The sequence below is a fragment of the Spea bombifrons genome, chromosome 3, assembly GCF_027358695.1.
Source record: "Spea bombifrons isolate aSpeBom1 chromosome 3, aSpeBom1.2.pri, whole genome shotgun sequence".
Classification (NCBI taxonomy): Eukaryota; Metazoa; Chordata; class Amphibia; order Anura; family Pelobatidae; genus Spea; species Spea bombifrons.
This window is the reverse complement of record NC_071089.1, coordinates 24,938,486-25,001,340: the sequence shown is the minus strand read 5'-3', so window position 1 is coordinate 25,001,340 and position 62,855 is coordinate 24,938,486. Positions and strand designations below refer to the sequence as shown.

The window sequence follows — 62,855 nt, the reverse complement described above, 5'->3', positions numbered from 1 at the left end:
TATAAATCGTAAAAGAGTTGCAGATTGCCAGCTACAGGGAAACCACTCGTTTGGTCCGTTTGAACTATATATATTATCTCTATTTTGCCATTGTTCATTTAGCACTGTGTAAGTTGTGTACTGTAACCATTGTATTGTGTTCATTTTATTATTCTAGTTCCTTTTTCTATGTTTCCCCTTACACCTTGCTGGTGTGGTACTCTCATCTACATGTTTATATATATATATATATATATATATATATATATATATAATTAATATTTATAAAATACTCTTAGGTATACACTATTCTAATTGGATCATTGGTAAGCCATGGGATTCCACTTCACGCCTTGTGTTTATCAGCGAAACTGTAAAGATAAAGAGGGAGGGGAACACCCAGTAACGGTAGACAAAGGTGAGTAGAATGATAAAATCAGTCCTTACTGAAATACTAATATATATATATATATCCACCTGTATTGTCAACCAGAATGCCTGCTGTTGGTGGCACTGTTGAACTGAGAGGGTTTTTTTTGTAGACCCCAATTAGCCAAAATTGCTAGACAGAACCCCCCCCCTCCAGTACTTCCCACTATACAAAACCACTGCTTTTGCGTTATGGACATGGAGTACTTGCTCATCTGGGTGTAACCGGGGTGCGGCAATACTTAATAATTGTTAAATAAGCACTACTAGTAGTACAATATCCATGTCAGTTCATTTTACATAAAAATAACATGCAGTAATACTGGGTGTATATAGTGGAATCAAGGAGAAATCTTTAGGCCACCTTACTGATTAAGCTAAGCATTATGCAGGGCTAGCTGGGCCAGTCTTGCAAGGGAAATTTTTAATTGCGTAAAGAATCATGTGAACTGAAATCACAATTCTCTTACAAATTCTCTCACCAAGTCTTTATAAGCTAAACTGTGTAAATATAGTGTAACACTGTAAGGTCTAACGAACAAGGCCCTACACGGCCCTACAAAGCTGATTTAATATATCGTAAATATGTGGAACATTGAACAGAACTTTAGAATCATCCTAGGTTAACAAGATAAAAAATAAATGGTGATACCTAAACGGATATCAATACGGGGTGCCCTAGATAAGCCAAAAGGTAGTTAAGTTATTACAAGTTAAAGTAAACTCATAGTTCAGGTCATTGTCCTGTAACTGATATGACTGCTTGTGTGACAGACGAAAGGGGAACTCCTGCCATACTGTTATGGTGGTAATATCTGGTGCAGAAAGTCACATAAACGGTAACTTTAGAATCTAGTTTTCACGCGGCTATTCACACAGCCGCGATCCTCTGCTTTCTGAGAAGCTGGTTTTTGCAACCTGGAAGTCACTTTGGAGATTGGAACATGACATCTGACTGTCCTACGTGCGACACGGTGTGTAAATATTGACACGCAGCATATAAATCTGTAGAAGGAACTAACCGCGAAAGGCATCAAACATCCTTACGCAAGTCGTATTGTTGCAAAAATAATAAAATGCGCGTGGATTTGCGACAATACTCTCGCTTGGTGTGCAGCGCTTCTGACGTCAACTTAGGCTAGTACTTGTGGCTCGCAACGGCGATATACAACTGTAGCAATTACTGGCTATACTGCCTGTAAATCACACCGCATAAAATAAGTTACATCCGTGCAAAACCTGAATGTAAGCGTTCCTGCTCTTCTGCTTCAACTTCCCGCTTAGCAACCAAATTGCTTTTTAATTGCCATCTAGCACCTGTGAGAGAAAGAAACACTTGATCCTCTAGCCTTTAGCCCCCTACAAAAGGACAAGTCTGAGCATATTGGTGAGGGGTACATTGTACACTTTTTGTTGTCTGCACTGGTAGAAGTACTGGAAGAACTATTTGGTGGGGGGGAAGCGGGTTGGTATTTTGGCTTTTGAAGATTGCAGTGGTTCTCTGGGGCCGAGCGGTCCATGACATCCAGCCCTCCTGCGGGTTTTTCTGGCAGGGAAGCAAAAAGAAGGGGTTGCAGATCCATTCGAGGAGTGCGACAACAGAAGAAGAAGACTGGGGTCCCGGTAGTACTCTGCGACCTTGCAAAGACCCTTGGACAACCATATTTTTCACATTTTCATAACAAAGCACTGTACCTTGGGCTTTAACACAAAATAGCAAAAGAGATAGATTAGAAATACTCTAAAGTATTTATTTAAAAACAAACAGTAATTCATAGTACTTGTGAGGACATCTGCTATATCTTTCTAACAAGAACAATCTGACAATTGAAAGAGAAAACAGATAACTGAATTCTTCCCAGCTAATGTTAACTTTAGTAGGCACTGCTTGCCTACTTTCCTGGCAGCTACTTGCTTACATAGTCGGGTAGCGCTGCCGGGGCTCATGTGTGATACCACTGTGTGTAAGTACAAGTATTAGGAGTGGATGCTCATAGACTCCCAATGCACTGAACCCAGCTGTGACCTATTTTTTTAAGACAAGCTAACATGTCAGCGCATGGAAAGGGATAGGGTGGGGTTAAGGGAGTTCTGCAAAGAATAGGATGACTCTCCATTACATGGAGAGAGTAGAAGGTTATTTATATGAATACAAACAGGGATGGAGACAAATGGAATGACTGTTCTTTTAACCTCACATAGTATAGAGACTATTTGCAAGCTAAACCAAAATGTTTCCAGCAGAGTTAAAGGATAGATGGTATAGCAACATAGGAAGGAAGGAAAGAGGATATTTAAGTTAGAGAAAGAAATAGGGTGGGGGATGGAAAATCAATAGGAAGACAAAGGGGCCACTAGGTGTTCTCTGATAGTATGGAGGGTTTGAGTGGGATGTCACTTTCTTTTTGATATCATGTGACCTGTTTTCCCTTGTTTTCTTAAGTCCAGATTGTTATGTGCTGAGCTAACTGTCCTGCTTTCCCATTTTACGGCGCTGTGGAATATGATGTGATCATATAATTTTATTAAATAATAATCTTAATGCCATATAGTACCCGGAAGAGGACAAACATTCCTCTGGGGTGCTCTGCATATCTAGGAACTCTCCGGGTTTGACCCAGAGTCTCTTCTCTTTGCTGGGCAGGGAAGCAGTGCTTGGTCATGACTACTCTCCCCATATTCTGCCTATTCCATGCCCACTTTGACCTGCTCTTGCCCACTTTCCTCCCACAAAGCCAATCCCCAGAAGAGGTAGAACTCCTGGTAGCCCACCTTGGGAAATTCCCGGGTACGGTGCTTTGATTTGGGATTTAGGCCATTGTCTAAAACAGTCTAAACAAAATCAAGCAATGTGTAGTGATGAGCTGAACTGTCTATCCTTCCCATGCAAGTCTGTGCTACTGAATGACAGGCTATGTGTTTGAGGACAGCAGTGTCTGTGACATGGCTTCTGGGAGGTTTTTTTTCCTCCGCTATGCAGCTCATACCCTCTTCCACTGTGTATTTAGTGTGTCGGTTTATTACCAGTATCCTATTGTTTAGTAAGTGAAATGTCAGCCTAGACTGAGACTACCTGAAGATTTACAGCCACTGCTACCTGTTAGCTGACCGTTTACTTTGCTGTGTGCCAGATGTAATGAATTCCAAGAATATAACATTGAACTTTTTGTTTTGTTGCATGATTCAGGGTTAGGCAACGCATTGCTCCCCACCTTTTGTCCGCTATATCTTATCTAGGAGGTCTGCCATGTATGTATAGCATATGGTATATGTGAAGAATCTATGTACCCTGTGTTTGTCAGACCTGTAATTTAATCAGACAATGTATGCTCGCAGGTTGTATTGTTGCAAGTCTTTTCTAGGAGCTCTGCTTATCACTGATGACGAGGGCAACTCTTGTATTGAAGTTTTGGAGATATCCACCATGGTGAGAGGATATAATAGGTCGTATTTGTCACCTTCATTCTGCTTCTCCAAGGCTTTTTTCCTTTGGGTTTGAAGGTGACGCCATTTTGGTTACTGAACCATAGAGCAGAAAACACTTGGCTCCAGTAATTCCTTGAAAATCAATAGCATGCTTTTGGGTTTGGGGTTCTTACTACGTATTTAACTCCTACATATATTTCACACTGATAATAAGCAAAACTTCTTTTTGGGCTGCCTTTATATCTTGAAAAGACAAGTAATAAGTGCATTTTAATAATTATGACCCTAAAGTGCATATTTGAGGCCATCATGTTACAAACGTGTGGTGTTATAGCATCCAATAGGAAGTGCTGCCACCAAATAGCTACATTCAGTATTTCTGAGCACTCTTCATAAAAATGGTAGTTATAAATATCTCTTAAACCTTGGCCTATGAATGTCTTAATCATTTCCCTATTATTTAATGTATATAATAACCACCACTTCAGAAATCAAGGCGTCTACGCCAACAGTCCTCTCAGGGTTCACGTAATACCAGGATTCCACTTCGTCCTAATATAGTATTAGCCATTGATTGATAAAGGTCCGCGTGGACTGAAACATCGCCTGTTTTATGTTGGAATAAATTACCGTATCCATTGAAGAAGTGTGCTGTGTCCTTTTTCTGTTGGATACAAAACAGATACGATGATCAGACGATTAACCCCTTAAGGACAATGGGCGGTCCCTAAACCCATTGAAAACAATGCATTTTGAGCCCGTACATGTACAGGCTTTGTCATTAAGGGGTTAAAACTCCCCTTTGTATACAGATTAGAGATACCACCAGGTCACCCTTACTTACCTATACTTTATCGTACACAGTGCTTTTTGAACCATTTTCTAGAAGCCCTATTAACCAACAGCTTAACCCCTTCAGAACAAAGCCCATACATGTACAGGCTTACAATGCATCGTCATTAAAGGGTTTAAGGACAACCCGTCGTCATTATGGGGTGAAGCTAAACTCTAAAACCCTCCCCCATCTTGTGCTGGGAATGCAACATGTTGTGTTAACGTTACTAAACACACAGCTGCTTTACTAGGCTCACCAACACAATGCTATCTTCCCATGGGTTAACTGTTATGACCTGAGATAAGAGGTGACGCACCCGCTAACTACACTCAGCTGCTTGCACTCTGTACAGTTACAGGAAAGATTTTCTACTAGATTGTAAGCTCACAAGAGCAGGAAGCTTTCCTCCGTATGTATAAGTCTGTCTTAATGTGTATTATTATTAGTTTTTTATAATGTCCATTTTAATGTTTAGTTATAGTACTGGCACCAGTGGCACCGTCCTTACTTCTGGGTGTTGGGATATGACATCATTTACTTTTAAAGGAAGTGCATTTTCGAGGAAACTATGGAGGATTGTGCTGACTCGACACAGCCCTCCATAGTGTTAATGGGGAGGATGGAGAGATCAGCCATCTCCCTTTTAACCAGCCCATTGACTAGTGACCATACCTGGGAGCTCACCGGGTGTGCTGCTTCTCCGGTTCTCCAGTTCATGACCCGAATCCTCAGGGTCGCGAGAGCGGGGTCTTGACACTGAAGTCAGAGGGAACTCTCACTGACGTCAGGGGGAACTCCCACCGATGTCACAGGGCCTCGTCCCACAAGGGAAGGCTCCGGGTAGCCAGAGCTCAGAAGTTCCCAGGTATGCTAGTGACATTACGGTAAGCCTTTTCGACCTGTCATGTGGGGGGGTGCCACCCTTCTGGACCAGGAGCCCTAGGCCACAACATGCCTTTGACCGGCACTCGTAATAAATATAATGTAATAAGGGTAAATGTCTACTAATAACTTTTGTTTGTTTTTCTGCTGATTTAAAGGAACATAAAAAAATATTATAGGTTTAGCCTTGTTTCACCATCTAATGAATAACAAACATACCTGGGAACCTTTTTAAAGAGCTGACCCTCGGACTCTTACAATATTATTAATCCTTTAATAGCTCATTGTGAATATTCTATGTAGTTACTTGTCAAATGTGTCAAAAGTGCTCCTCCAAGAAACCTTGACTTGCCGTTATCTAAAGATTTACTTGAGTCGCCTGCATTCAAGCAGGGATATCAACCATAACATACCAGTAGCAAATCCACCTATTGAGACTCTTATACATGATCCCAGTAGTGTAGAATAGGAAGAAGTCAGCCCCAGACTATGTGACCGTAAGAGTATGCCCCTTCACCCATAGACTCGGGGTAAACCCTAAAAGTTCCCGATTATGACCACAAGCATGCAGATCACTTCTCAGCTGGATGTGCAAAACCATCAGATTGTAATTATGTTTATGTAGTTTTTAATAACCCTTGACTATCATTATGTTTGTAAGTATTTTTTGTTTGTAAGTTTAAAATTACAAAATTTGGATGAGTTTGTCTCGTCCAGAAGCTGTTGTTGTTATGATAAAATAATCCCAATAAAAATGTTTTGTTCAACCGGTTGTAGTCAATTCTCTCTTTGTGTTTAAAGTTGGGGCTATGAATGAATGTCATGGTGTGAATTGAGCTATAACTTGACCTCAGATTGGCAGTAAGCAGTGAATTTGCTGGCCTAAATGATGCTCCACTAAGGGTGTACTAAGTGACTTTATTAAGGGACTCTACTTACCCCAGAGCTCTCCCACTTTGTATTCATATGGCAGCTGAAAGGGGTCCCTATGGGTAAGGCACCCCCAGGCTTTATGGGGACTAAATGCTTTATCCATACCAATGACTTCCACAAGCCTTGGCATGTACATGCTTGTCTGATGTTGGTGGACAGGCTCTTATATAATGGTGGACAAAGAAAGAGTCATGAAGCAAGCATGGGGCAAATATAGCTTAAAGTGCATACAACTCATGTGTCATTTGCCCTAGAAAAGTGATGGTGAGCTGCTGTACCTGGGGACATCTACCGTTGTACCTTTACATATTGTTTATAAATAACGAAGGAGGGCATGGGGCAGTGACTTTGAGTGACCCAGGGACATGTTTGGTAAAAAAAAAAGTATGATGGATGACCACTGGGGAAAGGTGGGCTGAGTTCAGCTATACCAACAGGGACGCCAACATGCCTAATAATATTAAATAATAATAAGAGTCTTTTAATATAGACATATGTCATATATGCCTGGTTTTCCATAAATCAATCTAGGCCCTTACCTGGATCATAACTTGTATTAGCCACGTACATTGTATCCTTGTTACACGTGTCCAAATTGGCATCAATTTATTTTTATTTAACTTTTTTTGGTGATGACAAAGGAATTAGCATGAATGTGGCTTAATTGCAGATATGGTTATTCTCTCCCACACTCCACTCTTTTCCATGCTCCCTTCATATACTAGCCAAGCCATGGCTAGTATATACAATATTATATATATTTACAATTACAGCATGGAGTTAAGGTGAGCGAGGATATCTCCAACACTTAATAACAACTAAACAGTAACCATTTTCTGTAAATGTAGATTCAAATGACGTACATTATGTTTTCACTGCATTCTGAAACTACTATAAAATACCCGAGTTTCAGTGCCAGAGGGCGTTGGGTAGGGTGTGATGTAACAGACTCGCTAGAATTACTGACAATGATGAATAAAATGCGTGGTGAGATAATAGCTCCAAAAGGTCCAAATGGAAGCTGTCCTAAAATCTATATTGTATAAACACACTATTGATGGTGGCTCATATTTAACAAGTAATGGGATTGTAAACTCTGTATAGGTTTGTGAATGAGCTGTGAATTCATTCTTCCTAAGCAATTATTACAATGATTGAGTGAAGGGGTGTGCCCGAAATTTTCCTTTGAAGGATATGTTGTAAAAACACTTTCAGCAGATCACTGGATGACAATATTGTGTTGACACACTCATCTTGTTATACGTTTGCTTCTGGAATAGTAAAAAAGAGTAATAATTTTCTAATTGGTCTTCACACCTTTTTAAGCTTTTACTTGATAAAGAAGCCTTTAAGGTATGAAATATTATGAGGGCAATCAATGAAGGACATCCTACTATTTGTACCCTGAAGCAACTGAGTATTTCAGTGAGACTTCAAAAGGAATATTTCATTATAAAATTATACAAATCAAGATGGCAAAAAAGCTGCGTCCTAATGAGCACATATGATCCTGATGATCACTTTTCCATTGTATTGAGATATGTAAATCAGACTGCATATTTGCAATATTTAGGATAGCCAAAATTACAATAATAAAATGTAGAACTTTGACACATAGGTATGTGGCTGCTTACAAACATATAACTATGCTATGTATCAGGCCTCATAAACTTATGTAGCATTGTGTTAACATTACATAGCTGATGCATTGGCAAGCAGGATAAAAATTGGGCCTGGCACTTTAAGGCCAGCTGCTGGTAACACGCAGCTGAACACTACATTCTTACACTTTTGCACCCTGCGATTACATGAATGCAGTCTCCTATTAAAAGACTCAGTCCAATGTAGGTTTAAATTATCTCACTGTATTAGCCTCCACCACTTCTACTGGGAGACTGTTCCATTTATCTACCACTCTGTCAGTAAAGAAAAACTTTATTACATTACACCTGAAACAGAGCAGCGATGGGATCACAAGAGAAACCAGTGGAACATATTATTGATCTACCCAGATTTGCACCAGTTTAGCATTAATAAGTATAGCTCTTTGTGTCAAAATTACCATAACTGCCATGAAATTCCATCAAAAAAATGAATCTAAACTTAAATAAATTGATATTTGCAAACCTCTCAATACTTAAAGGGGAAGACCAGATATTGTTTCCAGGTAACCAGTAAATCGAACTATGTTGGCTTCACTGGATTTGTTGTTTGGCTGAATTTGGGGTTGATTAGGTAAATTAACAAATGCCAATTGCACTTCACCCAGTGCCACCTGGGGAGGTTAAAGTTAAGTTAATAGAAAAGTTAATAAAAAAAGGAAAAAAAAGGAAAATGTAGTACTGTCTCTTTAAAATATGTTTGCAAGAGAAATGGCTTGTTTTGTTGACTTTCAGGTTGTTTAAAATAAATATTTGATTTTAATTTCGATAAAAGAAACATGATCTCTATTGATTTGGTACAGTGCCTAGAAAGAGGACATATTAGTGAAAGAAAGAAGGCATTTAGTCAAAAAGTGAGACTGTTCTTTTACACAGCATTGTTCACTACAATATTATATCTATCTATCTATCTATCTATCTATGTTCACCACAATACTATATATATATATATATATATATAAATATATAAATATATATATTTATATATATATATATATATTTATATATATATATAGTATAAATAGTATATAGTAATACTATATATATATATATAAATAAGTGTGTGTGTGTGTGTGTGTGTACTTAAATCTGTTGTAGAGCAGAGCCCCAAAGCATGCCTGTCTGGCTCCTGCTTTGTGATTGGCAGTTCTGCATTCCTTCCCTTTACTCCTTGGAGGTAAGAAGCCATGCTTTAATCCTGAGAGCTACTTAAACCAGCCAAGGAAATCCCTCATGTCTCTGTATCCCAAAACCCTCTCACTCCTCTTCCCAGTCTTCCAGAACTGGAGTCATTTACAGCCATTCTTGTGCCATTGGTGGTTGTGATGTGGCTCTCGTTGTTCTTACTTTGCTTCTTTAAACCTGCTGTGCATTCACTGACCTAATGGTTGCATTTGATTAGTTTCCTGACCCAGATCCAAGGCAGCCTCATTGTTTCATTTAAATGATTGCTATTTTTCCTTTCTTTGGTAACTGCTGTATTTGCCCATAAATGTAGGGTTTGGGGACTATTACCTGTCATAAGGATGCAAATCTGTGACCTCTAGGACCATTCCCCACCCCCCAGTATATCAGTACCCTGTATATACCAGGACGATTTTGTTGGGGCAAACATAACAGCTATCAAGAGGGGCATATATTAACCCCATCCATGCAAGTACTAGACCCCAAGGGCTTATGGATGACCACATTAGTTTGCATAGAACATCAAACACTCTTGGGTCCTCTATATACTCACCAAGGCAGGATCGATCAAGTCCTGCAGCTCTAGGTCTAGGATCTAGGTGAACTACAACACTCATTATTATTGCCTCCCCCTGGCTGTGGATGTTGGGAGTTACTGATAAGTTAGTTTTAATTAAGGACATTTCTGTCTCATTGCGGTTTCCGCCACATCAGTTTGCCCCCCCCCTCTCTCTAGTTCACTCGCCCCAAGCGGTAGGAGGAAAGTCCTCACTAACCTGACACCTCACCCGCAATGTGCCTGAAATGTGAGCAGCTCCCAGGCATCAGAGGCCCTGAAAACATGCAAAGTGATAGCGATCCACCTTCACGGTGACCTTTGGAACACAAACGCTTAACGGATCCTTCCCTCTCCGCTTAGTCCTGGCACAATGCGGACATTCTTCCACCGGGACCGATCACCAACGATATACAATGGAGACACGTTATTTCATTACATACCAGGGGTACCGATTAACCCTTCAAGCAAACATAACAGCTCACAATTCTACTGGATTTATTTGCTGCCCAATGTCAAAGTGCACAAGGTTACCACCATAATATATGTATAATATTTAAGGAGTCGGTGACAACGATCTGATCTTTGCCCTCGCAGCTGATAAAAGCCACCCTATTGCTCTTTAAATAAACAATAAGAAGGTCAGTTTAACACTTACAGTACTGAACACTTTTATTTACAAATGTTAACATTCTGCAACTGGGGTTAACCCATGATGCCTTTAAAACATACATGTATATATATATATATATATATATATATATATATATATATATATATGCATATACTTAACGCCAGGCTGAGAATACCTTTCTAACTGTCTTTTTTGTTCCCTGGTGTTGGGGATGGGCGAAGTATTATTCCTCTCCCTGGGGTGGTGTTTGATGTAACCGACTCAAAACAATAGCCCTGGCACCCGAAGAAGCCACCCTCAGACCTGCTTATCAGGGGTGAGATTGGGCCAGTCTAAAACAATAAGGCAACATCAAAGATGACACTACAGAAGGATGGGGATTGTTTAGTAGATGTGTTGGATTATTTGTTGGTGAAACTTCATATACTGATTTAGTTATCTAATGTGTAAACAATATTACATATACAATATACACTTTTATTATTATTTCCACTATACTGTTACACAGTATGGACTCATGTTGCCCCTACAAAGGTGAGCTCAAGATTCTTTAGGGGCCCTTCCATTGAAGCTTAGGGGGGGATTGTTTCCCTCAAGGATTTCAGCATTACCAAAGTTAATAATTTGAATTATGGTTTCAGCTTTCTTTTTGGCAGTTAGTGGCAGAGCCAGCATTATCTCATATATTTCCTATCCCAATGTTCTCTCCCTTCTCCTCACCAACCGTTACAAAGGCTGTTTGTACCAATCAACATCAATCAGCAATATAGTGTGTGGGGGGGAGATACCTTATAGGGGAGGGAGATGAGATAACTGTCCTCATGGTATTTACACATGGTAGTTTTTTTTATTATATGCATAACGTTTAGTTTAATCTGTAAAAGCAGTAAAATTGGTTTATTTATTGTGTAGAACCTGTGAAGAACTTTAAGAGGATTAAGTGTCTGGAAGAAACACTGTATTTACTGGGAGTGGTCTACAGAAAAGGTTCTCATTTAGACTTTATTAAACAATTAATTTTACAGATAACACCATTTTCCCATATTATCAATCCTTAAACTATTTTTGGATTGGTATGTCAATGACCCAGCCTTCTTGCTAATACCTCTTGTATAAGACAGACCAAATGAATACATTGTTGCAATACATAAATAATAAGTGAAACTGGATAACAAACTGGGGGAAAAAATGGGGAAAAATGCGGAAAAAAAATTGTAATAAGTTCCAAAAATGAAATAATAATAATAGATATTAACAATATAATTATTTTCATAATACAATTAAATAATAATGATAAAATATAATATAATGACAATACATATTAACAATACAGTAATATGTAAAATAACAGTTATTTTAATAATAAAATTAAATAACAAAATAATAATAATACTAATAAATATTAACAATCCAATAATTTGATAAAAATAAATTATGTAAAATAACAGCCATTTAATAAAAATAATAATAATAATAAATAATAATAATAACGTGTCCGTTTGCATTTCCTTGCGTTATTTTGTTAATGAGTTATAAGCACGAAACTTAAACCGCTGGATTTATTTGAAAGGGCGGGTGGGTTTATCTCCACCGGGCAATGAATGGACTATTGGTGGCTGCGCTTTGTCTTCTCCCAGACGTTGCATTCTTCTGCAAACACTCAGCCTGAGGAAGGGCCGGGACTGATCAGAGCCGCTCTAACCGGTCGGACAGGTAAAGAGGGCTTGTTGACACCGTTATATTTGCACTACGCATGCTCACTGCTGCAGTTCCTGGTGCATTTTTTTCTATTCCACCTTCTTCTTGCGAGTTTTGGGTAAGGTTACTCTGTAGTAATAGCCTAGCGGATGGCACACCGGGCACCTTAACGCCGTGACTTTGGCTGCAGCGGAGTTTGGGCGGACCCGCCGTGTGAAAATCGATCTGAGAGTGAGGGAGCGGGTCAAAGAGTGGAGGAAAAAAGAAAGAAAGAAAAAAGTTTCGAGGGAAACCGCAAGGTGAGAGGAGAGCGGATCCCGACTGCACCCCTGCCCTTCCTAGAAGCGATCAGCATGCCCAGGGCTTTCCTGGTGAAGAGAAGGACCCCGCCGCCCTCCGTGCGCAGCTGGGATGAGCTTCCAGACGAAGAGAGAGCGGATACCTACATCCCAGGTGAGCGGAGACCCCCGGCATGTGGGCAGCCAGCGACCCGATCCTCTCTCCGAGCAGGATCTACATATATCCATACATACATTATATCCATATATACATTATATCCATATATACATTATATCTATATGTACACTATATCCATATATACAGATACATTATATATATATATATATAATGTGTGCGCGCACGTGTCTTCATTTAATGGGGTCGCACCGCGCGAGAGGCTGTATAAGATCACGTTATATGATGATAATTTTAACGATTTTTTATTATAAATATAATATATGATAATATAAATCACTTGTGTTTAGAACGCTCTCTCGTGTGGCACGGTTGGGTTCCGATCGGATCTCTGTAAATAGTTTTGTAACTAGGGGGGTTTGGTTCTGGGGTGGCGGTCACCGGGTCCCCGCGCTTCTGCCGGGGGGGCATTGCTTGGGCAGCATGACTTTATACGGGTGCCACGCTTAGAGCGCGGAGGGGGCATTACATTATGTCATCATATCTTGAGCTTTGTCTCCTAATCTAACGGAAAACTCCACGCCATCACTGCAACTTCTAACCACGTCCTATTTGTTTGCTCTCTCCCATTGACTTGTTAATGAGAGGCTTGCATTGTGACTACACCCTCAGTTCAAACAGTAGGAGAAAAAAAAAACCCTCACCTGCCTCCTCCTCCTCCTCCCTCCCCACCTCCACCTTCCATCTCTAGTGATTGTTGCTTCTGGGGGAAAAAAGCTCAATTCCACATATTTGCCTTTCTTTACTTGGCCTGGCTGATCGCTGCAGGTGATGCTCACCCCCTCCCCTGTGTTTGTGTGCAGACAGCATAGACTGCATCTTGAAGTATGTCACGGAAGACAGCTGGAGTAACAGCAGTGACCCTGCAGGAGACAGTCCCGAGAGGAGCAGCAGTAATGGGGGCGCCACAACCCCAAAAAGCAGTGACCACCTTGGGGAAGTTTTATTCCCCACAGCAGAGGGCAGCAGGCAAGAAGATGCAGAAGAGCAGCCCCTGGATCTTAAAGGGAAGCGATCACCTGTCAGATCCAAAATAAAGGTAATCACTATATATATATATAATTTTAATTACGAGTTTGATTTGATGGCACAAATAACTCCTTTTATTACACTGCATTTCAAGGATATTCAATATAATTATAGGAGATGCTTGGCTGAGCATGATGGGATTTGTAGTATAGGGGGCTTTACTAAAATGTGCAAATAGAATCATCGCTTGACTTATCTTTTCCATTTGCCCCCCCCCGTATCGATTAATATGTTAGCCAAGTACTACGCGTATCTATTTTCAAGCACAACTCTCATGACCCTGTGTCATGGGAGCTAAAGAAGAAAAACTATATGTTTGTTAAATTAGACACGTGTTTTGTATATTTACCAATGTTTTATGCATGGATGTAAAACATGCCTTAAGATGATACCACATTAAGAACTCTGATATGAACATTTTTTATTAGATACCAGAATGTGTAAATCTTCCACCAACCCTATTTTATGGATATATATTATATATTATAATTATATATATATATATATATATAAATATATATATATATATATATATATATATATATAGGAACATTGATATATTCTTATTGAATGGAGTGTTTAATAGAAGTTGATACATTTTACTGATCCACATAGAAGAAGAGTTCATTTCAGACCTCAGCTGTCTCTTACGTAAACTACGTATGCATAAGGCACAGATACCGGTTGTCTTCAATGTATCATGTACCTGGTTATAAATACCGGTATATATTATTTTTCTGCGGAAATTCACAACCTCTTTTTTTTTTTTTTTTAATTTTTTTTTTTTACAAATTTGTCGAAAACAATATAATATTTGCAGCCTTGGTCAATCTGAAGATTCTATTACATATTCTTCTCCTTTAACAAAAGTACGGTAGTTAAAAATAAGACCCACAGACCTGTATCTAACAGCTTGAAGATAGTTTAAATGCTTTTGACAAAGAAATAACCATTATTAACCCTTTTTTGTTTTTCACCTGTTTGGAAATTTCAAAATTATTTTAAAGAAAAAAGGGATATATTAAGATAGTATTTTAAGGGTATCTAGTAAATTGGGTCTTCCCACCTCCTATCAGTACAGGGATCTAGTCACTCATGACTGTCTCCTTTTTTCTCAATAGCTTTAATCACAGCTCCTTTGATCACTTTAAAGTTTTTTTCCTCCCCTTGTCTTTTAATTACAAATGAGATCCGGCTAAATGAAGCAGAATGGAAAGTAACTAGTCAACTAGTCAGTGACTGTTGGTCCCAAAGGATCAATAATCAGGATGCTGACTACAAAGAGGTCCATTTAAACCTGTGGAAAGGTACTAACTAGTAAGCATCAATGCCACTCAAAGGCTTACACACTCCAAAGCCATGTATGTATAGGTACATGCATGTGTACAATATATGTGCTTGTGACATGATCTTGGGTATTTGTCCTCCCCTCCTAAGAAACCAATTGTATATTCCCAGCATTTAGGGGAAGAAGGATACATTAAGAAGCTGTAGATTAAAATACTGGGGTACTATACTAAAGATATTTTGGGGGGAAGAGAAGTAAAAAGACAAACCTACCAAACAATTCAGTTGATTTGAATGACATCACTTTGGACAGAGTTGTGTAGAGCACACATTATTGTGACTCCTGTGCTTGTTTGTTTAACCATTTACCAAATTAGTCATGGAAGATAAGTCTACTTAAAGATTCTTCAGAGTTCTGTTATCTTGGTCCTCAGAGCTTGACTCACTAGCTGGTACTGGTTGTTGCCCTGTGTTTGCACAGTGTCACGTGATTAACCCTTATGCTTGATTGGAAGTGAAATCATTTTAGATTTTTATTAGGTTTTTGCCTTTTTAAAAGTAAAGTTTGCTGTAAATCACACAATGAAATAAATGAAAAAAAAGCTATATGACGTCACTCGATAATTAAATAATTTACAACCTGTAATATAATCTATATAGTTTATTATTATTTATTATTAATAATATGTCAGCAATATCTGGGGAGAAGAGAGAGAACAAAGAGAGGATACAATGCATAATAATAATAATAATAATTAATAATAATAATAATTAATACATTAAAATCATAAAATATATTTCAAACAGTGGCTAATAAGAACAGTAATGTGTGAATAAAATATACTTGATACTTTGTATAGTTAATATAAAAGGGGTGCATTTAAAGTACTGAGCAGTAACAACTGCTACCTAGAAAAATCCATTGGCTGTGGATTACGACTCTCATCACTCTACATGCTTGCTGAGCGTGATGGTAATGGGAGTCCTGTCCAAGTAGGCCGATGATTTGTATCCTTGCTCCGTATCGTGGTTAGTATTGTGATAAGAAACGCCTTTGTATTTATTGTTATATCTCGTTTAGGTTACAACTGGAACCTACAGTGAGGAGATTTACAGCTGCGATATATGTGGCAAAGGCTTCCGCTTACAGCGCATGCTCAATCGCCACATGAAATGCCACAACCAGGAGAAGCGGCACCTGTGCACCTTCTGCGGCAAGGGCTTCAACGACACTTTCGATCTGAAGAGACACGTGAGGACTCATACAGGTGAGACTGACTCTCTGGCGCCCTCTGCAGGCCGCGCGTAATTATTGCGATTGTGTTAACAGTTTGCTAAACTAACTTTTCTGTACATGTTCTATATATTTCTATATATTATCTGTTTCAATAGCAACATCTCTAGTAGGTAGATATAAAAAAAATATAATGACTCGAATTTTAGGGCCACTGTGGTGTTGATTAGAACACATTTAATAGAATGCAGGTTTATTTTTAAAATAGATCTCTATAGCAAGGAAATACATAAAGGGTTAAACTTTTACATCACATTATTCAACAAAATACAACCATTGTCTTTCATTCTTTTTGAGTGTAAACTAGATATAAACAGTTGAAGGGCCATATATGCCCCAGTTACACTTACAGGTCTGAGCAGTGTTATGAAACAAACCACTCATTTACTCCTTGATGTTATAGATTACACACGTTTCCACTTTCCTCCCCTCCAAGGCTAGATTAAGGACCAAACACAGTATTATCATGTCCATGCTTGGGCCTTGAACCCTTTCAGATAGAGGCCAGGTTTCTTATGCCTATGCAGATGCATTCATAGTAATGGCTTTCTACTTGACTCTTGAAACATATGGAAAGCTTGAGTTAAAATAACAGCATAGCATAATAATTAAACATAGAGCCAGCAAAACCCTGTTCGGCCAAATGGTTAATATGATCAAGCAAGCCCATATTGGCCAATAAAACATACAGTGACTCTGGAAAATACCAGGAAGTCCAAGCACTCAAGGAGTGTTTTACAGGCTCAAAGTTTGCCGATTCTGTGGCTGTGCCTTGGCTTGTGATCCTCGTAGGATTGCATCTATCCAAATGGAGCTCGGCATAGCTTACACCTGATTGCGTTTTCTATCTGCTAACCTGTCGGTGACTATAAATCTGTGACCGCCTTTAAACTAAAAGTATTCTAGATTCTACTTTTATTGAATAGCATAACCGCTCAAATGGTCACGTTGTGTTTACCAAAACTGTTTTTGGTAAAAATCCAAAGCATGGCAGCTCGTGCATCCCTATTATTTATAATGGAAATAAGTTACAAGAATGATTATATGTTCTAGAGCAGTGCGAGCAACAGTTGAGGATGCTGGGTGACTCTCTGCTTGTAAGGAAATAGCAAGGGTCAGAGTTAATGTGCCACGATCCCCCAACCATCAACCTGCAGGAAAAGAGATACTCTGCAGATAGGAGCTGGGATCTGTGTTTATGGTAGTCCAGTGTGTGTGTGTGTGTGTGTCTATGTTTTTACATGGGGATATTTGTATATGAATGCATGTGGTTATGCTTATTAAGTGTATATGTGCAGTTTTGTGGGAACAAAAAGTTGTTCTGCATGATGCCTCCCTCAAATATGATTCCTGTGCATGATACTGTCTGGAGCCTTTGACTTGTGCTCTGACTATCTAAGGGTTAAGGCAGTTAGTGGTGCCAGGCTATAGCACCAGCCACCATATTTAATTTTATTGGGTCACATAGGTGGTCCGTGCCCCTCCCTAGCGATGTCACTGCATTAAACAGACCCAGCCTTACTTTTCTTATAGGAGAAACTCATCTTCCTAATGCATAATGGAATTAGGAGGTCACGATTCCTCCTGTAATCTCATACTTTAGTGAATAAAGCCCAGTAGCCGGGGCGTAAATCATGCTGATGTTTGCATAGTTTTGCTCTAGCGCATCGTGACCCAAACTTGTGAGAGTATTGCGTGCTGACTGCTTCCTTCTGTTTTGTTGCAGGAATCCGTCCGTACAAATGCGAAATCTGTAATAAGGCATTTACTCAGCGCTGCTCTTTGGAATCTCATCTGAAAAAAATTCACGGGGTGCAGCAGGGCTACGCTTACAAACAGAGGAGAGATAAGCTCTTTGTCTGCGAAGACTGCGGCTACACTGGACCCTCCCAAGAGGATTTATACTTGCACGTTTTTGGCACCCACCCCAAAAGTGGATTTCTGAACAAAACCACCAAGAAGATGGCAGCCATTTTGCAAAACAAAATCACATCTGCTTTACAGGGAAGCCCTGAGGAAAACGAGGAGATGGAGTGAGATTTTATTGGACATTTTTTTACAGATGTTTACATGGTGTATAAAACATTCCTTTTATTGAAAAATTCACACTTAAAGAAAGAAAGACTGAATGCCTTTTACATTAATTGATGTAATGTAGTAGGACATGTGGTACGCCCAGTGACGTATTCTGGCCTAGGCCTAATGTGGGAGATCCGGGGGAGCGGCAGCCCCTATCCCGCCGCATAACAGGGACCCTCAGGCTGCAACACCATTACGAAATGGACTGGTTTCCCCATGGATCTCCCCAACTAGCCCATTAACGCTATTGAGTCAGCACAGTCCTTCATTGTTTCCTGACGCACTTCCCTTAAAAGAGGAGCGTCGAGATATGACATCATACCACAAAACCTAGTAGTAAGAACAGCGACCCAAAAGGAGTTAGGCCAAGGGCAGCACCAAAGGTTAATACATCACTGGATATACCTAAAACTACTGATTTTTTTGCCAAAAGACTGACAACTAACTTTTAGAATAAACTCGCTAATATATATATATCAATATAGCCTATTTCTAAGAATTCAACGTAAAGAATGTAAATATGATATACTATATAGTTGTAGAGCAAATATACAAATGCTTGTAGTAATTATTGTAAAAAGAGAAAATAATTTACTGTGGTATTCTTTTTAAGCATTTTTACATTTTTTTTATATTTATGAAATGGGTGCTGGTGCCTTTTAATAAATTAATGTTTACATATTCCACGTCTTTTCTCACTGTATAGAGTAATGAATGAAAACAGTCGTTTCTGGTGTTTGCAATTTTGTTTAGCCAGATGTTTTCTTTTTTTTGTATGAAAATCATATACTATATTTTTTTAAAGGACAGATTGGGCTTTCTGTTGATGCATTTTCTATTAATATAATAATTGTGTATGAATAATATAATTTAAAAAAGAGAACAGTGGGGAAAAAAAATCCCCTGCATACAGTAAAATCCCCCCCAAAGGGCTCCCTTACATACAATTTTCCTCTATTTTTATTGGAGGGTGACAGCAAATAATTATTTTCATTTTATATTTCTAGTTTAAGGGTCACAGAATATCTAGGGTATTTTTGTCTTTGTAGACCTCAGGGCTGTGTCTCCTCTAACAAGACTGTACCCTAGAAGATTTTTATACTAAAACTCCGTATCTCCCTCTTGTCTTTGTGATTCTTTCCTATGGCTGTAACGATACTGATATTAAGCTGGTTAGGAGTCCAGCAGCTGGGTCAGCAGGGTCTCCTGACGGAAGTAGCCCCTAGATGCCAAGGTGGTTGAGTTCCTGAGCTTATAGAAGGGTAATAAGCGTAGCCAGCCAGGTCAGCTGTAGGAGAAAGCAACAAAGTGAGATGGTCCAGAATTGGCAACGGGTAAAGTATAAGCAGCAGTAGGCTTGATTAAAGGGCAAATAGGAACCACAATAATAAGACACACACAGTAAGTGGCTTTTTTAGGTAGAGAACAGACACTTGATCAGCCACAACTGAGGAGAATAGGCAATCATATCCAGGCTTGTGGAGTCATAGTTACTATGGAAAACAGGCTGGCCAACTGATAAGGATGAGGGCCATCAACATGGAAATCAGGGTTTGAGTCCTGGTGAAGTCTGGGACTAGGACCTACTAGGTTTAAGCTGCTCTCCAGGACATGAGGTACCAGCCCTCCTGTACTTCAAGGTAGATGTGTGTGTGTAAGTTCTTGAACGATGGAGTGCAAAACTTTCATTATCCATAAATTAATCATCAGAAGTGCTATTAACATTACAAGTGCACAGTATTTCCAACTACAATCCTGCTTGGAAAAATATATGGAGATTTTTTCAATTCGTTGGGCACATCCCTCAAGAATAAATTGAAGAAATATTTTCTGTAAAAGCCTAATATAACACATTCCTTCAAGTTTAATAATATCAGTAAAGTACTTGTCTGTTTTTAAGAAATCCCCTTCCATACATTGACATTTTACTGAATGATGACCTCATTGACATATCATCAGAGCGGTGTTTATCAGTCTGGTTCTCTCTTTTTTGAAATGATACTTTGTGAAATTGGAACTTTTATAGAAAGAGCTTGTGGAAACTTCTGTTAGTTAAATATAAAAGTGCTTATGGTATATAGTCTAAAAGTATGCATTTTAAAAAATTGCACCCACTGTAAAAATGTGTATTCTTTATTTTGCATTAACCATAACGCATATCAAAATATATATATATTTTCAAGCTTTCAATGAATCACACCAGTAACTCAACCAGATATTGTTTGCTATTCCAAATCAATGACTATATTTAATATCTTTAAAAATGCTTTTACAAACAGGTATGTACAAAGGAAGGTAGGATTGCGAGACACCACATTTCCTAGTAAATTCCCCTGATGCTCATACCAATTTTAGAATGTTCTTTTATAATGCCTATAGACTGACGATTATTTAAAGAGTGCTGATTAAAACTAATCTTGATGGGCATCAATAAATAAACTCCTGAATGCAGACCTGTCATGTACACAGGTTAAATGTGAGGAACTACTTAGTAACCTTTGCATATTACACAATAGATCTATATTCTGCAGAACCTAGTCATTTTTGGTGTTTTTTCCGCTCAAGTGAACTAAACAGGGCACTGTACCAGCAATAATCATACACGAGAACATGTCTAGCTATGTACATGGGCTAGGTTAGTGGTCAATACGGGTGGACTAGCCCCAGATATTAAATGATAATTTTGTTTATTGAAGGAGCCCTTTAAATGGCAATTGCCATGGAAATCGTATCCTTTAGTTCCAAAAAAAATGTCATCTATATATCCGTGTCTCTAGTTTCTCTATTCAAACACCTCACAGAGGCTTTACGGCAATGCTTTTATTAGTAACACCGCTCAACTGGATGATTAAGACCAAGTCCTTCTGTTGCTTACCACAAGGCACAATCTAGTAGATCAGGCTAAGATGACACAGCCCAAACACATACACCTGGCTAATTTGTAGCTACCTGAAAACATTATGGAAAACCCATGTTTTTAAAAAGAAGATGCAGTATTTTTTAAATTTTTTTTTAAATCTGATAGTCTGATAAATTGGCCAGATCGTCACTCAAATTTAAAGTGGTTGTATGTAACTATCATAACTGACTCTTGTCAAAAAGTGAGCTAAACTGTGGTTTACTCTACAGTGTTCCAATGAGAATCACATTACGGGACAGTATCTGGCCTCACTACTGACATTCAGGGTTGCCACCCTTCCCCCCCCCCCAAAAAAAAAAACTGGCCATAGTTGTGGGTCGTGAGGGTGGAGCTACAAAGGGCAGGGCCACGAAGGGTAGAGCCATAATGCAATGTGTTACAAGCTGTGAAGGTTTACCTGGAAGACTGGAGCACTGCCTGACGGCCTGTGACACTGACACTTCAAAACCATGAGCCAGAGCCCACACTTCCCTCTCACATCGCACCATCCAAAAATGCATTTGCATATTCTGCCAGCATGCTGCTCCCCATGGCCACCATCAGTAGTTTTGGGCCTCCTTACATTTCAGACCAATTTTTTGTTCATTTTTGGCTTATTTGTTTTCTGATGAATTCCATTTGCTGTCCTTTCGGAACACAGGGCCTTTTTTATTTGGCAATGAAAGTTGTTGCCCAAAAAATGTCTCTCTCTGGCCCCCGCACCTGCTCACTTACCTTTTCCAGTCATTTTCTGTCTCCCCTGATTTCTCTCTGCAGAACAGAGATCATGCTGACAGGAGATGTGGGAGAAGGGAGTAAGGAAAGATGAGGAGGGGGGTCAGTATGTGAGACAGTGTCCTGTTGCAGAGAAAAAAACAACAGGAGAAATGGGAGGGGGTGTAGTGTACTCAGTCCCTGCAATAGAAGCTGCCCTAAATTATAATATAACCGTTGCATGCCTGTAGAGGTAAACTAATGCACAACTTTTCTTACATGCACTGGAATAGTCATTTGCATATTAATTATGCTCCCCTGAGATTTTTTTTAACTTTTATTTCATGTAATAAAGTTCTACTTAATTTAAGGCTTACTTACTTTATGGAGGGGGTGGTGGATATGTGGAACAGCCAGATAGCTTGAGGTCCACCAAACGACTGAGATTTTAATTTTCCTCATCATTGCACCTCTCTATTATAAGTAGGTTGTTGGTGTTTTGGTTGATATTTTGAAAGATATTATTTTTAGAGTGATCTGAGGTGAGAATTTTCAGTATATAAATCTCTGCACCCTGTCTTTTTCTGTTTTGGGGGGGGGGCTGTATTTGCTAATACTTAATAATCAGCACCTGCTACATTTATTGGACTCCTGGGTGTACCCACTTTGAACCTTGATCACATGTTCTGGAAATACTGCCAAAAATGCTAATCACAGATTCATAAACCTGTCTGGCCCATCTTGTAATTAATGACAACCTCACAGAAAACGTGTAAGTGGCAGACTAGATCTGCCATCAAATTCTATGTTTTTTTTTGCGGTCAAGGCACAGGATCCTAGTTTGGAGGAAATTCAGCTTTGCAAGGATAGAATTTAGAATGCTTTACCTTTATCAGCATATGAAATTCAGTACTTGATTCCCCTATGCTAGTACACTTCTCTCATGTTTTCAAGACACCTAAATCATAAAGGAAACTTAAAGCAAAAAGTTTCACTACATTATTTGTGAGAATCTACTTTTGAAGAAGGAAAGTTCAGTCTGGTTTTTTATATTCCAAATACCCATACGGGGTACAATACCGGGCAAATTATTTTGTTTTTTTTAATGAAATACACATTAATATAATCCCCTCGGTCATTTATATTAAACTATAGCGTGGTCTCATACTGTAGGTGGCAGCAGGCCCAGACTGGTTATCTGGCACACGGGCCAAATACCCACACATACGTACCTGCTGAGTGGCAGATTGGGCAATGCAGGAAGCAAAGGCCCGTCTGCTACATGACCATAAAAATGTAACGTGCAGCCTGTCATACCCAGCTGTTGGCTGTACCATTAGGCGGCCACCAGCCTTAAAGTGCAAGGGTCACCACATTATCCCCAGTCCAGCCCTGGATGGCAGTCACATCACTTGTAACCTAAAAGTGTTGCTGTTGATACTTAGCTGTCAAAAAATTATTTTGTCAACGGAACAGGACGCTCAAAGTGCAACAAGGCAAAATAAGTCCATATACATGGGACTGTCAATAAAACACTTCGGAAGCATTAAAAGCCAAAGTAAGAATGATTTACTGTGCTGTGAACCATACATTTAAAAGCATAACATATCCTCATAATATATATTCTTTGTCCAAAATAGATTTTATTTGGGTAATTATTGATCTATCCAGTATTTACTGAAATTGTGATTTAATAAATTGGTATTCCACCACTTACATATATATAAGAAATACACTTATCAGTTAGACATCACTGACCAGTATCTCCAGAACAACTACAATGGTTGGAAAACGGTAAGCCCAACATGTAGTCCAGTTTGATAAATTAAAATTGATGATACCAGAGGCATTGTACGTGCCAGGCCCATGTGTGTAGGTTTCCCTTTTAACCGTGGCTTCAACAGTATGTGTATGTGGTTATATAGTTATAATAATTCTGTGCACTACACATTGATAGGAGTCATCTACCAGAAACAAAACAATTCTAGTTAGGGTTCCAAGTACAACCTTATGATGTATGACAATAATTTGTTGTGTTTTAAGTGTATTATTTACAAGTCCAAACAGTCCCTTTTTACCAGTTATATTATTTTTAAGACAACACTTATAATTACTGTGTTTGGCATTGTCCTTTAACACATAGGGAGGCATGATTATACACAACAGTATGAACGACGAATGTCAAACTCTCGCCAGGGAAAAGACACTACGGTCAGTTACTGACTATTGTTTCTCCTCCCTTTTCTGTATATACTCCTCTAAACGCAGCAGCCACTTGTCCCAGTAATGCAAGCAAGCATCACGGTCCATGAAGTGTGGGTGGGCTGGAGAGCCATCTTTGTATGCTACCACTATCAAGCCACAATCAACCTAGAAGAGAAATAATGTTCAATGTAGGTATATGAAGTGCTATCGGTATAAGCAGATTAATCAAAGGGGAAGTGGCAATTTACATGGTTCACAGTACAATATTATATCTCTAGACTGTACCCGCACTAATTAGACGAGACGAGAATGGCTTTTTCAAGATACCATTAATTTGTTCGTATCATCTAATTCACTATTAACAATGGAAGCTAACAGACAACATTTGGGAGGTGCACATAATTTTTTTGGAATTTTTACATCTGGTCAGTCTGCACCCATGTCCTGTTTGTGTCAGGGTCTGCGGAACAGACCCCGCCGCAGCAACTCACCTGAATACCCCTTTCTCGAGAGTACCGTATCGAGGATAGCGTCCAGTCTTCTCCTCTTCTGTGCCTGCAGCTAAAGGGTGCGCGCGCCTTTCACGCAACTTTATTGTTCCCGAACAGAACCAGCGGGAACACACTTCAGTGCCGTCATGGGCGGCAAATTTAAAACCAAGCACTGAGCTTTACTCAGTGCTCAGTTATTGTGCTTCCTATTCGCTTCGTTCATTTGTTTCTCCCGTTGATTTCCTGTGTACCAGACCTGGCTTACCCTGACTACCTCCTCTCGTGTACCAGACCTCGGCTAGCTTTTGGATTTTTTCTCCCCTCCCTCCTGTGTACCAGACCTGGCTTATCCTGACTACCTCCTCTCATGTACCAGACCTGGCTTATCCTGACTACCTCCTCTCATGTACCAGACCTTGGCTTCCTCTACGACACCGATATTTTGGGCCATTATCTACTAAACGCTGCGCTCCGGTTCCTGTTCCTGCATTCTGGGCTCCGCCATTATCCTATCCTCCTCAATAACCTGACAGTTTGGGACATCTTTGCACCTGACCCTATCAAACCATACATACCATTTAAAATGCTAGTATTTTAACTCTTTCCGTGCCAGAGTTATATTTTTTAACTTTTTCTTTTACATTTTATAGGAACTGGATGGCTACCTCGATGGTGACATCACTACAGAATACTTTATACAGACTACTAAGTTTTTATTTATTTTGTATACATTTTGCCAATCACATTGTGATCAGTAAGCTGGGCTCCATTGACTTGCATGGTTGAATGCAGTACTGGTATTTAACCTTTAGGCTCAGAGTTCTTTGGAGGGTCTGGAGAGACCCTTCTGGGAACTCGTTTATTTTTTAGTGGGCGCAACCATCGTTCTCCTGGATCCCACATACCTCATTAAGAATGACATCCCCAATAGATATCGGTTAACAACTCCTCTGCTATACAGAGAGTTTACAATATATTTTAAAATTGTGATTATTGTACTTCCCTATTTTTTTATTGCATCCTATGAATACAAGTTCCCTTGATTCTTGATAAACTCTTATACTCACCTGAAATTTATAATTATTGTCATGATTTATTGCTCCAATATATGCAGCCACCTGCAGGGGATTGTCAAAGGTGTCCTGTAAATTTGGCTTTGGTTTCTCAGAAGTTTTCCAGTCTATTACACACAACTTGTTTCTGCAAAAAAAAAAATAGAAATAATGCCTCATTATAAATAAATATGTTTATCCAAAAAAGGCATGTTAATAAACATTGCAGGTGATTTACAGGTTTGTTGTGTCCAATTGTTTTTCTTTTTTATCTAGAATTCTTCCAAGCATGGATTAATTTAAAGGCCCACATACAACCCAATCATGAAAGAAGTGTAGAGTCTTTCAACTGATTTCAAGGGGAACACTGCTTAAGCTGTCAGTCAGTAACAGGAAAGCGCTTCCATTGATCAGAGGCGGAGTACAGATCTTGCTACCAAAGCATCTCTTTTGTGTCAGGTAAGATTCTTAATTTTATTTTGTGATAATATATTAAAGTACTCACAGAGGGTTAAAATTACTCCCAGAGCAGTTTAATACAATTTTGTCTATAGCAGGGGTGTCAGGGACATTAGACTGCTTCTTTAAGTAATAATCACACCTTCTGCCATGCATAGTATAACAATTCTTACCGGTATTCAGCCACGCAGTCTACAAGACCCAGATAATGCAGTTCTGAGTGATGGACTGCACTTTCGAGTGACTTCACACCAGCTACATCTGGCAAGACATGCTGAACACTGGCTAGATAACCAGATACTTCGTCTGTCCATTCCTGCTTCTTGCAAAAACCTTCCTGAGACAAAATGATATCTTCCAGTTGTGCATGGAAAAGTTTGCCCTGTGAAAAGAGAGCTTAAAAAGACATGTTTTTGTGACTAGTTGTGCATGTGAATATACATATGTATAGAAATAAATCATTTAAAAATATGCATATAGTTTTGTATACTGCCATGCGATACAAAATCTTTTGAGAAGAACAGGATCTTAAAATAAAGCTGAGAACACACTGCTCTTACAGGCTATAAAGCCTACACTACCCCATAGATAAAGTATTTGCTATACTGGGCAGAGGCAGGTGGTGTTTGTTACTTTCTTTAGTTACCCTTGTTGATTAGCTCGGAAGCCTGTCGGAGTTCTTCCCCGCAGTTCACCAGGTATGTGTTCTTGTGGCATCCAGTAGGGTGCCGCCATATTTTTTCTGGGCATGTGTGGTTGTCTTTGTTAGCCTTTGCAAGATCTCAGATGCGCGTTTTTTTTGTTTGTCTTTTTGCTTGTTTTATATAAAAAGAAGTCTGCTGATTGTATTTATGTATTTCTGGTTATTTGCAGGATGTCGACCTGTAATGAACTTCCACCTGATACTTTAACGGAACAAAAAGGGGAAAGTTTCTTTTAAAAAGGTAAACATGAGAATTTGCTAAAATACGCCACAAACATTCATGCAGATTCGCCAGTCTTTTTAGCCCTGGCAAATAAATGCGTGTTGAGTTAAACGTAAATATGAGGAGTTCTTTCTCTGATGATGTAGGTTTTAAAAATACAATAAAAATGGTTTAAACCTAGTTTTCCTTTAGATTGAGACAAAGTAAAAATTTGGGAATCCCCTCCATAAGTGGAGACAACAGTGTCTTGCATAGGGAAGTGTCCCACTATTCCTATAGTTTCCTCTAGACTTATATGTTATGGATAGCAAGGCTGACTGTAAGAACTTATCTTGCATTAGTAGTACAATGTAAACCTTTTTTTCACGGCTGCTACCAACTATCTTATTTCCAACACAAATGGTAACTCTCTACAAAAGACAGATGGGTCCTTGCGATATTGCAGAAAGTTATCGGATAGATCTTTTTTGGCTTTCAAAAATTTATTTTAGAAAGTTCGCCCGCCTACCAGTCTGCTCTCATATCCACTCTCAAGTTCTGAGGCTAGAGAGGATGAGGGTTATAGAACCGGTAGAAAGAAAGATGAACCGAAACAGAACTTTTCATCCTATAATAGACTTATCTTCTGTGAACAGGATGGAATCCCTATTAGGCTAGAAGTCAAAGGCCTCATTTGATGTTCTAGATGCTCCACAAGAATAGACATGAAGGTTCTTGGTCTTCTAGTCACTGCTATTCCAGCGGTTCCTTGGGCAAAATCACACAAGACTCTTACAAATGATGATGACGAGAAGTCAATGTTTCTTAGATAAATTCATCTGGATTCCCAATCTTCTAAACATTCACCTGGTCTGGTGGCAGGTACGGGGTCATTTAAGGAAGGGAATGTTGTTTCATAACGACAATTGGTGCCCCATTACCACAGATGCATCGAACATAGGTTGGGGAGCCTGCATGACAGGTCATATGATAAATAGGAAATGGAATCAAGATGTTTTTCAAATCTCCTAGAACTAAAGCCAGTGTGGCTGGCCCTTCTAAGATTCAAGCCTTTTATCATAGGCCTTCCACTTCTAGTGCGATCACACAACATGACAGTAGTAGCCTTTGAAAAAGCAGAGAGGCACCAGATCTTCATCTCTAGGGACGTTGTGCATGAAGGCCATGAATTGGGCGGAAAAGTATCTCCTAACCATTTCTGGGGCCCTAAGGCCCAGGAACACAAAATGTGTTAGCAGACAAGAGTCAAGGTTCCCTTTGAAAATAGATTGGGAACTCTAGACTACATGGCAACAAAAGAAAACTTGAATCTTCCACTTTTCAGTTCCTTATGAACAGGAGACTCAGTCCTTTGGGATTATGCTCCTGTCTTCTCAAGCTTATAAGGAAGATCAGGGAAGACAACGCAAAGGTCATTGTGATCATTGCTTTATGGCCCAGGAGAGCCGTGTTCACCGGCTTCCTTCCCTTATCTCAAGGAAAACTCTGGATTCTTCCCCAGTTAGTGGATATTCTAGAACATGTAGAAGCTTTTCTCAGAGATCTCCAGAGGCTCAAGCTTACAGCAGGGCTACTGAACGGGCTACCCTTATGTACAAGGGGATTTTCTGTTGCTAGAAAAATTATCCTGTGCTCCTTTTAAACCTCTCGAAGATTGCCCTCTCAAACTGCTTACCCACAAGATCTCTTTTTGTTGTCATCACCTCAGCTAGGAGGGTGGGAGAACTTCAGGAAAGATTAACAATACAATCAAACTGTCTTGTGTGCTCCTGCCCCTTTCATGTCCAATTACACCCATTCCATGGCTACATCATGGTATGAAAGGGCATGTGCCTCTCCACAAATCTGCAAGAGCGCAACTTGGTCATCTCTCCATACACTCTCTAAACATTACAGGCACAACATGCTGCTTTTGGGTGTAAAGTCTTACAGGCAGTGGTTAAGCTTTCTAACCCACCCTAGTTTTCTGGCTTGCAGTTTGCTGCCGCATAATTTTCTTACTGTAAATGTCCCCAACTTCAAGCGGCAGCACTTGATACCCTTCCTAAATAAAAAGTTTTTGTGGATCTGTGGTGTAGTGTATGCTTTATAGCCTGTAAGGGGGGGGGGAAGAGGAGGAGCAGTATGTTGTTAAGATCCCATCCCAGTTCGCTGTCAGGGAAATGAAACTTACGGCAAGACAATTTAGATTTTTCATTGCTAAAACTAAATCAGCTTGTCATGTCATGTATAAAACGTAATGTTACAACATACAGTGAATATTAACCTGCCGTGTATTCAATGAAGCCTTCTTCTCCTAGTTCCATGATCATTCTCTGCTTCCACCTCTCTAGATAATATGCTTGTTCCATTGGCATGGTTTGCTGAAGGATTCGAGTGACACTAGGCACTTTACCATTTGTCATTTGGTTCCTAGCAGGTAAACGAATCTTTAGAGGTGTGCCAGGATCGGTCCTCTCCTCTGATAAATTGACTTTACTGGGGTTATTTAGTGGATACTGTTTTTGAGGAACCTTACATTCAGAGGCTTGCGTCTGGGTCTTTGATTTCACTACTTTACCATATAAGAAGCTGTCTTCTTCAAATATTCTTTCTGGAGTTTGGCGTCCGCTTTTAGAGGTTGTTATTGTCCGTACCAAGCTTGCATATTTCTCCTGATTAATGTCCTCATAGCTACTTACTTTTTTTTTCATGCCCAGGGAACTGCATGTTGTAGACAGACAAGCCTGAATAGTGCTTTGGTTGAGGAAGATGCTTCCTAACCTCATGGAGTGTCTGTTTATCAGTTGGAGAGGCTTCATTTCTGACACCAATATTAACAGTGATGGAACTCTTCACAAGGACATAGGACAAACAATAACCTGTTCGTAAGGGAAATACAAACAGCTTCAAAGCAGTGGTATTGAAGCTTCAGCTCACACAAAGGCTCAAGAAAACAATAGTGGAGATGTTTTATTTAACATATTAATTAAATTAATAATAATATTAAAATGGTGGGTCTTTTAACCCTGTATATAAAGTTTCCAATAATAACCCCACATGTATTTTTGGTGGTAGTCAACTTGTTGTTTACGTCTACAGTCAGGTTCCAGTAGGTTTAAAAAACCGTACACCCCAATTTTCATGTAACATTTACATGGGGGTACGTTATGCATGGACTCTAACGGAATATACTGAATGCCGTTTATTGGTTGCTTAAGCTGTCAATCAGCGACAGTAAGAGCTGTCAAAGAAATCAATGGGAGGATGTCCTGTCATGATCAACAGCTTAAGCAACCAATCAATGACAGGAAGGTGCTCCCTTTCAAACCAATGGGAAGAACACACACAGTTCACTGAGCCAGTGCAGGATCTGACTGGAGCTGGGGGCGCCACATGCAAGGAGATGCATTCAGCCGAATGCATCGCCTGCAGAGCATTTAATGGGGGTGGTTGGGGAAAAGGGGCAAATACATTTGAGGGGATTCTGCAGACTCACCCATTAACCCGTGATATGCATGAAAGTGCTATACAGAGTAGGCTATACAGAGTAATAGGCTACCCTGATCTTATAAGCAGAACTAAACCCACCAGGATCCCTCATAAAACCCTACTGCCCCACTGTTCTTAATCAGCAAGGTCTCAGGAGAACCCACAGGAGATCGCAGATTTACAGACAAGAAACTGTACATAGAAAAATACATTCAAAAAGTTAATTTTGATCTTTAACCGAGCTGTTTATTTGGGGAGTCACGTGGGGACTTGAATCACGTCTCTTAGCCACGTGGATCCCCGTTCATAAACTTTCCCGGTGAACATCGTTACCCGTTAACAAGACGTGACGGACACAGTTCACCCACCTCACAAGAGAAGCCAGCTTCAGGAGCTGTAAAATGTGCACATCCCTGCCACCGAGAAGTAATTTCCCTTCCAAACGCATCATGGGAAACGTAGTCCGTTCGCCCGCCCGCACTGTGTAGACATAGCCTCTGAAGACTACATTCCCACAATGCACAGCTTCTGCTTTCCGTCTCATTTGCGGTCACGCTGTGCTGGTAGTGATTAGGTTCGCGGGATGGCTTTTCCTCCTGTACTGTCTGTTCCGCTATCTGCTCTGGTTATATTTACAGTTAGGGTGTGCAAGTGATTTTTTTTGATATGTGGACATTCACTTACGGCATGCTGCATAATATACAAGAGCTGTAATACTAAAGTGTTAGCCCGCGTACTGTTGTTTAATTTACATAGAATGGTGTATGGTTTAAAAAGGCCAAATGCAACATACTAATGTATATGCCCGTCGTTAAAATGACTTACACTGTTTTCTTCTCTCTCCCTCTTTCCTCTACTCATTTTTCCCTGTCTCTTCTCTCTTCCTTCTTTCACTCCCCTTTTCTTCCCTCAACCTTTCTTCCTTTCCCCCTTTCTTCCTCTGCTCCAGCTGTCGGAAGGGAGGGCCAGCCTGATCTCCTGTGCTTCTGCAGGATGTTAGCCCTACTGGTGTAGAAAGGCATGACGGGGCAGGAAGGATAAGAGGAGACTTTTGTGGCTGTGGGGTGCAGAAGGCCAGGATAGGTAACAGAAGAAACTTGTCCTCCTGGGGATTATAATGCTTGGCGGAACACCCAACATGACCAACAATTTCCACTGCAAAAAGGCTATAATATATTATCATAAATGAACTTTTTTTATAAGAAATAAATTATTTGCTCCACCATTCTACTTCTTTATAGCTCATCTGCCCTGTATATAAAGAATGGTGGGATTCTATGGCGTTGTGTTTCAGCTTTTGACTTCTCTGTCTATTACGAAGGTTCCAAATCCCTCAAAAGTCAAATTGTTATCAAGACAAGTTAAACAATGCCCCTTTTCCTTGTTTAGTGCACCCAATAATGATATTTTGGGTTTTTTTCAAGGCCTGATAGGGTTTTCTCCTTTCTCTGCTTATCTGTAAAGTCTATCATTTATTACAAATATGTGAAAAACATTTGTGTAATTTGCGGAAGAAATCCTGTTTTTTTTTCTTCTTATTTTTGAACTTTGGATTTCTAGTGGCAGGACAAGAGGTGTTTGGAAACCTATTTTTACATTTATATATATATTTTTTAACTGGGGATTAATTTGAAGTCTTTAAAGACCTGAGGGATCTCTCTTGAAACTGGATGGGGTACCCTTTATGGTGTCACGATGACATCACTGGAGTCTATTATTTTAAATGTTTTATTTAAATCCTCACTGCTGATGATTACTGAGTGACTCGGAGAGCATGCATACATTGCAGTACCAGGAGTTTCTGGCAGTACCAGGACTTACTCAGCCAGAATAGAATACCCAAACTTCTGTTCAGACATTTGCTGTTATGACACAGGATCAGCATACCTGGCAACTCTCCGGGAGAAGTGCCGCTTCTCTGGTTCAACACCCAAATCCTCTGGGTCATGACACCCCATTCATGAGAGAGGTCCCATTCCTTTAAATGGGGTGTTTCACATGACAACAGTGGAACGCCCACTGATGGCAGTCTTGGCTGTGTCTCGCAAAGGTAGGCTCCAGGTAGCTGGAGCCCACAAGTTCCTAGATGTGCAGATCAGCAGAAAGCTAGTGATGCAAAAACCATAAAACATAATGTTAGGTCCTCAGTCATCTAGGACTTGTTTTATAGAACATATTAGTACGTCCTAAGGACAGGAAGGGGTTAGAGAATTTAAACACTTCCAAAATGGGGGTTTAACCGTACCTGTAATCCGTCACAGGCCTCTTCATTGTCCTCTCGAGGGACTGGGCCCTTGCAGGCTTTGGCACTTTTTTGAGGATTGGTACCTCAGATCGAGGTCCAGTGGCCCCTTTGAAATGAAGCAGGCTAGCAGGAGGTGGAGCATGGGCAGGGGCAGAACATGGGCCCACTCTTTAAATTTGTATTAAGCCCATGACTTCTGGTGGTATTAGAAATATCTGGTATGTAAACATTAAATCAAAACTACATGGACCATGACATCTCAGTTCTGAGTTATTTATGTACACCACTGCCGTTTTTAATGGTTGTAGTGTGACCTCTTTAAGGGAAAATGAAGGGGAAATGAAGAAGCCCTTGCGACTTTACTACTTTCCCTGGTTTTAGTGGAAAGTGGGCGTGGTTGCCCACAACAGACATGGAAGGAGTGTGTGAAGGTTGGGGGTGTGACTATGAACTTCACGAGGTGTTGCCAGTAGTAGAAGGGGCGGAGCTTGTACGCTGCTGGGAGCCGGTGCTTTGCATGTCCGAAGGGGCACTGGTGCGGTCTACTTGTCTAGCAGCGTAACAGCATCGACATGGCTTCGCTGTCAGTCGACGATAACAGTAAGAGCAAGGTAAGATCGGACATCACGGTGCATTTGTTAATTTCCATGAGTCCGACACGTATCGGGACACTTCCTGATTCCACTCCCAGAAACCTCCATATGCCTTTACACTTGTTTTAGTTTGTTCGCAATGCCGCTGATAAAGTTTAATTAAAGTTTTATTCACATGAGACAAAACTGACATATTTACCTCATGCACTGTCTCTTATATAATGTATTTACCTCAGGCTTATCTGTAGAGTGAAAAGCGGGCTCCAGTTTAGGTGGCTTTGCAGTAAATACATTTCTGGTACATACCCGGTTGAAGGAAGTGAAATGGTACTCACGAGAACTGGCCTTGTCTGTGGTAAACAGGGAGGTCTCAGATGTTCCATTCAGCAGTGTCTGGCTGCTTTATAGACTCTGGTGGGAATTCTGTGACATGCTTTGGAATAAACTCACTCTGTGCCCTTAATGTGTATTGCTTCCTAGTCTTTGGTATACTGTTTACTTTTGACAAGTTCCAATATAACCCTTTGCTATGGCCCCATGAAGAATCCATATGGATTCCATGATCCATCTCTGCTAGAGGCAGAGAAACTTCCTTAAGGATGGATGATCTGATGAAAAAAGGAGCTTCAATGTCCCTACAATAATCCAGTTTGACTGAAGATATGGATTCCCTTTATATTATTTATACGTCATGCACCAGTCTTTTATAGACTTGCTCCGTACACGCTTCTTGTTGAGCGTCATTCTTAAATCCGTACACTTTAGTCCACCGTGTATTGGATCACATATCCTGTTATAGTTAATTTAAATTATTATAGTTAAATAGAATGCATGGTAACTTGAGCATATAGTTTATCGGACATTAGCGCTGGAGCATAACTCAGTTTATGTCATTTATTTCTGTGTAAAACTTATTGCGTGGAACCTAACCCGATGATGTAAGCGGGAGGACGACTTGTATTTATTTATTGTTTGGAGAAAGGTGTTTAGAGAAAAGTAGAAATAAATCATACATGTGGCTATCCTGGATCTGAGACAAGATCAAAGACTGATTAAAGGGAGACATCATCCATCAAAGCATATAAAGCTGAGAGGTCCCTGTAGATTTATGAGGCGCCCCCCCTGGCAAATGTGTTTGTGTAGGAGGTTCTGTGGAATCCCCCATTGCTGTGCAGGTGACTTGTTCTTGGTGGTGTTGGGAGGGGGGGAGCGAGACGAGACCCCACTATGCACATGCATGGAAAGAACTCCAATTCATTTCTGTTGCAGCTCTTTCCTGCACTGGTTGGCTGCTTTAAACTTTAACTATTTAATGTGCATTCTTCTTTGACGAGGCTACAGGAAACATTAACGGGTCCCTTTAAGGTTTGAGTTTATAACAGCGGGAGTAATGGACCGACCAGATGGGTCAAAGGGTTCTTCTCTGCCATCGAATTCTGTGTTTCTGCTAAATACAGTAGGTAGTACCCACTAGTATAAAGATCCACTATATACTGTTGAATGTATGCTGTATACAGAATTTAGCTGTTTGTTTAATCCTCACCCCATTCCCTCAAGATTGTAAACTTGCGAGCAGGGCTCTCCAACTAATGTATCGTTTGTCTTAGTCTGTCAATTCTCGTCTTGTCATACCCCTTGAATGTAGGTATTGTATTAAGAGCTGCCTAGATTGTTGGCGCTATATAAATAAAAGATAATACTAATAATGCACTTTTTATTAACATTGAAGTTTTTTATAAAATCCCAGCACTTTCTGATTGCAATCTGAGTGTAAATCCAGAGACCTTTGATTTGCAGAGGGGTCCATAATTGGTTATCACAGTTACCGCTTGCAGATGACAGCCCTGGGGATATGAATGTGCAGCTTGCTAGGACGCTTAAGGACATTAGACCACTTAGCCAAAGGTCTGTGCCTGAAAACATGTCCTTCCCACAAACACATCATGTCTCGTATAATACAGATTGTTCATTATGCAAAGTGCTTTGTTGAGAACACTCATGTAGCTAGCTGTTATTTTTTCCTCTATTATGTACTACTATTTCACATGGCAGATTTTTTGAAATGTGTTTGAAAGTAGTAGACATTGCAATAATGTAGCTTAAAATTATTATACATTTATATAGTTTAGCTTGTTTAAATACTAGGGAAAGAACATTGTTACTAGTGCTGACAAAGCCATTAATCATACCTTTTAATATGGTAATGGAAGTAAATGTTTACTATCTGAGCTGCCGCCAGTTATACTTGAGGTTGTTTAACTACCCCATAAGTTGGAAAGTACAATATAAAAATCAATTCTTATAAGTTACAGTAATGTAAGAGGTACAATTAAATCATAATATATATGGATATATTAAGTGAATTCTGTTTTTTCCCTCTCTTCAATCAGTGGTTCACTCATCTGTTTCATTGGAGAGTAAATAAGCTTTAGAGACCCCTCTGGTATCAAACAATTACGTAAACTCTTAATAGAATGCACAATTATAAATGTTCGCATCCTTTTATTTACCAACTCAGCATTGTTTGTTATTGATGCTGAATTCTAAGATAAGTGTTTATCAAGCTTTACTAAGGTATTTCTTGAACATTTATATCCATATATTTGTGTTAGTCTTGTTAGCAGGGTAATTTCTTACAAAGCATGTAGTGTTGCCTGATAGTGGAGCGGTCAGGATCTATATAATTCTGTTCTTAGACAGAATACAATTTGTGATCTGCTTACATGTAACTGCAGACTCTTTACACCAGCCTGGTCCATATAGATTGGCTGGGCTATTCCAAAAAGGGCTTAAAACTGATCTGAACACACCATAAGTAAAGCTTTGTGTATCAAAATGAGCTTTCACGTGAACTGTTTATGTAAACTCTCACACATACCAGCGATCCAAACTTAATACCTAATTAAATCATGTTATCCTCCAGCGTGGCTGAGTCAATCCTGAAGGACGCGCTTGTTCCGGGTGTTCCTATTTATGTCACGAAGCTCTGTAAAGAACATCAAAGTGGATGTGTAATTCTAAAGTGTAATGAATGCTTGATTTAATTACTTGCATGAAGTGCCGTCATTGTGAGCTGCCTCTGGTGAAGGTGACATCGTCTTTAAGTTTCAGGAGGAGAAGGGCCTGGCCTTCAGTCCTCTTCATTATAAGAAGCAGGAGATGTCTATGCAGTCTTTAGCACAACTGACAATATGCAACCTCACCCTAAGACAACTGTTTAGGTAATGAAAGCAATGTTCACAGGTACCTTGGATTGAAAGTGGCTAAATAAGTTTGCCAAAGTATTTCATTGACTGATTTTAAAGTGAAATGAGACATCTGGGTTAAGGCTTCAAGAGTTGGCTGAAATGTTAACTGCTATTTTTAGTGTTGTGTACACTTCTGGATACCCCATCTCCAAAATAATCACATTTTGGAGAGGGTCCAGATAGGGCTACTAAAATGACCAGAGGTTTAAATGTGATGTAAGTTTCGCTGTACTGTGTGGGTGGTAGATAAATGGAACAGCCTCCCATCAAGAAATGTTAATACATGCATGGGACAAAGATCCTGAAACTAAGATTTTGTAATTACAAGTGTAACGAGGTAACATTTATAAAGACAACATAGTATCCCCTTTAAATAATCTAACGTCTGAATTGAAGTCAAGTATCTCTTAGTCAAGTATTATTGTAAAAAGGCTCTTTGCACAGTTGGATTTGGATCTTTGTAAACGATTTCTAGAAAGCAGAAGGCAGGTTCTTGGTACGTGAGCAGCAGAGCGAGGAACATATTTCAAAGCACACAGAACACTTTTATGTTGAACAGAGACGGGGAAAAGGATGTTGTCACGTGTACGCAGGGGTGAATAGTCCTCGCCTTCGCAAAGGACAAGCTTAGTGTAACGAACAGACAGTGGCTTCAAAGCTGCATAATAAAATTCCTTCCTAGTGAGAGGAAAAATCAATCCTTAATCACTAAATAATTTTCTTAATGATATTCATTGGCCAATTAATTTTTTGTACAGGTGGAAGCCGAAACAAGTCAAATCATGCAAGAAATTGGGAGATTAAAAATGTATTAGATGAAATAATAATAATAAAAAAAAGTTTCCATTAATCAGTAGCATGTAGAACATGGTACATAAGATTTATAAGTCCTTAAACAGATCCTGGTGTTTCAAATTCCGCTTTATGCATAGCCCCTTACTACCCAAACTAAGTCAGCTTTAAAAAGCATTGAATATATGGCCAACAGAAGTGCAGTTGGATATCTTCATATATTTATTTGCTTCACTGGGGTGCTTTTTACTAAATTAGCAGGGTTTCCCTGGGGCACTCCATTTGTTCACATCTTGGTGGATATTTCCAGGCCCTTTGTCGATGTTCAGCGATTGTCGATGGATCCCTGCAGCATTCTGGCCATACTGTTGGCTAGCCAAAGAAGGGAGGCATACGTATTTCTCCTGGGCCTTCACTGGATCTGCTAGGGCTTCTTTAGCCAGTATGGAGATTTTGGGAACAAGCAGATTTTGATTTGTAATAAACTGAAATAATAAATTCTAATGTGAAGGGCAAACACCGCCAGGTATCCTGGCTGGTAACTGGCATGGAGAAAAAGTATATACATACGATATAATTTATCTCTCGATGGATACTCTCTATGCTCCTTCTGCAGGTTTGCTATGTAGTTTTTTTTTTGCTAAGATATGATCCTTCCAGGACTGTATAGAGAGTATAGGAAAATAAAAAGCTCTCCTTGGATATCAGACGGCAGAGACAGAATTGAGTTTAAAAACCGGGAAGAATGTGTATTCTACGGTGACAAATCTCCGTTGGCCTGGTTGAACGCCGGTAATCTGCTGTACGTCATTATGCGATAACCTCACCATGACTCGATGCCTTATCATTGTTCTGGCATCAGGGAAGCAGTTCACCGATGTGCTTTCAGGTAAACAGGTGATGTTTCTCTAAGAAAAACATCATTAGTTTTCCATCTCAGCAGCTACAGCCTGCCTGGTTGGCTTCTGGTGTCTTCTCCTAACCTTTAATCAATGATCCACAAAGAACTATTAATATATAATAGCTGAAGACATGGTTGTTTTCTTTGCATTCTTTGCTCAGGGCCTGTCACTTGCTAGCTTGGGGTAAGATTACTCATGTTTATTTGATGAACACCCAGGGAATCTCCTTTTCTCCTGTGACTCTTGTCAACACTATTATTATTACGTTTTACCTGGGGCTGCTTTACAAAGACCCAAGGAAACGGCTACAGATTTTTAACCTTTGTAAGAACTCTACTGTTTGGTGTCAGAAATGAGAGATCAGACCTTATCATCGGATAAATGTGTACGTGAGCGTGTAAGAAAGCTCACTAGTTACGGACGGTACGGTGCTTGGAGGAGAAGCTCACCCGGCTCAGCCGTTCGGTGCTGACGATACCGGCACTGTTTCCCACTTTTTTGTCGCTCGTTAGGTCTTGGCACCGATCACAAAAGGTATCCAAGCTACAATCAGCTAGAATTGCCAAGGTTTGGTAATCCTATTTATCTGGTTTCTCTGCTCGTATAAATATCAGGAGAGCATAATAACTGCCCATACTTATTTTATATTGCAATTTATAATTTGCTGAGAAGACAGGTTTATACCAGCATACACGTACCCCACGGGCTAATCATTTAACTCCTTTGTTATTGGTCACAGGTCAACTTTAACTAGTAGACTTGTACCCGTGCATTCTAAACGGTACTGTAGACCCTTAAAGGGGAACTCTCACCATTTAAAAAAAAATACTTAGAATCAGACTAAAAATAAGTTTATTAAAATATTGTGCTGTATTATTTTTTTTGAAAAGTCCTGTTTTTTGCGTAATGTTTTTGGGTATGTCCGTATTAGCTCTGTCATCTTAATCCAATCTAGCAGACAAACACCCTGAGTCTTTGTCAAACTGCCTGCCGTAAAAAAATACAACAATACAATTTTAGTCTTGGTACCCATACTCTGGCTAATGAAAGCCTGTGTTGGAATAGAGCTCATTAGCATCGCTGTGAAGAATCGGCACGGAATGTGATGTTTGCGCAGGGGAAGTCACCCAAAATATCTCATGACTGACAGCAATGGCAGCCTCCAGGTCTATAAGTTAAACTATGTTTTCATTGAGGTCGTCCACAAGACTATGTACAGCACTGTATTTTTATGATAATTTCCATGGGACTTCTCCTTTAAGTAAAACAGTACTTGTCGAGATCTGTTTCCTGCCATTTATCTAGGAGGATGTTTGGAGTTTTGCTTTATCTCCTTTTTTTCCCCCAAACTCAGCATTTTCCCTTTGGTTGCCGCTCTGGAACGACGAGTTCACATGCAGTGAATGTAAGATGACACGGGCATAAAGCTAAAAAGTAAAACCTGCGACACAAAAATAGATTTCCTCAGCAATTCATTAGAAGGTTCTAGCATGATCAGCGCAGCTTAATGTTCCAAATCCAAACTGAAAATAAAACAGAGAATATTCAGCTAAAATGAAAACAAAAACCCCATTGTTCTAATAGAAACAAAAAATTTAATTATCTCCAATACTCCATTTGTACCATCCTCATATTTTAATACCCCATGTAAAGCATTCTCTCCTGTATTGGCTTTTATGAAGTCTGTATGGGAAGAGGAGCCTGTTCTTCTGCAGTTGAACAACACGTACCCATGTGAAAAAGACACAACCAGGCTGCTCCTTTCATTTTGCTTATGATATATGTAATAATCATATCAGGGTATAATTTATCAGCCGGAAAGACAGTTTCAGGGATCGCGATGATATTCAAACCAACCCTGCAGTATTCACATTTATAAATTTCAAGGACGTGTGCTATTGTGTCACATTCAGTGTAATAGGGACCATTGAATAACGCTATTTAACTTTCCCCATTTATTTGAAGTCCGGTAGGACAGTGACGCGGCCTTAAGCCGTAACGTGAGGTTCAGGTGTGAATGCACATCTAGTTGTAGATCATGGCTGGCAGAGGCACAGCAGTCTGGGCTAGTACTGTCGCAGAGCAGGCAATTAGACAGGAGGAGAACCGGCCGCTCGAGAGGAGCCAGCAAAAATAACGGTACTTGGGAACGTGTTTCCACTGGGGCATCAGACAGCCTGAACATTCGTTGGGATATGCAGATGGTTTGTCTGGGGTGGAATTAGTTTCATGTGTGATTATGCAGAAACGGAGTGGATCGGGCAACTTTGGCTGGAGTGCTTTAGGGTCTTAGTTATCAAGGGAGATCTGCAGCAAAATGCTTAATAAATAGAGAAATTCTTCTGAAACCAGTAAAACGATCTTATCGATGTGTTTTGCTTTTCCATGCATAGGTGGAATTTTTGATCAAGAAAAATACCTCATTCTAGTAGAGGCGACCTTCATAAAGCTATTATATAAAAATCTATTTTTTTTTTTAAAGTGATAAGAGTGTTGGACTTGGAATATTAGAGCACCAAGTGTCATATTTTTCTGTATCTATTTAAAGAGCAGTCCTTTCTTTCTAAACATTTTTGTAAATTATATATTTAAATGGCTTGCTTATTATGATTCTGGTGTTCGGTGCATCTGCACATATCTGTTGTTTTTTCTCTTTAGGTGAGATCAGTGTCAGTGGATTTGAACACCGATCCTTCTCTTCAGATTGATATTCCGGATGCGTTAAGCGAGAAAGACAAAGTAAAGTTTACGGTCCATACAAAGGTAATTTTAGGAAGTTTTATTTTACTGAGAGGGTGGCGGATAAATGAAACGGCCTCCCATCAGAAGTGGCAGCGGCTTATACAGTGATGGAGTTTAAACATGCATAAGATATGAGAAGGAATAAAGCAATGCTGAATTTAAGACACGGACCAAGGATCGATTAAGGTCTGAGTCTCTACATCAGAAAAAATGGGGGGCTATAAATGGTTCTTATCGGCTTTCCTTATAGAGAGGGTTGCAAGGCACCTGCCACGGCCTTTGTTAAATATATTTCTGCTGTTCAGGGGACACATTAGTCACAACATCTAAAGAATGCATGCATTTAAATCCACCATTTAAATTTGAGTCCACGCAATACAGACTCCAATGTGTTGGAGCAATGTATTATTATCAATAATATTATTATTATTTTATCTCCTTTTGCATCTACTTAAACCAGATAGTGTAACTGGAGGCATGTTTCTTGCACATGCTCAGTAGCGCTCTCATTGACTTCCATTAGAAGTAGTCGTAGCAGCCAGTATGCTAGTCCTGGATTCTAACACCACCCTTTATTTCCAAAAATCCTTATAGACGCTGCTCTTGTGAATTGTTGTTTTTCTTGTAATTTATTTCCAGACCACGCTGAGCACATTCAAAAGCCCAGAGTTCAATGTGATTCGTCAGCACGAAGATTTCATTTGGCTACATGAAGCCCTTGTCGAGACTGAAGAATATGCTGGATTTATTGTAAGTGTCCTTTCTGTAAGATCGCAGATGTGCCTCGCATATTGTCACTTATGGCTGTAAGTGGAGAACAGAGGTATCTGTGACTAGCCTGTTAAAGCCGTATATTAAAGTTGTTGCCAGCCGGTAGCTCTCATTTTCAACTAAAATGAGCATTGAGCAGAAATATTTTGCGGTAGAGATCTGATGGTTACTGTATGTCCTAGGTTTTACATATGCAGACTGTATGATTTTCACAGTGTTACTGAAATAGTCTGCCCGTCTGGGAAAATGGAGACGACCTCCTTTTTTGTGTGGGTTGTATCACTATGTATCATGATTTACAGCTATGTGAATGAAAAGCATAGTCAGACGTGGCATATTGTATAAAGGCAACTCTGCCTTAATGCTTCATGACTTAAATGACCATAGGCCTTAAACAGGTCAGGATTTATGGCCATCTTGGTCGGGTTGAGATCTGGCATTGAGCACCCCTATACTATACAGACAAAAGAAGCGCGTAAGAAAGTTTACATCTAGGATTACAAAAAACACCATGACAGGCGATCACAGCAGGTAAGAATATACAGTATGTGAGAAGCACCTCATGCCATACATTCTTTTTTTGGGACAGATTCCACCAGCACCTGCGAAACCCGACTTTGATGGACCTCGAGAGAAGATGCAGAAGCTGGGGGAGGGGGAAGGCTCCATGACCAAGGATGAATTTGCCAAAATGAAACAGGAGCTGGAGGCGTGAGTCCCCATTTTTTGAATTCTTACCTTAGTAAGCTAATACTGAGCGAGTGCAAGGAATGCTTTAATAATGGGGGGCAACTACCAAAGAATGGACAGGTCCGGTAAGCATGGATACTCCATTGGGTGCCATGCTGCTAAGCCTACTGTTCCAGAATCACTTTTTATACATTACCCAATAGTGTTTTGATAATGTTTTGTGGACAGTCACAAATTATATCGTATGTGTCAAGAAATTATGAAGAAATTCAGTTTTATTATCTATTGCGAAGTAGGCTGAATAGGTCCCAGTTGTCTACTACTCCTACTTTAACACTTGGTTATGCTTCACTGGAACTTTCCAAACCAAATTGTTTTCGTTTGTGGTTGAAATTCGGAATGCATAAAATGTTGCTCATGAACAGAGTACTATCTGTGTCAGTCCTGATGCTCACTCACACAACCTCAGTCACTCGGGATGGTCGGATAACTAATCGAATGCACAAGACCAAAGAGCAGAAGACCAAAGTTGACTCATTAACGAGGAGCCTCTGTTCTGTTTTGTACTTCAGTCCTTTTCTTTTTCTTTTGCTTCTGTTCTGTGACAAAATATGCAAAGGCCCTTCGCAGCTTTTAACATAACTAACTTCATTTATTCAAACTGCCTAGCTTGTGATGTTTGTTTTGCGATCAGGCATCAAACAGTCACCGTTATCTAATCAATATCCTGTCCCGAGGTCGGCTCCCTTCTCCTAAGTCTATAAATGCTCCTAAGCGAATGTGAGCAGAAAAACGGGGACTGTTACTTCACTATAATAAGCAGAAATGTTAAAGGTTCCTTATTAAGGAGTCTCCTGTGTTCCGTAAATAACCCATAGACTCTACTGGCCCAATACTCTCATCAGGAACGTGGCACTTTAATGGCTCTCACAGATAAAATAGTTCATATTCCAGGTCAGTATAACTCTCTACATGGCAGCATGTTTCCTTCTTCAGCTTACCTTTCGAATGCCACATTTACCTTTCAAATGCCACATTTTGTCTCCTTTGTATCTGACTTCATCCAGGAAGTGTCACCGGACCGCTTAGTGAATGCTGCTTCTTCTTGCAGTCACAGTCATGTCTCGTTAGAGAGTTACATAGTTAAATAGAAACATAAAAGGTGCCATCGAGCCATCCAGTCTGTCTAAGTTCTCAATACTTTCCTTAGTCCCTGGCCTTATTTTCAGGATAGCCTAATGCATATCCAATACATGCTTAAACTCCTTCACTCTGCTAACCTTTACCACCCCTGCCGGAAATCTATTCCATGCATCCACATACCCTCTCAGTAAAGTAATATTTCCTGATATTACTTTTAAACCTTTGCCTCTCTAATTTAAGGCTATGTCCTCTTGTCGTGGTAGTTTTTCTTCTTTTAAGTATACTCTGCTCCTTTATCGTCTTGATTTCTTTTATGTATTTAAATGTTTCTGTCATATAGTTTAATCATTTGGTACCTGCAGCTATGGACTTCAAATTCGTGATCATAGACCCTGGGTTTAAAAACAGACTTAAGCTGGTGGTCAATACAGTGCTATCTGTTTAGTTTAATTTAGTTATGGGGAGTAGATGGAAACGTTGAATGGAGGTGGCACTATGGTAACGGGAGTTTTAAAAAATTTTTGCAGATAGTTTGGTATTATCTGAAATAATTAAACCAACTAACCTTCTTAATGGATAATAATTGCTATTAGCTTGTCCATCTGCTAAGCAACGTCAGCAAACGAAAGAGCCGCATGCTGTGGCAAGCGAGTACAGTTCTGCGTAATGTTGGCGTTTTATCCATCAACAGAAAATAACACCAAGCTTTATGTGTCAAGGGATCCATCATTTGGCAGATGCTGGTTAGCATCTGTGATTACTGGCATAAATATTTTTGGCACCGTTTTCTATAAGTTATTTAAATGTGAGGCTAGAGCCAGGATTTATTGTGCATTTGGTAAACCTTCACAGTTCAAGATTTCTTGGTCATATAAATGTCCAAATTATTGCTCGTTACAGACGTACCAGATGTGTGCAGTCATCTAGAACATGAGCTATGGTGTGAAAATCAGCAACTATATATATATATATATATATATATATATATATATATATATATATATATATATACCGTATTTGCTCGATTATAAGACGAGGTTTTTTTCAGAGCAAATGCTCTGAAAAATACCCCTCGTCTTATAATCGGGGTCGTCTTCTAATCAGACCTCAAATAGAGGTCTGATTAGGAGACTAAGATCCAGATCCCCCGCACCGCTGCAGGGGACCTGGATCCTCCTGTCGTCGCCCCCCCCACACACACACACTTACCGGTGCTTCCGGAGGTGAAGTTGGCAGCGGGGGTTTGTATGCGTCCGTCGCAAATACCTTCCCCGACTGTCAGAGATCATTGTTCCAGAGTTCCTGATCTCTGACAGCCGGGGAAGGTATTTGCGACGGACGCATACAAACCCCCGCTGCCAACTCCATCTCCTTCCGGCTGCCGCGGAATGAGACGTCAACCCGCTGCCCCGGCAATACACCAGGAAATTGGAAGCACCGGTAAGTAAGTGTGTGTGTGTGTGTGTAGGGCATTTCTGGAATGCCTTACACCCCTATATGCCACTCTGGCACTTAGGGGGTTAAAAGGCATATTATGGGGCAGAGTGGCATATAGGGAGGTATAAGGCATTTCAGGAGGCAGAGTGGCGTTAAGGGGGCATTTAATAGTGCACTCTGCCTCCTGAAATGCCTTATACCTCCCTATATGCCACTCTGCCCCATAATATGCCTTTTAACCCCCTAAATGCCAGAGTGGCATATAGGGGTATAAGGCATTTCTGGAGGCAGAGTGCTCTATATAATGCCTTTTAACTCCCTTAATGCCACTCTGCCTCCTGGAATGCCTTATACCTCCCTATATGCCACTCTGCCCCATAATATGCATTTTAACCCCCTAAATGCCAGAATGGGATATAGGGGTATAAGGCATTTCTGGAGGCAGAGTGGCACATAGGGGGTCAAAAGGCATACCATGGGGCACAGTGGCATATAGAGGGTTAAAAGGCATATCATGGGCCACAGTGCCATATTGGTGTGGCAAGCCTGGGGGCAGATGTGCGTAACTGGGGGACAGGTTGGAAAATACAATAGAAAATATAAAAGAAATAAAAACAAAAAAAAAATATTTTTCTCAATCATAGCTTTTATTAAAAAAAATAGTTTACATGAATTAACATTTACTGGTAAAACTTTTTTCCTTTAGGGTCGTCTTATATTCAGGCTTTTTCTTTTTTTCCTAAGTTAATATTCAGATTTTGGGGGGTCGTCTTATAATCAGGGTCGTCTTATAATCGAGCAAATACGGTATATATATATATATATATATATATATATATATATATATATTAAAAGTCCCGAACTGCTATTCTGTAGCACTAACATGCCAACTGGATGATGAAAACTGTTTCGTCAGTTATGTGCAGGGTTGCATAAATACATTTATACAAAATTTGCCCCATAAAAACAAATAAAGAGCTCAGAATTTTCCTTTGAATTGCATTGGATCTTTCACTCACTCGCACTCTCATTCACTCACTCGCAATCTCATTCACTCACTCGCAATCTCATTCCCTCACTCGCAATCTCATTCACTCACTCGCAATCTCATTCACTCACTCGCAATCTCATTCACTCACTCGCAATCTCATTCACTCACTCGCAATCTCATTCACTCACTCGCAATCTCATTCACTGTCTAACGCTCTCTCTGAATGTCTCCCTATCTGCTCCGCTGACTGCTTCCGTGTCCCTGTCTCTTTGCCACGGAGCTCCGCTTCTTCGCTTGCATCTTCTCGTTCTTCTGTCTTCTTTCTTTGTCTGCTGCTCCTTTGTGTCTTCTTTTCTGTGGACATAGCCTCCCGATGAACTTCTGCAAAAAGGCAGAGATTCTGGAAATACCCTCTCCCCTGATTTGAGGAACGGGGGGAAAAGTGTGTCCAGAGGCTCTGCCCTTTTGCTAAAATCTATTCAGAGGCCAGAGTAACGAAGACAGAATCTCTGAGAAGCAGCCCTCTGATATTCGTCCGAACCGAAAGGGCAGGAGATAGGATTCGTTGTCACAAAACAAATGTACTAAAAACAAAACAAAAATTTTTTAATGCACGTTGTCTACTGCACTCCACCTCTCTGTTTGTTCTATAGTTGCTGTTTATTTCTATATTAAGACACTAGAGTTTTCACTGTGCGTGTATATTTTTTCTCTTGAGATATATAGCAAACGCTTTGTTGTTTTAAAAAAATAGGTACCGGTACTTCCCCTACACCAGTGTGTATGTTAGGGGCAAGGGACCATTCTGTGTGCATTTGCTGTCTGTCGTCACAACACGCAAATCTTTGTCATTCTCCCTCCCATGGCTTCCCTTCCTGTGTCGTTGCAGGGAGTATTTGGCGGTGTTTAAGAAGACAGTATCGGTCCACGAAGTCTTCCTCCAGAGACTGTCATCTCATCCCATATTAAGCAAAGACCACAACTTCCATATATTCTTGGAATATGAGCAAGATGTAAGAATCCTTTCTTCCCGTGCATAATGCTGACACAGCTAGCGTCTACAAGCCGCCAATAAGATTTTTTTTGCATGCTTCACAACATTTCTTAGTGAAGGAACAATTCCGCTTTCTATGCATGTTGAACATAGTAAGGTAAATGCTCGTTAGAAACCTCCCAGTAACTTGTTATTCTATCTCCATTTAAAGCCGGGCTCTTTTTCTTTGATTAGAGAAAAGTAGGTGCATGAATCAGGCTTTTCTCCGTTCCTTCCTCCAGCCATTCTAACCACCATATTAATTTCGGACAAATTAATTCGATTTTTATATGCCACAAATTGTAAAAATATAGTATGACACACAGTAACACTGCATGAATTATTTTTTATAATATTTATTATAATTTTATTTTGTATTTTACACTGTTTGTCTGGCTAGTATTCATAGAACATCTAAATAAGGGACATTGGAGGTCTTTCTGTCTTTTATGGGTACCTCTTTTTAACACGTGACTCCTGGGAGAGATGCATTATGCTTTAGAAAATATCTAGTGCAGTTGGCTTGGCACGTGCCAGCTTCTTCCACATTTAGTAACAGCATATACAGTAGGTTTATTAACAATACACACCTTTAGTTATTATGTATCATATATGTTCCATCAAGCAGCTCAATTTGTGTGACATATTACATACTCCTATAAACATAGCCTTTCTTGCTTTGTTGTGCCTGCTGGCTTCATAAAAGGTGTTAGTCAGGCGATTGCTTGGAAACGTCCTTTTCACTGATTGCTGAACAAATAGCAATAAATAAATGGCAGTGCATTCTAGATCTGCTGCTGGCAAAACGGTCTTGTGAATCTGCTGGCTCGGACTGTAAGCCACGGCAGTTTCAACATGGATGATTTTTGTTTGGATGAAAAGAGTGTTGCTTAAGTGTTTCTTTCTCCCTCTATCCTAGCTAACCGTAAGAAGGAAGAATACCAAAGAGATGTTTGGTGGCTTTTTTAAGAGTATGGTAAAAAGTGCTGACGAGGTTCTGTTTTCTGGAGTTAAGGTGAGCGACACATGTATGAGATTCTCTTTGAGGGAGAACTTTGCGGCATAGTTCTAGAATTAATATAATGTTGTCCACTTCCATACTACTAGCCCACAGGCAAGATGTGCCCCCCAAAACTTGCCAACAAGTTTGTAGCATCTGTGTTATGTTAGTATCTTGGACCCCAATCTACTTCTTAATTGTGTGCAAATCTTTTAAAAAATATGGGGGGGACTATGAGAAAAAACCCAAAGCAATCAGCATTGAAGCAGGGAGGTGATGTTAGTATGTTTGATGTTAGTATGTTATAGACAGTGCAGTACATGTTAATTATATCAGACCAAGTTGGTCGCTATAGAGTGCAGTGCTGGAGTTTGTTGGGCTGATACAGAGATGTCTGCTTCTTTCCCCGACACAGGAAGTTGATGATTTCTTTGAACAAGAAAAGATCTTCTTGATGAATTACTACAACAGGATCAAGGATTCTTGTGCCAAAGCTGACAAAATGACAAGAACTCACAAGAGTAAGTATTGTTTGGCATCTCAAAGCTCCCGGGCCATTGGCAGTCGGGTCCTTGTTTAATTCTAACTCATAGCGTTGGGGTGCTCTCCATCTGCTGAGGATGATGGAGGTAATCATTTGGGGGGTAACCTCTGCCTTTCCCCTCACACACACACTTCTAGTATACGGTTCTGCTATAGGTATTCAAACCGACCGAAAACACAATAAAAATGGTTGCCAGTTTATCACTAAATGATATCACCGTAAACGTTTTATGCGCCCATTTAATTTTACTGTCTTTTGGGGATTTTGTCATAACTATTATGGAACGCGTTGTAATAGGATACTTTTAATGCTTCTCCATGTTTCCGTAATAAATATAGAAAATATTTGAAAGTATACAAAGTAACACCGTGAGGGTTTGGTACATTATAGGATATTTTCTACGGATTAACCAGGTAATGTTAGTACAAACCTATTATTAAAATATCTTTATAAAATGTGGAGCAATTAAAAAATATTTGTGCATAATATGTACACAATGCTTTTGCCCGTTGTAACTGAGAGCAGTTCCTCTTGCAGACACAAAGTCTTTATAAGAGTTTGTGTGCCGTCCTGTCGAGTCCTTTTGAAGGGGAAGTCTCAAGTAGAATAAAGAAACAATTGTATACATTGCTCAGTAAACTTCCTCTATCTGCAGTCCTCTAGGCCATGATAGTAAGCAGCCTGTGATTATTATTATTTTTTTTTTTAAGCCAGGCGTTCCCTTTTCAAGCACTACACTTATGGTCACCTTTAACACGGGGAGGAAAGGGGGCTGCTGCTTTAGGTCTGGGCTTGCCCCAGGGGTCCATGACTACACTCCTTGGACCCCCTCAACAGATATTGGGCCCTACAGCTCTCTTCACTAATTATTCTTCCTCTGTGGTCATATATTATATGCATTAGGTGGTACACAGACCAAGAATGAGGAGTCCCTAGAAGGAAGCTCAGTGCCTTCTAACATTTTGGGGCAGGTACAGCTGGGTGGGGGAGGGTCCCAGTAGGGAAACTTGCCCGGGTCCCCATTGTTGATGATTACCTATAGCAGCCGATGAGTGATTCAGACTTTAGACATTCTGTCGTTTACCATCAGACAGTATCATAAGGAGTGAGTGCTTTTCTAGTTGATTGATATAATATCAGAGTTAGAACACCTAAAATAAGCTTATATATATTGCATTATGCAACACCGATAACTGTTTAATGAAGAACAAAAAGACAAGTTGTAACAAGTGATTGGTGTGGCCCCTTTACGATTGTGCTGAAATATTTCCTGTGCGCTTTGTTTTCAGATGTTGCTGATGATTATATCCATATTTCAGCCGCTGTGACCTCTTTATCCGAGGAGGAGAACCCAACTGTTAGAAAGTAAGCATTGATGTGAATTGTGGGAAGAAAGTATTTTGAGTAGGAAGTCACATTGATGGTTTCCCTTTTGCTGAGTAAACGAATTCCAGCCAGCGTAGGTCCTGAAAACCCCCCCCAATACACTTCTTGCACACTGAGCATGTGTTAAAGGTTATGCCTGTTTCTAAAGAGATTAAAACAAGAATAATACAAAAATGTTTTGATTTTAGGGGATCCTGTAGAATGTTTTTTTATTGCAGGCAGTCTGAGTTCATCCACTAGAGGGAGATGTTGCTTTAGGCTTTTCACCAAAGATCATACTCGTGCTTCTGAAACTCCCAAAGAACACACACCTATATATCATATGGATCTATAATTAAAACCTAAAAAGGGGAAAAAGGTTGCATACATGTCGTGCCTCTTTGTATATGCTTGTTATACACATCTGTTCTTTTAGTATACTAAATTGTGTACCTAAAAGACATTTTACTATTCAACTGGAATTGGAAGGTTCTGAGGGTCCCCAAGGCTTCTTGGTGCAGAAGTGGAGTCCTTTTAACCTTGTCCAATGACATCTCCTGCTAGGGATGACTTTAAAAGCATAGCACCGACTGGCCAAAGACATAAGATACTCATTGCATTCTCAAGTTCAATGTCTAACTATGGACAAGTGACATTATTAATGGCAGCTAGAGGAGCTGCCTTCGGCAACTTGTATATGCGTACAGGCGTCTGAACAGACCCTGCCCTCGCCATTCACTAAGCCACCAGCGCTAGAACGGGCAGGAGGTGAGTATCCCACGCACAACAAGATGTTTTTGGCCAAACATATCTGCTGTATTGCAGATAGTTGGGTTGGGGGGGGTTGCTCTGGTAGGGGCCAATGCATATGTGGGATTCTGAAAAATTACACACCATAAAAATTTAAAGGGGCCATGACCTAGCACAGACTGATGCACTGACAGTTACTGGTTGTGTCATCACTGGAAAGTGGCGATTGCATGTTACCAGGTGTGTGGCACATGAGGAGCCGGGCACTGGATTAAGGGAGAAAAGTTTGAAGAATCCTGGGCTAATAAAGAGTTATTTGATTTCTTCCTAACGTGTAACTTGTTCTGAGTGCTAATAAAGTACTGCAGTATTTTTTATGGCCTGAACATGATTATTTGCTTGTTGTTCCAAGCTGCATTGAGAACCGCTGTTCCTTTGCAAACTATACGATGTGTAATTTTTAGCTTTTCAACTCCAGGTAGGCACCACCACCTAGTCTACTGCGCCAATGCATACGCGCACAATGCTTTCCTCAATAGCAAAACGGCCTGCTGGCATACCTTTAATAGCTTTTGACATTTGACTGATCCCTTAACAAGATCTACCATTGCTAAAAAGCAGAGAAACAGGATATAGTCTTAATAAGAGACACTTGTGTTTTGTTACACATACCTCGAATCAGGAAATCATGCGTAAATATGTTAGCGGAATGTAAACTGTATTCGTTCCTAAACTGTAATGGTTCCTAAATCTCTTCCTAAAAAGTGTAAACATACTTATATTTTAAAGTTATTAAAACCGTACCGGAAATGGAGACAAAATACAGTTTTAAATGATTAATGCCACGTTTGGTTTAAATGAAGATAAAACTGCAAGGAGAAGAATAGCACTGTTTGTTTGATCGCCCACAGAAAAATACAAAGTCCAATGCATGGCAAATAATAAAAAAAAAACAGTTTAGAAACATTGTTTGCCCTTGTGTAAAATTTTAACCTTGTTCCAGACATACAACCCAAATGTCCATTTTTGAACTACTTGACCCATTCCATGGCTGACTTTTAAACTTCTGACGACATCTCCTTATACTAAATGTCCACAAAAGCAATTCACCATTTGTTACATCGGTATATTGTAATTTCACCCTTGCCTGTACAGTTTTTCTATAGACTTGAATTGCCCATCATGCCTGTATGTTCATCTAATATGTGTAAGAAGACTTATTTTTTTTCTAGAGAGCAGACTACTAATGTTCGCCAGGTAGAGATTTCTGACAAACTTGTATTGTATTTATCAGAGTGCTTGTACCTATATATGATATATATTTATATAATACCGAATGAAGGGGGTTGGTAAAACCATAACGTATTTTCAGAGCTTGGAAGAGTTTGGTATGTGCTGCGGCCTACGGAGGCAATTTTACAAGAATCTTTTGAGACTTTGTCACGGTGGATGCAAGCATGTATATGTGTTTTGGCAGCAGTGCTGGTTTCTTAATCTCAAGTAGGACACATAGCCAAGAACATTCTTTGTACACTTAACCGCTTCAGTATTTGAAGAGGCATATTCCATATGTCTGCAGTTTTAAGGCTTGTGCATTCCAAACAAGATGTTCTATATTTAAAGGCTGCAGAGGTTTTTGCAAGATGGTGCTGAACCCTTAATGAAAGTAGTTCTATACTTTTCTTTTAAAGTCAGGTGAGGTCAGTAGGTACAAGGGTAAAACTGCTGGACCACATGCTATTTAGATCTTTGGTTCTTTCAGAGGAAACAAGGAGTAATATAAGTCCTTTTGCTGACCTAGTCCTATGACATCCTAGGTTCTCATGTGTGGAGATCATTTGTACCTAAATATCTCAAAACATTTATTCTGATGCCTGTCTCTTTCAGACACTTGGTAAAACTTGCAGACCTATTTGAAAAACTACGGGTAAGTAGAATTTACAGCTTTTTTTTTTCTTCCTCACTAAACTAGGGTGTGTGTGCGCATGTGTAACATTGGATAAGTGAGCTGTATAAGTTGTATATCTCCCTGGTGGGTAAACATTAGTAGTATATGCATTTCAAAATACTTATAGTCACCATTAACATTTTTTAAAAGGGATAGTCTAAAATCCCATTCAGCCTAACCAATAAAGAATTCATATTAACCCCTCAACGACCAATAACATGCCAGGCTTGACGGGGTAAATTAATTTGTCCGGGTTCAAACATGTCCCAAATAGGACATGGGCACAGATTGACCAGATGTGAAAATGAAAAATGTGCACCTCCTAAATGTGGCCTTTTAGCCCCACAAGCAACAAAAAAAAAAATCTATGCATGGGGCATCACTGTACTCGGAAGATGTTGCAGAGCACGTATCGGGGTGTTGTTTGTCAGTGACTTATACCAAGAGCTACAAATTCATACTTAAAGTACAATGTGTATGGGGGGGGGGAAAAGACTACCACGAAGTTTGACAAATGCTGCTTGTAGAATTAGTGCATGGAAAGAGTTAAAATACCACCATTTGAATTACCTTGGTATGTTTAGTTTTCAAAAATATATGGTTTGATGGGATAAATTGAGCTGGCTGGCTTCAAAGATATCCCAAATAGGACATGGGGACAGGTTTACCAGATTTGAAAAAAATGGTTTTGAAATAGCAACTACTACTTGCACTTAAAAAAGAAAAAAAGGCACCCCCCCCAAAACATTGGGTATTTCTAAACTCAGGACACATATTAGAGTCTTATTTAGCAGGTATTTCCATTAGCTTTTGTGGATGAGTAAAATATTATTAAATAAAATAAGCGAGGGAAAGTTTTTTTTTTTTTTTTTTTTTTTTTTAATAAAACATCTTGCTTTTCTTATTTTTATAGGAAATTAGATGATATGATAAAAAATGGTATTTAAAGAATGCCGTTCTTGTTTTGAAAACAAACAAACAAAAAAAACCCGTGTGTACACGCTAAATGAGAGAGAAGTAAATTACATCTAACTCATAGAGCACTGCAAAAATTTTAAAACTGCCTCGTTCACAAAGGGCACACAAAGAAAAAACAGCCTGTCCGTAAGGGGCGTGTTTTGTTTGGCATGGTGAAGAAAAGGTTGAGTCAATCTTGGGGTGACGTTTCAAAATGATTAGCTGGTGACCCCGTCTACCAAATGTGGGTTTGAGTGCAATGATTCCTGCCAATTTTCACTCTAGTTGTCGTGCAGCAATATTCCCCCACATCTTATGTTAACAAAAACCATATGTTACACATGCTTGGATGAATATTCTGTGCTGTACATTTATGTGTTCAACTTTCAAGATAAGTATATTTAGTTGTAGCTACGAACATAATAAAACAAGAGATATTTTTGGGAGTGGTTACATTGATCATGTCTGATCTGTAACAAGGAAAATGGTGCAGCAACCACTGCGTCCAATTAAATATTTCTGCTGACTGCAGCGCCTTTACCAGGTTGCATCAGAACAGCTTTCTAAATGACCCCCACTGTGTGATGGTTCCACTGGACTGCCACTATAATATAAAACATATTTAAACATGGAAGTCCTCAAAAGTGTACTTTTACAAACAGTTTTTTTTTTCTTTCTACTAGCATCCTCAGCGTGTATACCCTCCCTCCTAAAAACTACACTTCAACTTAATTTAAGGCGTTGGTTATGCAAAGGTTAACAAAGAAATTGCAAACTAAATGTACATAGGCTCCTTTAAAAAATAAATAAATAAATAAATATATATATATATATATATATATATATATATATATATATATATATATATATATATATATATTAGTATTAATAACCAAATAAGGTTTACAGATATCGCTGCCCTTTACTAGTATTTAATATTAAAGGCAGATGTTGGAGGATCACTAAACATTTGATGGCTTTAAAAAATAGAGTTAAATGCCAAAAACAATATGACTTGCGCTTTTAAAATGTCTACCCGGTCTCGCTTGTAGCAACCTCCGAATATTTGTAATAGATACCGTATATATTACATAACGAGCTTGGATTTTGATTTTTTTTTTCTTTTTTGCAGAAAGTTGAGGCCAGAGTTTCTTCAGATGAAGATTTAAAACTCACAGAACTTTTACGATACTACTTGCTTAATATTGAAGCGGCGAAGGTAACATCTGCTTATATTGCATGATACATACTGTTAAATGATACTTTTTTACATGACCCCTTTTTGATTATATGGGATAAAAATGTGCAGTCTATGAGGGAATATTGTTGATTACTATGGTGATTACACTTGCTTTTACCATTCTGCCAGCATTGCTGTGTATCCGTAACCCCCACGCGTATTGGTATATTTATCGCTTTGATGCCTAATAAGGTTTTGTGCAAACTTTTTAGGACCTACTATACAGAAGGACCAAAAGTCTAGTCGATTATGAGAATTCTAACAAAGCCCTTGATAAAGCAAGGTTGAAAAGCAAAGATGTGAAACAGGCAGAGTTGCACCAACAAGAGTGTTGCCAGAAATTCGAGAAACTCTCCGAGTCGGCAAAACAAGGTAGGCTGAAGGGCCACTTCGTGTTTCACTTCTCAGGTCATCTTTACGGATGCTTTCTAGCTTGATTCGACAGTAAGTCCACATGTGTTGAAGGTGTCCATGTACGATATGAGCACTCATTAAAAGAGAAAAAATATATCAACACTTGTCCATGTAATAAACATACCTGGGAACTCTCCGGATTTGACCAGGAGATTGCCGGGTGAAGCACCGGTTCTCTGGGTCAAGACCCAAATCCTTCGGGTCGTGGGAGCGGGATCTTGACACGCCCCTCTCTCCGCCCTGCTCCCCGCCCATTTTCCCTTTAAATGGAGGTGTCAGTGAGCAGTCCTGGCCGCATCCCGCAAGGGAAGGCTCCGGGTAGCTGGAGCTCAGAAGTTCCCAGGTATGGTAATAAAGTATTAAAAAGACCCAAACATGCTCTCTCTCGTATTAGAAGATAAGATGATGTGGCTAGTGTTGTCTATATTGATTTCTAGATCAGACTGCTATTAGACAATGACCAAAACTGGAATAAAGATATTTTTTGTTATTTTATCACCAAAACTATACATTTTGTATTAATTAAAGTCCCACATTTAAGTAGATTTTCCCCATGCATGTATTCTTCTAAAATGGTTTTCTCTGGCATTCTTGCACAGTACATTGCTTATTTCTGTTTACTTAAGCAGCAAGACAGAATATATATATTTTTTTTAAATCAAAAAAGGTTCCACCTGCCCCTTAATGACCATAACAAGTTTTTGATTCAGTGTTATGCGTGTTTAGATAGGGTGGTAACTCTAGAATGTTTCTGTGTTTTTTAGTAGTGATGTCACTCTACAACGAGAAGATATGTGATGATCTTGTGTGGAGCTCCTTTTAATTAGAACTGCCCTTTTTGGCTATTCAGACTTATCCTTTTTAATGCATAGCTAATAAAAAAGCATTGAAGTATTTTGTTTTTCCCAGAGTTCTATCGGTTCTCTTGAATAAACCACCTAGTTATCACGTTTTATACATAACCTCACCGTATTCACTAAAGAGGTACAGAAAATGTAAGATCTTTTATTGGAAATATTGTTAAATATCCTACATAGTCGCATACTGTGTTTGATACTTTTCTTTTGACAGAACCATTAAAATTATTTCATCTCTAATCCATATCAAACTCCAAAACGGTGCAACTTGTGTTTTGCAGAGCTAATTAGCTTCAAGAAAAGAAGAGTGTCTGCCTTTCGCAAAAATCTAGTTGAAATGACGGAATTAGAAATTAAGCATGCTAAGGTTTGTATAACGTTTGTATGCTCTGCCTTTGCTTTGATCCGTTTCACATTTAAGCCATATGTTGTCTAGAACTCTACAACAAGATTTTAACCATGAAGTAACACTTCAATGCTTTACGAAAGGGCCTCGGTGCATAAATCATGTCTGAACATGGGGCATAAAACGAGTTTATCCACTGTACAATCAGAACCACAAAAAATATATTACCCGCATTATTACTTGCAGACAGCAATCGTGAGAAATTTGGGAATTAATTGTTCCCTCGATCATGGCATGCTGTTCATGGCAAGGCAGCCGCAAATCATGATGCTTCTTCAACCATTGGGATGATGATTTCATGGTGGTAGGCAGTTCCCTTTTAAAGCTATACGTAATGCTGGGTGTTCTTCACGAGCAATACAACCTTGGTTTCATCAGCCCAAAAAAATCTTAGATTTTTCCTGCGGGTTCTGTCTTCGATGCCCGTTAGTTTTGCATCAAGAGATGCGATCTTATTTTTCATCTGAATAGATTCTTCCTTAATAGTTTTTAGCTCAAATTTCAGATATTCATTTTTTATCTCGTTAGATTTCACTTGTTCACCTATTTTCAGCAATTCCTCTTTCCAGTCAGCGTGGATTTTCACTATTTCGGCCTTAAACATTGTTAGCTGATTTTCCATGCGTTGTTGTAAATACTCTTGTGCGATAAAATGAGAAGGTCATATATTAGGGCTAACAGATAGCCTTGCTGATTCATCCAGGTTCCCATCAGATAAAGCAAGAGAGGTGTTTCTCTGATCTTCTGTTTTTTTAGAGCCCTGGGGTGAAAAAATTGAGGTGATTTTTTTTCTCTTTTTTTTTTTTTCTTTTTTTCTTTTCTTTTCTTGACTCCAAGTCCCTTTTTTCTCTTTTTTTTTTTTACACTTGATCTCTTCTTTTTTTGTAGCCATCTTGACCTCGGTTCTGTTATATATTACTTTATATTAGTTCATGTGGTATAAATTGTAAATATTCCGCTTTTATAACAACGTATGAGGAAAGTAAATGCCTTAAAGTACTGATATTCAACTGGAGTGAATGCCTTAATTAAATACTAATTAAAGTGCTGATATTCAGCTGGAGTCCAAGTTTGATTGTTATCAATTAGAGGTGCAAATAGTCAGAAATGTTAACCTTCCGCCATCCTTTATGCATAAATGGCTTTTTTATTCTTGATACCACAACGCAGGCAGACAACGCAGGTAGATATGATATAATATGCCGATGCGGGTTATTATCATTCCGCTAATTTTCAACGAACCGAGGATTAAGGCTCCGCTCTAAATAAATATCAAATAGTAGTGCAGGTGAACCTTTATCTTCGTCCACTCTTAGAGATATGCATCACAGGTCTTGTATCCTCACCATCGGCACACCTTTTAAATTGATCTCAGTTCTCATTTACATGCTTGAATAGTAAAGTCCAATTCACTTAGTAATTCATCCCCTTAATATTGTTATATATTTAATCCGGTTAATGCATGGTTAACACCACAATATATATTAGATTGTAATCCAGCACACTTCTTTTATTCATGTGTTGATCACATCTTAACTTTTTATGTAATTGTAGTAGATCTTTATATACGTATATATGTATAGTAAATTGAAACGTAGGGGTTAAATTATAAAACCCGTTACTCACGGCTTTACACTCTCCAATGATCGATCTGAAAAGCTTTGTCTAGATCTGGATTAAAGATGTCTATCGGAGTTTCAACGAACTCCGTAACTGGCTGTTCCTGTTGTGGTGTAGTTGATTTTCACTGCCGGATAGAGGTCTGCTGCGTGCTGTTAGCCGGGACACCTGGGCTCGATATCTCTAATCGGCCCGTCTTTTCTCCCAGTAGCGGGTGAGCGGAGTTACAGCAAAGTCGCAGCGTCCGTTCCCCCGCCCGCGTGATCCTCGAGCGCTACTTCCTCGAGCGTCTCACGTCATCTCGTCCACACAACCACAATGATGGGTCAGCCCAAAAAAATCAATGGGAGTCACATTATATACAGTACAATACAAAAGGTTTAAGCAGGTGTGAAACAAAAACTAGTAAGAATGTAGAATGTAGTAAAAATAGGCATGCTAATAGTTTATTTTTATCATTGAACAAAATACAAAGTGAGTAAACAGAAGAAAAATCTAAATCTATATTTGGTGTGACCGCCTGTTGCATCAGCATCAGTATCAGTTTTTTTTAGGTACACTTGCATATAGGTTTTTAAGGCACTCAGCAGGTAGGTTGTTCCAAACATCTTGGAGAACTAACCACATCTCTTCTTCAGTTGTAATCCCAGACTGACTCTGTGATGAAATCAAGGGCCATACCATCTCTTCCAGGACTCCTTGTTCTTATACCTTAGCTGTATGTTTGGGGTTATTGTCATGCAGCAGAATAAATTTGGGGCCAATCCTATGCCTTCCTGATGATATTGCGTAATGGATACGTTTCTTCCTGTACTTCTCAGCATTGAGGAGACAATTCTGACCGAATCCTGAATTCCATTTGCAGAAATGCAACTCCAAGTCATCTACCATGCTTCACATTTGCCTGCAAACGCACACGTGTGCCGCTCTCCAGCCCTTTGGCACAACAAACTGCATTCTGCTGCAGACAAATATTTTAAAATGTTAATCAGTTCAGAGCTGTTGCTGCCATTTTTTGTGTGTACCTAAAAAAAAAACAAAAAAAAAACAAAAAAAAAACAAAACAAAAAAAACAAACAAACAAAAAAAAAAACCAAAGGTGCTGTTTTGAAGGCAAAGGCCTTTCTTCTGTTTTTCTTTCTTCTAAACACTTGAGACCTTATTTTGTTAGTTTTATATATACTATATATATACTATATTATATATACTATATATATATATGTGTGTGTGTATATAATATACAATTTACATTTAACAATACAAATCCTGATATCTATATCCCTTAATTGTTATGTCACACAAAAGCAGGTTCTTGCAATAGAAACAGAAAACGTATCTCAGTATCTTTAAGTGCTGTTTTTGTGATAAAACTAAAGAATAAATAGATGCCAAAGCTTTCTTTGCTTATGTTACTGTTCAATGTTTTATGTGTCAGTTGAGCAGCAAATTTTAATCATTACAAGTTGAATATTCAGACTCTTATATTCAGCTACTTATTAATGAGCAAAACGTCCCTTCGAGGTCAAAACCTAGGAGTGCATGCTACTTATTCTAATCTTTTATAATTTCCATGTACTTTTTTTTTTCATGTAGCTCCTATTACTGAAATGTAATAAATTGTGTTTTTTTTTTTTTCCCGTTCACAGAATAACATAGCCATGTTACAAGGCTGCATTGAACTGTTCAAGAACACTTAAAGGATTATTTACACTAACTCAGGAACAATGTGACCAATAAGCCCAATTGCACTTCAGGTGCCGGCCTTCTTCACTAGCACAGCTGTCCAGAATTTTGCATTTGCAAAAAATACCCTCATGAATCACCGCTTAAGGAGGGAGCATCTTTAACAATGGGAAAAAAATATATATATGTATATGTATGTGTGTATATATATATATATATATATATATGTCACTGTGATTTAATAGAACTCATTGTAAATCATTGTTTAACAGATATTCTGCAGCTTAATCTTGACCTGCATTGCTTGGATGCCTAGACCTGTTAAACCTTTACGTAGGTCCCACAGAGCTAGGAAGGACTGTTCATATATCGCAGTGATCGTTTACTAATCTATGCATTGGGTGTACCATAGGTTTTAAAGTTTAGTGCACCAGGGCAGAATAATCAAATTAACCTCACGTTTCTATTTTTTTATGTTGGTAATTGCCTTTATATTTTGTAACCGTAAAAAAAAAAAAAAAAAATCCTGGGCTCTGTTAAAAATATTTTCTTGAATCAGTCATATGGTAAAATGTTAAATGTAAATTGTTTAATCTTGCAGCTCTAGTCAATATTTTGACATTCGTATCAACATATATTGAAAATGTATTTTTCATGGGAAGCCTTTTTTTTGATCTTAATAAATATGCTTCTACTGAAAAAAACTGTGCAAGTGCTAATGTGTTTTATTACATCTCATACCTATTTATCATTTTCATCTTAGAAATGTTATACCTGGTGTCATTTTTTTTTTTTTTTTTTTATACAATTCCAAGAATCATAAACGACAAGTCATACCATTTAAACAGTCTAAAAATGATCGCGCCTTCTTTCTAAAATATACTTTTATATGTTCTTAACTTTCTATAAAAACACTTTTAACCTGCCTAAACTCAAAGGGCCTTAGAACCTTTAGCTTCACTCAGCTTTAAGATGTTCTAGTGGAGAACGGCAGCGGTCTAGAAGGACCAATGTAAATGTCTATTTCTGCTTTGAAGAGTAAGTGGTGCATGGTTATGGGCCTATCAATGTCAAACTCATTTCAAAGTTCTGGACAACAGACCTTTTAAGGGAAAGCTGTTTTTTTTTCCCTTTTTTAAAAAAAATAAATGGCCATGTTCACCTTGTACGTGATTTCCCAATAATGTGAGCCTTATTCAGTGTTTAATGGTACGCAAAGGAGGACAATATGTATTATAGTCTCTGGTAGAATAAGGTACAAGGTGGGGTCTCTCTCTCTTTCTCTCTCACTCTCTCTCTCACACTCTTTCTCTCACTCACTCACTCTCTCTCTCTCACACACACTCTCTCTCTCACACACACTCTCTCTCTCTCACACACACTCTCTCTCTCACACACTCTCTCTCTCTCTCTCTCACACACTCTCTCTCTCACACACTCTCTCTCACACTTTCTCTCTCACACTTTCTCTCTCTCTCACACTCTCTCTCTCACACTCTCTCTCTCACACTCTCTCTCTCACACTCTCTCTCTCACACTCTCTCTCTCTCACACTTTCTCTCTCACACTCTCTCACTCCCAGACTACATTCCAGACACTTACAGAGCCTTGTTCCCAGACAATGAAATGTTCAGTTAACTAAGTGCTCTGCCTGTTAAGGCAACCTCTACATTTTTACATGGTACTTTCTCTTTTTTTGTCATGTGCTTTGTTATATTTAATGCCATCACTTTTTTGGTTTTTATTAGCGCTTTTACTTTTAAAGTGTTGTTGTTTTTAGTTGAAGCACCCACTAAGGGAACATTACGAGTCACACTGGTCTATTTTTTTTAAAAAATAAAACCTACCAAACATCCCAAGGACAATAACGCCTAAGGGTAAGTGATTGCTTTGCTTTGTAAATAATTACTAATTTGATAAATAAATGATCCTCTTCTTTATAAATCTATTTTTTTTTTGCTGTGAAGACTTTGTAACAGAACACACAACTATGTACCATGCAAATAGTTTTAACAAATGAAAACCCGTTGAGAATAGAGAGGAGAAATGAATTGAGATGGAGTCAGCGCACCAGATGTTAGTAATACTTTCTTAATTTGAGCCAGATGGCCAAAAAGATAACTAAGGAAACTGTACTTCATATTTCAAACTACTCCAAAGAAAATGAATGTTTGCCTTGTTGGGAGTAGCAAGCGAGAAGGTGAGCTATTCGAACAGTGAAGTTTTTGTAAAAATACCCTGCTGTACTATTTTTTTTTTATTCTACACTATTTTGTAGTATTATTGCAAACTGATTAAAATATAAATGGATCAGGGTGTCATTATAAACAGGACTTACGATCTTGTCTGGATCAAGGGGATATCTTGGATGCATTGTACACGATGGACATATAGCTTTCATGTAAGATACAGGAACTTAAAGCTTGAAAGGTAAGGTGAAGTAGAAGGGATTTAGGGAGAATATAATGTTCAGTACAAAGACGTTTCTTCTAGATGCGTGAGAATTCGGGAGACGATTGTCAAGCGTTGGGTACGTGTTACTTGGACAATTTTATCACAGTATGACAGTAATCTCTTTCTGCTGAAGACCACTTTAATTAGATGAAGACAATTTCCCAAGGAAGCCATACTTATGACTGTGAACTGAATGCTTGTTGTTCATGTGACCCAACACTTTCTAATTTCTTTTTGTAGCAAACGACAAGTTAGCAATGCACTCTCTGCGTACTTGTACTTTTACAATTTGTCAAAGTTTCCAGAAAAATAGTTAATTGAATGGTTCTTGGTTTAAGGTGCCAGAAGACCCAAATATTGTAGTACCATGGGTCCAACATTTCATGTAGAATGGTCTTGGCTACCTGAATGGTTCCTGTAATTTATCTTTGA

At 39.2% G+C, this 62,855-nt stretch overlaps 3 protein-coding genes across 3 annotated transcripts; 2 read left to right on the top strand and 1 right to left on the bottom strand.

Moving 5' to 3' along the window:
- Window positions 1-12,214: 12,214 nt before the first annotated feature.
- Window positions 12,215-18,488, top strand: OVOL2 (ovo like zinc finger 2). Its single transcript, XM_053459633.1, has 4 exons — window positions 12,215-12,671; window positions 13,496-13,731; window positions 16,090-16,276; window positions 18,029-18,488. Exons 1-4 carry the CDS (start codon window positions 12,572-12,574, stop codon window positions 18,337-18,339), a joined length of 834 nt encoding a protein of 277 aa, XP_053315608.1. The 5' UTR covers window positions 12,215-12,571; the 3' UTR covers window positions 18,340-18,488.
- A 5,058-nt stretch (window positions 18,489-23,546) lies between these two features.
- MGME1 (mitochondrial genome maintenance exonuclease 1) lies at window positions 23,547-31,043 on the bottom strand. Its single transcript, XM_053460111.1, has 5 exons — window positions 30,967-31,043; window positions 29,394-29,988; window positions 26,375-26,597; window positions 25,758-25,890; window positions 23,547-24,364 (listed from the first exon to the last, which is right to left on the bottom strand). Exons 2-5 carry the CDS (start codon window positions 29,926-29,928, stop codon window positions 24,218-24,220), a joined length of 1,038 nt encoding a protein of 345 aa, XP_053316086.1. The 5' UTR covers window positions 29,929-29,988; window positions 30,967-31,043; the 3' UTR covers window positions 23,547-24,217.
- A 2,262-nt stretch (window positions 31,044-33,305) lies between these two features.
- On the top strand, window positions 33,306-60,673 carry SNX5 (sorting nexin 5). Its single transcript, XM_053459539.1, has 13 exons — window positions 33,306-33,454; window positions 41,037-41,141; window positions 41,760-41,870; window positions 42,481-42,602; window positions 47,042-47,165; window positions 48,105-48,200; window positions 48,601-48,706; window positions 50,019-50,094; window positions 52,732-52,771; window positions 54,882-54,968; window positions 55,202-55,361; window positions 56,542-56,627; window positions 59,933-60,673. The coding sequence occupies exons 1-13, from the start codon at window positions 33,416-33,418 to the stop codon at window positions 59,981-59,983; spliced, it is 1,203 nt and encodes a 400-aa protein (XP_053315514.1). The 5' UTR covers window positions 33,306-33,415; the 3' UTR covers window positions 59,984-60,673.
- Window positions 60,674-62,855: the final 2,182 nt, after the last annotated feature.

What these genes read in the sequence shown, in the direction of transcription:
- MGME1 (XM_053460111.1), bottom strand. Translation starts at nt 29,928, where the DNA reads ATGAAGCCTCTCCAACTGATAAACAGACACTCCATGAGGTTAGGAAGC. An exon ending in CTTCATTGAATACACGGCAG is followed by an intron (nt 26,598 to 29,393) that starts GTTAATATTCAC and finishes TGTCTTTTTAAG; the next exon opens with CTCTCTTTTCACAGGGCAAA. An exon ending in GACTGCGTGGCTGAATACCG is followed by an intron (nt 25,891 to 26,374) that starts GTAAGAATTGTT and finishes TTTTTTTTGCAG; the next exon opens with AAACAAGTTGTGTGTAATAG.
- OVOL2 (XM_053459633.1), top strand. Translation starts at nt 12,572, where the DNA reads ATGCCCAGGGCTTTCCTGGTGAAGAGAAGGACCCCGCCGCCCTCCGTG. An exon ending in CTGTCAGATCCAAAATAAAG is followed by an intron (nt 13,732 to 16,089) that starts GTAATCACTATA and finishes TATCTCGTTTAG; the next exon opens with GTTACAACTGGAACCTACAG. An exon ending in ACACGTGAGGACTCATACAG is followed by an intron (nt 16,277 to 18,028) that starts GTGAGACTGACT and finishes GTTTTGTTGCAG; the next exon opens with GAATCCGTCCGTACAAATGC.
- SNX5 (XM_053459539.1), top strand. Translation starts at nt 33,416, where the DNA reads ATGGCTTCGCTGTCAGTCGACGATAACAGTAAGAGCAAG. An exon ending in ATGAAACAGGAGCTGGAGGC is followed by an intron (nt 42,603 to 47,041) that starts GTGAGTCCCCAT and finishes GTGTCGTTGCAG; the next exon opens with GGAGTATTTGGCGGTGTTTA. An exon ending in GAGAACCCAACTGTTAGAAA is followed by an intron (nt 50,095 to 52,731) that starts GTAAGCATTGAT and finishes TGTCTCTTTCAG; the next exon opens with ACACTTGGTAAAACTTGCAG.